This window comes from Archocentrus centrarchus, chromosome 10, assembly GCF_007364275.1.
Source record: "Archocentrus centrarchus isolate MPI-CPG fArcCen1 chromosome 10, fArcCen1, whole genome shotgun sequence".
Classification (NCBI taxonomy): Eukaryota; Metazoa; Chordata; class Actinopteri; order Cichliformes; family Cichlidae; genus Archocentrus; species Archocentrus centrarchus.
Genome location: NC_044355.1, coordinates 2,614,299 through 2,686,387, shown reverse-complemented (window position 1 = coordinate 2,686,387; position 72,089 = coordinate 2,614,299). Strand labels below are relative to the sequence as shown.

The 72,089-nt window shown below is 42.7% G+C and overlaps 1 protein-coding gene across 2 annotated transcripts; it reads right to left on the bottom strand.

The window, feature by feature from the left end:
• Positions 1–33,830: 33,830 nt before the first annotated feature.
• On the bottom strand, positions 33,831–69,461 carry ankrd50 (ankyrin repeat domain 50). Of its 2 annotated transcripts, XM_030739290.1 has the most exons (5): positions 69,232–69,461; positions 66,782–67,907; positions 52,211–52,443; positions 35,740–39,284; positions 33,831–35,463 (listed from the first exon to the last, which is right to left on the bottom strand). In XM_030739290.1, the coding sequence occupies exons 2-4, from the start codon at positions 67,285–67,287 to the stop codon at positions 35,743–35,745; spliced, it is 4,281 nt and encodes a 1,426-aa protein (XP_030595150.1). In that variant the 5' UTR covers positions 67,288–67,907; positions 69,232–69,461; the 3' UTR covers positions 33,831–35,463; positions 35,740–35,742. The 2 variants fall into 2 exon arrangements, with proteins under 2 accessions (XP_030595150.1, XP_030595149.1); XM_030739289.1 differs by having other exon boundaries at positions 33,831–39,284.
• Between the last annotated feature and the right edge of the window lie 2,628 nt (positions 69,462–72,089).

Sequence of the window (72,089 nt, the reverse complement as noted above, 5' to 3'; positions counted from 1 at the left end):
ACTGAATCTGACTGAGCTGTTGGGATTTTATTGATTTTGCTGCATTAAATGAGCATTATGCTGTTGTGTAAGACTACCTTATTATCAGCTTTTATAAAGCTTCAACATAATGCTGCCCAAGAGGCACAGCATGCAGTCAGGCCCTTAAGTATTTGGACAATGACGCTTTTTTTTTTTTTTTGTAATTTTGCCTCTGTACAGCACCACACTGGATTTTAAATCCAACCATCAAAGCAGACTTTCAGCTTAACAATTTAACTAAAGTATTGAATTAACTGTTTAGGATTTACAGCCATGTTTATCCAGAGTCTCCCATTATTAGAAGCTCAAAGGTGATCGAAAAATTGACTGACAGGTAGTTTTATGGTCAGTTGAGGCTTGTTCCCTCATTATTTCATGACATCTTAATCAGATAATTAATTATTAATTCATTAATAATTAAGTGTTGAACTTGCATTTTGCAGCTGTTCGCTGGAGCTCTCAACATGAGGCCCAGATGGCTGCAGGAAGCTGATGGCAGTCGCTGGGACTGTCCTCTGGGCTTGTCCCGTCCTTTGCTTTGGTCGCTGGTCTGTATTTTGCATGGCAGTGACAGACTTGTCTCAAAACTGCGGCTACTCTCGAAGCTGTAGTGAAACTGAAAAGTGCAACACAAGCTGAAAACACAGATAACTTGCCTTCAAAATAAAAGTTGTGCCTTCTGAAACATACGTATAGCGCTGCTGCAGGTGTGCCTCACCTGAAATGTGTTGGCTTCAGGTGAAGCACACCTTTTACTGGTTTGCATTGCACTTTTTCAAGTTTTATTTCCACTCAGCTGGTAGTTGGGGAGTATTTGCAAACCAACAAGAAACTGCAGACAGCCCTGAAATGTGCCAACAACCAAAGCAATCACGAGGAGGCTTTTGGTGCAGCACCTTTTAATACCTGATTTCACCCAGCAGGAACCACTGCTGGCCAGAAGGGGAATGCACATGGTGATTGTAGCACGTCCAATGTGGCGGACAAATCTCGAGCAGCGTGCTCATGACGTCACGTGAGAAACCTCAATAAGCATAATACAGAAATCTGGCTCCTCAGCTCTTGTCCATCTAATAAGATAGAAAAGTGGAGTTATTTGTTCTGAAATTATAATTATAGTCACCTGTGCAACCTGTTTCTAATCTTCATAATATCGATCTCTTCTCTCTTTATGCCATTTATTCTTAATCTTTTACAGTGGCTTTTACCAGTGTCATTTAAAATAATGTCAACCGTATAATCGAAGTAATAAAAGGATAAATGGCATTGATCCCTTTGTTGTCTTGCATCAGTCATACTGCTTGCCGCTGGCCTGCCATTTCTGAGGTGTTGACATCATTGACTGCTTCGCCTTGTGGATGTCTGATGTGAATGTCAATCCAGTGGCTCCTGGGAAATAAATGCATAGTACTGCTCGCCTGTCAAGTGACAAGGTGTTCTAATGGTTTGTGGTAATACCAACTGTGGTAAGAGAGAAAAAATGATTTGAGCTCTTGATCTGCGGTGCGGCATCAAACTCGTATCAGTTTCTGTTGGCGCTTCAGTTTAGTTCAGACCTGCATGATTATGTTTTGTCTAAATTATTATTCAGCTCAGTCTCAGACTCCAGTTTCATAGATGCTCGCTGTTGTTCTGTGGGCTATTACACAACTGAGCCTGGAGTAAACAGGTTATAGTGATCAGCTGTCACTGATATCGGTGTTGCTGTAGGTTGTTATGATGGTCGCATTTTTCCATCCAATATTCCCCCCCACAGGTACGTGACTTAATTGAGCCAGTATGAAAGTGCGTGCATCATAATGTCAGAGCTGGAGCTGATTTGGTGTTGTTTGGCAGAACAAAGCGTCATTACGTTGTCACTCAGTCAAAACAACACATTGTGTGGTTAGAGTGACCTTTGATTACCTGCAACAGAAAAATGTTGTGTTTGTTTTTTTTAATGACGTGATTGTAACGACTCACACAGGCTGAGGTTCACGGTGGACATGAGAAGTTTAAAACTATTTTAGATATCTGTGACATAATTGATCACTTTGTTCAGGATAGAAGTCAATAGAGTTCATTTAGCCCAGTGTTTGATATTATTAACATTACTGCGAGTTTTGTTTGTTTTGACCTAAATTGCAAGTTTTACTCTAAACCTGCTACTAATTCTTTTTTTTTAAAAAGCAGAGTTAAAAAAATAAAGCAAAATAACTTTTTAAATCCAAACTTGATGAATTTCCAGTCTGAGTAAATGTTAAGAATTATAAAACGTGAATATGTTGCGCTCAGAAAGATGCTTGAGATGCAGGCAGGATGGATAAACAAATGTAAACTGAATACATTCTGGTCGAAAATACAATACAAAAAATTTATATCAGATCACATATTTGTTTGCAATTGTATTGATTGTAACAGTGTCAATACTGTAGGCACAGGTAGGCACTCAGCCCCTCCCCTCACTAGCAGCTGAAGTAGTTAACAAACATATTGCTCCTGTTTCAGCAAACTGAAGTATGAAGCAGTTTTCATTAACGATAACCTGTCCATGCACAAATTAATGTATCTATTTAACTGTTAGCAGTTACCTGTTAAGTTACCATTACAGTGGCTGCTAGTGGCTATGGCTATCATTAAGGTAGCAGCAGTCCTGCCTGTCTGTAATGTTAATGGACAGTGTTAATTTAATAGGATGACACAATTATTTGCGTCCCAAAAGTGTTATGTTTCCCTTGAAATCCCAGATTGGATCTTCATTTTTCCCCTTAAGTATTAAAAATCGAGTCTGTATCAAGTATGAAATTCTAGTATCTTGGAACCTTATTCTCAATAATGGATGCCAATAGATCTGATAATGGAGGAGGAAAATCAGCCTGGAAACCTGACAGTTTTTGTCTAATTGAGTTTTTTTTTTTTTTTTAAATATCATTGATAGTTAGGAGATTACATTATGGACTTGAGGTGGACCAATTATCGGGTATTGTAAAATATGTTGAGTTGCTGGATTGTAAGGCTTTGTGGTGTTCAGTTTAAGTTCACAATGTGTATATATAATAAGAGCACTTTATCACCACCTGCTCTTGTGCAGCTGCTCTGCAAAGCCAGCAGGAGACAAACTAATTAAAGTGAAAGTTCCTGAGTATGAATATATGCGACTCTCTAAATAAGAAGCAGGCAAAGCAAAGGTTTCCCAGACGAACAGGTGAACAGAACGAAGGGCTTCAGAGCTGCAAGAATCATTCGACTCTAAGCTTGTAACAGTCACATTCGCTCTCAGTGCTACCGTCCTCTGGTTAGCTTTTAATGACAGATGTGGCATTTTGGCAGTCGTTTCCAGGATGGCGTCTCCCCATTTGTCTGCAGTCAGGACACTTTGGTAACCCATTCAGAGTACTGATGGTAAACCACAGAGGACTCTAATTCCTCCTGTACCATCACAGAGAGCACGGCGTGTAAATCATCTTTGGTTGTGACGCTTCAGGCAATAACTGCGTACATGTATAGAAAAACAAAAAGAGGAGAGATCCGCATTGCTCTTGGAACAGAAGCGATTGGATAAATCTCAGTTATTACTTACCTTTTTTTGAAAAGTGTGTGACCTGTCAAATCTTTAAAAGGAAATTTTTCTCTTACTTCATCAAAATCAAACACCGTACTTGACCTCTTTAACAGACTGTCTCTCTTCATCCATTTCAATTCCTGTCTTCTCTCCTTCTTTTAGAGAATAAACATTTTTCTCTTTCACTCTTTCTCTCATCTCATCATCTATGGCTCAAGGGGAGTGTATCTTAGGTCTTACAGAGCAGCTCTACTAAGCACAATAAGAGGACTTGAATGTAGTGCCATAGCCAATCCGCTGTCAGCTCTGTGAGGGGCTGCTGAGGGGATATTGCACCAACTGACAAGTAAATAAGCCACTTGGGACTGGAGTGCTCCCCTTAAGAGACAGGAGGGTGAGGGAAACAAAGAGAAGAGCCAAGAGAGCAAGCTTAATGGCAAACATTTATCCTGCCCACCCTGGAGACCTCATCACCTCGCTGAGAAAACTTGTCCTTATCACGTCATTAGCTGTGAAAATGAAGGATTTCATGTATCAAAATAATATTCTTGAACAAAGAGGTTAGCTTTCTTACTGTACTTGCATGTTTCAGCTCATCAAACAGATTTAATATTAGACAAAGATGACCGAGTAATAGAAAATGCAGTTTTTAAATGATGACTTATTAAACCCACCTCCCCCTGTGTGAAAAGTAATTGTCTCCTAAAACCTAATGGTTGTGCCACCTTGGCAGCAAGAGCTGCAATCAGGCGTTGTGTAATAACTGGTGATGAGTATTTCACATCACAGAGGAAGAATTTTGGCGCGCTCTTTTATGCAGAACTGTTTTAATTCGGTTTATGATGGAGGATTTTCGAGCGTGAGCGGCCTGTTTAAGGTCATGTCAAAACATCTCAATCAGATTAAAGTCTGGGCCTTTTTTTTTTTGTAAACCATTCAGGAGGTGGACCTGCTGCTGTGTTTCAGATCGTTGTCCTGCTGCATAACCGAGTGAGCTTCAGGCACGAACTGATGGCTGAACCTTCTCCTTCAGGTATTTCTGGTAGAGAGAGCAGAATTCATGGTTGCATAGTGACGGCAGGTCGACCTGAAGCAGCAAAGCAGCCAAAGACCATCACACCACCACGTTTGACTCTTGGTGTGATGGTCTTTTTAATGAAGTGCTGGGTTAGTTTTAGGCCAGAGGCCAGAGAAACTCAAACCTTTCAGAAAGTTTCAGCTTCTGTCTCGTCTGTCTGCAGGATATTTTCCCAGAAGTCTCGGGGATCATCGAGATGCTTTTGAGTAGATGTGAGACGAGTCCTTTGTGCTCTTGTTGGTCGGCAGAGGTTTTCTCTTTGGAGCTCTCCCATGGAGGCCATTTTTTGCCCAGTCTCTTTCTCATTGTTCAATCATGGAACTCTGACCTTAAGTAAGGAAGTGAGGTCTGCAGTTCTTTAGATGCTGTTCTGCGTTCTTTTGTGACCTCCTGGATGAGTCGTGGATGCACGTTTGGAGTAATTTTGTTAGGCCGGCCGCTCCTGGGAAGGTTCATCACTGTTCCAAGTTTTCTCATATGTGGATAAGGCTCTCAGTGTGGTTCGATGGAGTCCCAAAGTTTTAGAAATGGGTTTGTAAACCCTTTCCAGACTGACAGATATCAGTGACTTTGTTCTCATCTGTTCTTGATTTTCTTTAGATTGTGGCATGATGTGTTGCCTTTTTGAGATCTTTCAGCCTGCTTCACTTTGTCAAACAAGCTTCTGAAAGCTGATGAGCGTCGGGTTATTGCCATAATTGTTGCCCAGATGTCCACGAATGGCGACACTTTTGAAGCGGGGCCCGTGGTAAATAAAGGGTTAATAAAACAACTCTTATCTTTTGTCTAATATTAAAATTGTTTGATCTGAAATATTTAAGTGTAACAAATATGCATAAAAACTCACACCAACTGGGGGATACACATTTGGCAAAGTGATTGCGAGAGGTTGCTGCCTGTCCCTAGGTGAAAATATCAAAGTCAGGTCAGCATCAAACTACAGGCAACTGCAGCAATCTGCTACGGTCCAAGCAATCGCAAGGAGGTTTCCAGTGCAGCACCGTGTACCCTCTTTGCAGCCAAATGCACCTAACGACCTGTGGTTGCCTGCATGCCTGGGGCTTTAGCAACTGATTTCACAACAACTGCCAGCACTCACCAACCAATCAGGGAGTACGCATTTTCCCAGTGGGTTGCCAGATTGGTGGCCAACTGGTGTCTAGGCCTTCATACCAGGGGTGTAAAAGAACCAAACTTTGCAACGGAAAAAAATTAATATCCAAGTTCCCCTGATGATGAGGACTGTGACATTCCCTGAATTAGTCTGTGTATTAAACACAATTGTCATGTTTTCCGAGGTTTTCCGTTCTTTGAGTTTCAGCCCTGTTTTAATCTCATCATCCCGCTGCATCCTCCTCTGTTTCAGTTTCTGAATCGGGCATCGAGTGGCTGACGGTTCATTTCAATTTGTGAAAAGGCAATCTGGTGCTAAACTCGGTAAACAAAATGTCTTTAAAAAAGCTACATCTACCTACAGCAGCTGCTAAAATCAGGAAAAAGCTGCAGTTTTCATATCCATAAATTAGACGCCGGCTTCACGCCATCTTACATTTTGACCCTTTGCAGGAAAAAACACCTCGGGACTGTTATGGCTACAATTGCAGCACAAGCTGAACAGCTGTTATTTTTATGGATAATGTTTGAAAGTCATAATGGTTCCTGTTTTTATGAACGCTGTGCTAAGTTGTTTCCTTTGGCAGAAAAGATTGCCTGGTGAGTGCGGCTGAGGAAGTACGCTCTGAAAGAGTGAGGCAGATGTTAATGGGGTAAAGACAGAGACTTGAACAATTACATTATAATTTTCTTCTCCCTCGTGATCAGTAGTAAACAGTATTGCTGCAAACAATCTGAATTGTTCCCTAATATTTACCAAATCTTCCTCGCGCTGCTTTTAAGTGTTTCTTCCTTTACTTTCTGAATAATTTCATGAGTCCAAATGGAATTTGGTGGATTTATTACTGGGCTCAGTTGAAACCTAACAGCAAATGGCTTTTGACAAGAAAGCCTGGGTTAAAAACATATGTGCACACAACACAACAACACAGTCTGTTGTACACTACATCTGTGCTCCATGGAGAATGCCCAGTGTGACAGCCTGTTGGCACGTTTATTTTGATTTTTCTTGTCTAAATCAGAATAAACACAGCCTTTTCCCATGAACCCGTTTCTTGGCTTTGCCAGCATAAAACTGCATTGCCCACAACATCAATCTCACTCTTTGTTGACCCCCCCCCCCCCCCCCCCCCCCCCCCCCCCCCACACACACACACACAAGTGCTTTGTAGCAGCTGTACACATGCCCACTTACACTTGTGCTTAGTAGTTATCTTTAGATGAAATATGCTGATTATATTCCTCTCAGAAACATAATACCAGAGACATCACACTGCCCCACTAAACATAACTCGACTCCTTTGATTTTATTTCTTCACTCTGTTTAATTCGAGGCTGTAAATCAATAATTTTCTTGCTTACTTATTAAAAAAAAATTCGAGGCAATTTTGCTTAATGCAAACATCAAATCTGAATTCTTACAATAAGTTTCTATTTTGCCTTCAGTTTATTTACTGTGTGGAAGACTTAAAATCATCAAATATTTATTTGTTTCGATGTAAATCAGCCCACAGATTACTGTGTTTAATGTCTTTGTGAAGCAAAAGATCTGAGTAAATGCAGAGCTGAACACATGAACCTCACAGTGAGTAAAGCACTCTGTTTGTCACAGCACTAATGATACGGCGTCAGCATCAAACCTGCCGAGAGCGCCTAAAATGCTTTTGCTAAACTACTGAAAGGGAAAGCAAATCCTTCCAATTACATTAAGTCAGTGATGCTTTTTTTGTAATGTTTATGTGTAGTTAAAAATTTCCACTTAAAGGACATTTTAAGTGATTACTTCTGTCATGTTTTATATTTTGGCGATTGCAGGTTTACACCCAGCTCACCATCCATGGAGTATATTTACCAAGAAGATTTTTTCTGTTTTCTTATGACAGTAAGTAAATTTTTATTTTTAAAACTTTTAATGACTTACAGTTGGTTATTTTAGTATACCTGTCGTGATAAAATTGAATTCTTGTGTAATTTCATCTTTGGGTTTGAGGATAGACACACAGGGAGGGGGACCAAAGCAGAAACATGTGAAATTATTTCCTCCAAATTCATTTTTGTTTTTGATTAGGAACAGGAAAAAAAAGGTAAGATGCAAATTTAGTGGAGCTTATTAATACGGCAGAAATACATCTTAACATTTGCACATGATTAAAATTTAAACTTTTGATTAAATGACACACAGCTGCTCGTCTCATTATCCTTAAACATAATTAAGGCACACATTAGGTGACTTTTGCCTTACTCTGCAACATCACCTGAGATGCATTTTCACATAATTGCCAGTTAATATACAGTAAAGTTACTAAACTGAGCGTCAGAATTACAAAGAAAAGTGAATTAAGTGACTGTGGATGTAGCATGGTTGTTAGTGCCGGATCGACCGGTCTAAGTAGCTCAGAAACTGCTGATTTACTGGGATTTTCCCCCACACAACCATCTGAAGGATTCACAGAGAATGGCCCCACCAGCCGGTTTGATAAGAATGACAGTGAGTTCACTGCACTCAAATGGCCCCCACAGTCACCAAGTTCTCAATCCAGTTGAGCACCTTTGGGCGCATGCTGGAGCAGGAGAGTTTCATCATGGACGGCAGGTGATAAACCTGGCAGTGATGCCATCATGTCATATGGACCGAAATCTGTGAGAAACGCTTCCAGCACCTTACTGAGTCTGCGTCACGAGGAAATTAAGGCAGTTCTGAAAATGGGGTCCGACCCTGTAGCAGCAACGAGTAACAACAAAGAGAGTGTTTTATAAAAATGAACACATGCTGTACGCAGTAAACATTGTCATTGTGATTCTCATAGTAAAATAAGCCCATAAACTCATCAGGTAACCAAATGGTTGTTTCTCATCGGACTAGTGTACAAATGGACTTATTTTTTGCAACCACAGCAGTCACCGCCCTGCTGCCCATTAGGAAGAATGCAGGTTTGAGGCACTTAATGTTAAGCACCTCTCTACACTTTAACATGGACAGAAGTTTACAGATTCAGACACCCTGTGTATTTACACTGAACCAAAACTGCCATCTGTTCCTTCCTTTAACTGAGGTGCTTTTGTTGCCTAAACTTAATCATCTATGATTACGTGTCACATTCATGTAATTGTATGCCTTAAAAAAAGTGTTGCCTTGGAATAAAAATCCTGCAACAGGGCAGCCATGAAAGCACATTTTGAAATCCATAAATAGAATTTCTGGGTGCGAAGGTTCGATTTTCAGGTCAAAATATGAGAACTTTGCAACAGAAGTAACGCGGTCAGTCTTTAAAATCTTTACCGGCCAAAACCACAAACCTGTCTGTCAGCAGATTTTAGGCTAGCAAGTTCAAACATGCCAACACGCATAGCAGCGTTACCGCCGCTGCTGTGTCTCACTGTTCCTGCCACTTGATGTGTGTGTGGTGTGGCTGGCTATTCAGCCTCATATTAACAAATCAAAAGAAAGCTATTTCAGGAATTTTTGACATTTGGAAGATGTTTTTCTGTGGTCGGTTTTTTGCAGTGCTTCATGTCTTAGCGATGGGTTGCTTTTCACCACAGTGTTAGTAACAAGCGTCTGACACAGCTAAACATTGTGTGGAGGGTGAGTCTTTCACAGAGCTGTATTATACTGCAGAGCAGCAAGTCAGAGGTTACAGGGGACACAGCGCTCTGTTTGGTGGGGGGGAGCTTTCTTTAGTCTGAAACGCTGACCAGTAAATAGACTTTAAACAATGTTATTAATGCATATTCTAATGTTTTAACAGAGAGGCGTCCTTTATGACTGGCTGTAAAACATTAATAATGTGCCTGTATATGTATCCTATCGTATCAAAAAGTCATTTAGAAAGTTTGTTATATTCTAATGGGACTGAAATTAGTTTTTAGACCACCTCTGCATACAAATCCAGTCAGTCATCGGACCTAGAAGGCTAAATGACCCGTTTTTGCATATATCCCAGGGAAACATCCCTGGTGAGAGTACAGTTACAGCTGCACTCAACATTTGTATTTATATGCGTAAATGGCTCCATAATGTAGCGGTTACACATCGACCTAACAAGCAAAAGTTCCTCAATTTGATCCCAGGAGGAGACACAAATCCCCTTTGGAGTTGCGTCAGGAAGGGCGTCCGGCGTAAAAATCTTCCAAATCAAACATGCAAAGCTGCCCACTGTGGCAATAGCAAGCCAAAAAGACAATTTTGGTAACACATTAGCCACATAGCCACTGGTTGCAATATATTTGCTATGGTGTTTGTGTGTCTGGGTGTGCACTGCAAAACCCTACTGACCAAAAAAAACAAGTAACACACCCAGCTTAACTAGTCTGGGCAGCAGCATAGCTTGTTTGCTGACACTGCTGCTTTGTTCTGCAGAACTTCACATCCACCATGAGTGATGAGTCTTCCTCAGTGTCTGAGTAAAATTTCTCAGCTGTACTTCAATACCTAGTAGCACTATACAGCAACCACCAAACTACCAAAATACAGCAACCAGCAATGGAGCGGGGCCACTCACCTAAAGTCAAAATGTTATTCCAGTTGCCTTAATGTGCACTGCTGTTGTTGCCTTTTGATGGGGCCACGTTTGGCTACCTGGAAAGCTAAAAAATAAAGTGAAACATGTACACTGTGAAAAAATATGTATTTAAACTCAAACAAAATATTTTTTTTAATCCTAGCAAAAAACAAAACAAAAAAAAAAAAAAAGGAAGATCGCAGGTAATTCCATTTAATTCCACTGTTTTATGTTGTTTCTAGAATGTGTGGGTTGGTTTAGATGGTAGGAACAGTTTAATTGGAGAACATGTTGTTAAAAAACAATACATGATAATAAACTCAATTCAATTTTATTTATATAGCACCAAATCACAACAAACAGTCACCTCTGGGTGCTTTATATTATAAGGTAAAGGCCCTACAGAGAAACCCAACAGTCAAAAACGACCCCCTGTGAGCAGCACTTGGTGACAGGTGGGAAGGAAAAACTCCCTTTAACAGGAAGAAACCTCCAGCAGAACCAGGCTCGGGGAGGGGGAGTCATCTGCCAACCCTAGGAACCACAAGTAAGCCAGCAGTCTGAGATATGGTGCTATGAGGTCTTTGAGATAAGATGGGGCCTGATTATTCAAGACCTTGTATGTGAGGAGAAGGATTTTAAATTCTATTGTAGATTTAACAGGGAGCCAATGAAGAGAAGCCAATATGGGAGAAATCTGCTCTCTCTTTCTAGTCCCTGTCAGTACTCTAGCTGCAGCATTTTGGATCAGCTGAAGGCTTTTCAGGGAGCTTTAGGACAGCCTGATAATAATGAATTACAATAGTCCAGACTAGAAGTAATAATGGCATGAATTAGCTTTTCAGCATCAGTCTGAGAAAGGATGTTTCTATTTTTAGAAATATTGCACAAATGCAAGAAAGCGGTCCTACATATTTGTTTAATATGTGCATTGAAGGACATATCCTGGTCAAAAATGACTCCAAGATTTCTCACAGTGTTGCTGTTCTGTGTTGGATTAAATTACTGTTGATTTTCAAAGAACAAATCTTGTGTGTGTGGTAGACAGTTAACTAATCTCTTCATCCAAAAAAATAAATAAAAAAAGAAACACTTTAAACCCCACCACTTTTTCCAATCAAAGAAAAAGAAACCTCTAAAGTCAGTTTACCGCATCCTTTTAACGTGGCTGAGGAAGAGATCATCCTCGTCTCATCATCACAGGATGACATTTCAACTTTAAGAATTAATGAATTCTTGCATCAAACTTATCAAGACCAGAACAAAGATTTTTTTGGGGGGGGCTTTAAAAATATCCTTGCAGGTTGAGCAGTCTTTGATCTGAGCTTAGCGTTTTAAGCCAAGAGATTCTTTTGTGCGTGCACCGATTGAAATCTGCTACAAGATAAAGAGCGGCGCTGCAAGTACATGCTTCAAGCCTCGTCAAATATCATCAGCGCTCCTCTTTTCTTCAATAATAACAAATCCTGTGTGTCCTTGTGTCTAGTGCTGCCGTGTGTGATTTAATTTCTTTCTGTGCTGTGTTGCAGAGTCAGAGGAACATCTGGCCATTAGGGTTCAAAACTGAAACACAACCCAGTCTGTAAAACTGCTACAATGAAAGTTTCCTGAGAATGGCATTTCTCGATTTTTTACAGTAAAAATGCATGCTTACAACACTAAATAAACCTTAAAATAGTTCGCAGTGTCTGTTGTTCACCTCAGTAGGTACAATCTCTCGTGTCTCGGGATCAGTATGTGGTCGCGTGGAAACAGACTACAAAGCGTTACCATCCGGCTCCTGGCCAACAGCCTCCAGCACCCGCTTCTCTCCCTCAACCCCCACTACCATAATTGCATGGTCCTTGCCACCTTCAACCAAAATGGCTTCCATCCACATAGATGCTGTTTATATGAGAGGGTTTCAGTTGTATAAGCATGGAAATAATTAGGAAGAAATGAATGGAAAAGACAACAATGGTTATCGGAGAAAGACGAGGAATGGATTGATGCACCTCAAGAATTATCCTTCTAACAGAGGCAAAGAAGGATAGGTGAATTTTAAAAAGCAAACATTTAGATAGAGGAGTAACACATGAGATGTAAAACTGAGGAAGAGCTTCTCATAGACAGATCTTAGCATATTCCCTCCCTCTGCAGACGGGACGGGCTGGCAGACAAAGACAAATAGAGGTAGAAGCTTCCTGCCAGCTCGGGTGAAGCCGGCCTGGCCCTCCTGCTGTGGCACCCCACCTTCATGTCCAGAAATAACTGGTGCAGGGTGCTAACAAGTCAAGCCTTCCTTTTATCTAGCCCTGGGGGCGGAGGCTGGTGGGGGAAAGACGTGTGGAAGCGTGGGCGGGTGGGTGGAGTTGAGAGATTTAAGCAGCCTGACTCGCATCCGCTCAAGTCATGAAATATGTATGGACACCATGGACTTCAGCCGGGCTATAATTGATGTGAGGACGCCATTATCAAAGGCACCTCCCCATTTGGCTGCACCTTGATCCTCACCCCACCTCATTCTGCATCCCCACCCCCATTTTTAATGAATTTCAGTTCGAGACAATGATAGGAAGGGGGGAGATGAAGTGAACGAGACGCAGCCAGAAGCTCAGTTGACCAGCCAGGGTGACGTTCTGTCAGCGTTAGCATTCAGTCATTAGCGCACTGTTAGGCTCCTTTCATGTAGACAGGCTCCACTTTAGCAAATATTTGCAGGAGAGTAAATATTAAGTATACTATCATGTGTATGACAACACAATCAATACCGCAAAATTAAACTGTCAGTCTACCTCTGCAAGCAACACTTTTCTTTCTGAATGGATTGCTGTTCCCTTTTGGGGGAACCTGTTATCAGCTGCTTCAGTGGCACCGTGTGAGGAAATGATGCTGGAAAAGAGCCAGTATCAGAACAGTTTCTTTTCACAAACATGTAGGCCATTAGATGGCATTTTTCAGCCCGGAGTGATGCTTTCACGTACTGTTGGACAGAGCAGGTAATTAAAGCCAGAGACCCGGGGAACTTAAACTGAGATTAACAGATACAAATGTTAAAATTTGCAGCACCATTAAAAATACAGATAAAGCATAAGAGCTTTAGAGACCAATAAACTCCGGTGCTAAATGTCCCTCCTTGAAATGATTCATCCATACGTTTTTGGCACAATGACATGCAGTATTGACATTTCAGTGTTAAGCTATAGATTATTTCACTGTCTTTCTGCTAAATGAAGGAGACAATCTCCCTGTGCAAAAACACTGAAGTCTTGCACTTCTCAGGAAAGACTCAGCAGAATAGAAATCAATGATCAGTGGAGTGTGCATATCAGTTCTCCTTTCAGAGTCGGCCTCGGCGCATGATGCAACGCCAGATATCCTGAGGGAAATTCAATTGCAAGGGCAGTAGAGAAAATAGTGCTCATCAAAAAGGTAAAAAAAACAAAAAAAGCACTACAGTGTAGTCAGCAACAACACACGGCCTCAAAATCAACAGTAATTACTTCTGTCACTTCACTGTAGTAACGATTGTGTAGTTTCTTTCTCATCCTGAGCGATGGATACAGCTGTAACCTGACGTGTGTGTGCTGCCTTGCACTGTGTGTCTCTTTAGGCGTTACTCTCCAAAATACAGGTCCATACCCACACTACTGTTCCAGATCTGGACCTTAAGATAGCCGGGAATGTCAATAATACGTTTTTGTAGGTCAGTTTATTCCCTGTGGGTGTGACCCATGTCACATTCATAGTCCTCCATTTCTGCAACTCACACTGTATATCTTTTTATCCCTGTGAGCGAAAAGGAGGAAAAGAGGAAATGCAATAGATCTGCACAATTTTCATTTCACATTTAAAGTGTTTTTTGTTTTTTTTGCTTTTAACATGAGGGGGAGGGAGCTGATGACCAGGGAAACCAGTAAAACCTGTTTGGACAGCTGCTGAGAGGATATTGATTGGTTTGGCAATGATTAAACCCGCAGGACTCCAAAGAAGCTGCTGCTGTACAACACCGGACTTCAGTTTTTAAGGCCCGTGCATAATTAATCAGTAATGTAAATAACTGCCGTGACAATTATTAGTGTATCAACATTTTTTAAAATAGAAAGAAATATGGAGAAATGCAGCATTTGTATCTATGGTATCTCTCTGTCTTGGCTATTTAATGACCAATCCATTCAAAACTGTCACACGTGAATGTTGGATCTGCTGAAGAATAACACTAGAATCACTTCCAGTCAATCACTTCCTCTGCTAAATGGTCTGCAGGAATTATTTAATAAAGGCAATTCATTAAGTAGTTGATAGTCAAATGACTAGTTTATGTGCACAAGTTTTATTCAAAGGGTCGTAAACATGACTTATGAATGATGTTACCCCCTGATACTTATTTTCACAGTGTTCACAGACCATAGAGTCAGCTGTGGTTGTCAAAGATTTGTGATCCCTTCATAAAAATCATCCTGACTCATTTTGGATCCTGTTTTATTAAATTACAGCATCAATCAATATGTAAGTCCAAATTCCAGCTCTCTGTGGAACCATCTGTACATTGTAGCAGTTGGTCATGCAGGGAGCAAAGCGATCCCCTGATTTTTTCTGAGTGAGGCTTTCAGATGTTCTTGCACACTTCATCGTCCTGTCTGATTACAAACTGATTACAGGCTTCAGATCGCTCTCTTTTGTTTATTTAGTATTCTGGAGATTAGAGGCCATCACCAAGTGCATCCATTCCTCTCATTTCAATTCCTCAGCTGTGAAGCAAAACTTATTAGAGGCTCCATGGCTGCATACAAATTGTGACTTTTTGATGACAAATATTTGAAGTTATTAGAGATCAGTTTCCTTCAAAGTTTCATCAGCAAGTACATGTAGCCTGCAGTTATTATGTGGTGTAATATCTGTGAGCTGCAGGAAAATGAATGTTAACATATTGTTTAAATTGTTTTTACTAGCAAACACACTTCCAGTTACGGACTCAAAAGATGACCTTTGACTCTTTTTTTTTGTCCACCTTTGTACTCCTTGAATTGCCACCTTTATGATGGTGGAGGGGGTTTGTGTGCCTGAGTGACATCAGGGGCTATGTTGTTATGTCTGTGGTGTCCCAAAGCAAATAGCTCACGGGTGCGGGGCCAGACTGAGAGCGATTCAAAACACCCTTATAGGGCTACCGGGGTCCCAACCTGGAGTCAAGACCAGGGGAGAGGCTCAAGGGTGAGCATCTCCCCCTGCTGGCTCAGGGGAGATGCCAAGCCCAGCTCAAAAGAGCTATGTGGACCCACCAACCTGTGGGCCCACCACCCACAAGAGGGGCCGCATGAGTTCAGTGCAATATGGGCAGAGGTGGAGGCCTGGGCTGTCCCTTACCCAGCTGCCCAAACTGGCTGTATTGACACCTCTGTGGTGGGAAAAGAGCCTGAGTTAGTGCGTGAGGTTGAGAGCTATCAGCTAGATATAGTCAGGCTCACCTCAAAGCACAGCTCAGGTTCTCTCCTGGAGAAGACCAGACTCTGTTCCACTCTGGAGTTGCCCTCAGTGCGAGGGCAGCAGGCAGGGGTGTGTATACTTGTACCCCTCCAGCCCAGGTGCCTGTATCCTGGGGTTTTCTGCTGTGGACAGAGGTTTGTTAACTAGTGCCTTCATGTTGGGGAACAGACCCTGACTGCTGTTTGGGTTTATGCACTGGGCATCAGTCCAGAGTACCTGCTGGAGTCCCTGAGTGGAGCCTTCCAGCACCCCCATCTGCTGTTAACTGGGGGGGACTTCAAAGTTTACGTGGGCTCTGACTGAGCCTGAGTGGTGTTCTGTTAGTGGACTTCTGTGCTAAGCACAGTTAGTCCATAAATGAACAACATGTTTGAGCATAAGTGCACTCGGCAGCAGGACAGGTCACACTTTTGTAATTTATGATCGGCTCTGATGGTGAAGAGCTGGTTAAAATATTAATGACCATTAAGATCTCACCTTTAGTTCTTGCTGAAAACTAAACAGTGAATGCTGACTGCTGTAGTTTTCTCTCAGTGCATTAAGGAAGTGTTTTGTACTGTAGTCTTCACTTTAAACATCTTCATCTCTGCGTTATCGTGCACGGCGGTGCTTCTCTCCAGCTGACTTGGTCATCTTAATGATAATTTTCAGTGTGTGTTGTTTTAAAGCTTGCAGTGTGTGCATGTTTGACATCCAAGGGAAGAAAACTTGTGAATTCTCTGCCAGAGTGTGTGTGATAGGACCAAAAAAAAATAAAAAATTGTTAGTAGGCAAGACTCGTGCACCAGTTTAGAGATAAGGGGAGGAGCTTTCCGCAGGTCCTTCACAACAAAACAGCCAGTTGAGGGGGTTCAGTTATCTGTCCATGAAGCCTCCTGGATGCCTGTTAGGTGAGAGATTTCAGGCATTTCAAACTGGGAGAGAATCACAGGAGCAAACTTAGGATATGCTGGAGAGGTTCAGTCTCTCGGCTGACTTGGAAATGCTTTGGTATCTCTGGGAGAGCTAAAGATGGCGGCTGGAGAGACTGTTGCCCCCGCAAGCAGGACCAAGATAAGGGATGGATGGATGTTAGTTTTATTAAAATCAGGTTATTTCTTCCATTTAATTTATTTTTTATTGTGCTATCTTTGATTATTTATCTGCCGTCATGCTCGTTTAGCATTAGTCTGCCTTAGTTTCTGAAACTAGCTCAGTTATTATTTAAGTGAGCCTATTACATTTTTTTTGTTTAATCTCATACACACACACACACCACACACACACACACACACACACACACACACACACACCACACACCACACACACACACACAAAAAAAACCAACAGCAGCACACACAATATATGCTGTAATGCCATCTGACCTCATGATGCTCCCACAGTGTGGAGTGGATACAGTGTCGAGTCTTGTTGTATTAAACAGGAAGATGATGCAGGCAGTCAAACCTGTGAGGGGAGCATTGTCAGTGGACAGCAGCACACACAGACGGGGTGTCCAATAAAGACTTCTTGTGGTATTTGAAGGCCGCTGAATGTCATTGTTGTCTCAAAGGATGCAGTGTGCCCTATTCATCTCTGTGCACGGTGTGACCCATATTCTCTTGCACAGGCTACTGCCAAGTTTCGTCATGCCAGGAGGACACGCGGTGGTAAAGGTGCAGTGAATCACACAAAGACACGCTGTGCGAGAGACGGTGAAGCTCCTGCACAGGTCACTGAGTTGAATAAATGAGGTGAGTGAACGAGTGACGCTGGTCCAGCGGGTTTCTAACAGGAACTATAGGCTTAAAATACAGGCTTTAAAACGTACAAAGTACAGTTGTTTAGCAGAGGAAACACTAGCGTGTCTTTTTGATGTCAGAAATAGTTATTGTGCCATTGACAATAAGACAAAAGCTGTATTTTTTTCACACCGTTCCCTTTGAAGTTGTAAAGACTGAAATCCAGTCCAGGTCTGACATTTCATTGACCCGTGTCTCATTAAAAATCCTCGTCTTTGACCATTTTTCACTCTCCGTGCAGGCTGAGCAGTAAATTTCTGCAGGGGTGTTAATGTGCAAGAAGAAGCTGGCTGTCTTAATGGGGGGTATGAGTGGGTGGTCTGCGCTCTGAGGGCCTTCTGCAGCCCCTTACCTTGTTCTAATGAGTCATTCAGTTCAGTCATTCTGCTCTTTGCTTAATTTGCATGGCATTGAAACATGTTGTACAATTCCAAATGGGCTTTCAGTGGCTTTTCTGTACCTATTATCTTGACCTGAAAAGTCCTCATTAACAAGCCAGGATTACTTTTATCCATAAATGTTCTGGTAGCGCTTTGGAAAAGCATTGTTCCCGATTATTATAGATGCAGGACATGATTGTCCTTGTGGTCATTGGTCTTTAATATGAGAGCACTTCACTAGAAGGGCTGGGAGTTGGAGGTGTTTTATTTACTCACCTCCTGTTGTTGCCAGTCTGTCTGTAGCCATAACTGGAATAATAAAAATTAGAATAATAATTCAATGTTATCATTTTATGAGGATTTTTATGACTCAAAGACTGCCTCTGTTGGCTGTGTTTGTGGTGTTGGTGCCTTTTGGAACACTTTAATGGACCTATCAAACAAATAACATGGCTTGCTGTGCGGTTAATTGTATTAACAGTCTGTCCAAGAAGTCTGTGCTCCAGTTTCCATGAGTCAAATTCTAATATTTTTATGTTACTTGGCACTAATTAAGAGATATATGTGTACAATGCACCAATAGAGTCTCCAGTGCTGTGAAAAGTGTTGGCCCCATTCCTGATTTCTTTCTCTTATTTTTGGCATATTTGTCACACTTGTATGTTTCAAAGCATCCAACAAATTTTAATAGTAGATAACCCAAGAAAATAGAAAATGCAGTTTTTAAATGATGACTTAATTTATTGAGCTTAAAGGCTATCCGTGTGAAGAAGTATTTGCCCCCCTTGTTAAATCCTGAATTAACTGTGATGATTAAGTGAATTTTTTTGGAAAGCTGAGTTTAATTTCATGAGCCTCACCGAGGCCTGAAGCTGTCTGAGAGACAAAGTGATTTCTATGAATCTGAAAGGATTACAGAGCCATTTCTGAGGCTTTGAGACTCCACTGAGCCACACTGAGAGCCTTTATCCACATATGGAGAAAACTCGCAACAGTGATGAACCTTCCCAGGAGCGGCCGGCCTAACAAAATTACTCCAAGAGCATCACAGAAGAACCCAGAACAGCATCTAAAGAACTGCCGGCCTCACTTTCCTTACTTAAGGTCAGAGTTCATGATTGAACAATGAGAAAGAGACTGGGCAAAAATGGCCTCCATGGGAGAGCTCCAAGGAGAAAACCTCTGCTGACCAACAAGAACACAAAGGTTCGTCTCACATCTGCTAAAAACATCTGGATGATCCCCGAGACTGATGAGACAGAAGCTGAACTTTCTGGAAGGTTTGAGTTTCTGGCCTCTGGCCTAAAACTAACCCAGCACTTCATTAAAAACGATCATCACACCAACAGTCAAACGTGGTGGTGGTGGTGGTGGTGTGATGGTCTTTGGTTGCTTTGCTGCTTCAGAATCTGGACGACTTCCCATAATTGATGGAACCGTGAGTTCTGCTCTCTACCAGAAGATCCTGAAGGAGAATGTGCAGCTACCAGTTCGTGCCCTGAAGCTCACGCTTGTGTTATGAAGCAGGACGATGATCTGAGACACAGCAGCAAATCCACCTCTGATTGGCTCAAAAAAAAATAAGATAGAATATAAATAAATAAATGCTTCGGAGTGGCCTGGTCAAAGTTTGGCCTTAAACAATTCAGCAAAGAATAGTGGGCCAAACTTCCTCCTCAGTGATGTGAAACACACGTTGCCAGTTATTGCAGGTTTAGGGGACAGTTGCTTTTTCACACAGGACAGGTAAGTTTACCTTTGTCTAATATTAAAATTTGTTGGATCTGAAACATATAAGTGTGACACGTGAAGAAAGAAATCAGGAAGAAGGCAAATACTTTCTCACAGCGCTGCATGGCTGCCACGTTTTCCGGCACCACGTCCTTCCATTCCAGTATTCTCACTTCTGGTCCCCAAAAGCTAAGATCACAACAGCCGTTGTACTAAAACACAAACACAAAAGTGGGTTGCATTTTATCTCTACAAGTCTGTGGCTATAACAGGAGCAACTCATGCTTCTGTAGACGGTGAAATAAATTGTGTTAGTATTCCTGAGGCTCTCCTTCACCACAAAACAACCCAGCTGCCGTCCAAATAAGCGCACATAAAATGTTTGCTGGTGTTGTCACCTTTCGATTGGGTAGGACTTGGCGTGCTGGTGACCGAGAAAATGAATCTTTATAACCCATGGTTAATGTTGTAAAAGGGTTCATTTGAACCCAAAACCATCTTTTCCTAACGGGAGTCAAGCGGTTTTGGTGCCTAAAACTAACCAAGCAGTGAGTGAACAGGAGAGAAAAAAATCCAGTAAAAACTTAAAAATAGTTTCAGATGAGACTTCCAGTCCTCTCTGTCCAGAGTCGGGTGCCTCTGTGCTGCAGCCTCTGTCAGCAGTGCTTCCACAGATCAAGATACGAGAACTTTGTGGTGTTTCCAGCAGCACTGTTGTGTTTGTGGGAGGTAAAACAAGCCTAAGCCAAGATTTTTGTACGAAAAAACAAACTAAAAAACACGTCACTCTGTGAACCACTCAGTGGATTACATGAATATAGTTAGTGAAGTACAACAGTGGGTGGAATCCAAGCTGACTGCTGATAGAAGACGACATCAGCTGCAGTCTGCAGTGTCAAAGATGACTTATCCTGCACCTCGGCCTCCTCTCAAACTCCAAATACGTGACGATCCTCCTGCCTGGTTATCAGCTGACTCTTGTTTCAGCACAAACTGACACGTGCACGGCCAACGAGGCTTTTACAAACCATCACGGCTGTTCTCAGTGATTATACATCACTGCTTTCTCCTGGTCTGAATTTAGAAATATATATTTTGACCTTTTCAGCTGATGGTGTAACTGCCTTAAAAGTGCATTCATGTGATGTCACTTCAGACCCTTTCAGCGCCTCATTGTGAGCTTAAACTTCAAGCTGCTTTCAGGCGTTGAATATGCAGCCCCATACAAATACTCTTCTGTGCTCACATTTAACACTTTAAGTTGCTTAAAGTGTTCCGGTTTTCAGCACGAGCAACTATAAGTAAATTTTCTATTATATTGTCCGTCTTGTTTGTTTCACTGTCCTTCAGCTCAGTTAAGTGTTTGTTCTGTCGCTGCCACCGATGCCGGTCGGAGTCAGCCGCAGGGCAAACAAGACAGACGACTCTGCGTTTGCTGCACTCAGTAAATAATGTGATCCTGATTGTGGATCAGAATAGAATCAGTTCAATACCCCATATTTTTACTTAACACATAACACAACACTGTTGCACTGTGTAGATCCGCTAAACACTGTTTACTTACACAAGTATACTGATGAAAATAGCAACAGCTCTTTTAGTGCAACGTGCAATTATGCAGAGATTTTGTTGGATATGCTGGTTGTTTACTGCGCTGCATGTTTGAAGGCTACAACAAACAGAGGGCTTGGCAGAGCTTTGCAGCAAACCAGTTACGCAGTCTTTGGTAGGAGAATGAAAGCTCGTTAGTCTGGAGGGAAACGCATCAGGGTCGATTTGCACTGGTACGCGTCGGTCTCATATTTAATGTAAAAAGCTGAAAACAGATTTTTAAAGTAAGCAATATATTAATCCTCTCCTCTTTCTGCCCATGTCTTTGCCCAAAGAAAATCCATTTGGAAAGAGGACACTTTTTTTCCATAAAGAGGAGATATAGATTTTAATATTTAATAACTTATTAAATAACTTTGTAGATGGGAGACTTTTTTTTTTTTTAAGACAGTGCAAATTTATCTCCCTCTCTTGCATATCTTGAATGCCAAAACTCAGTTTAATAAAGTGCACACTGCCAACAACTTCAGCTTGCAGATTATATTGAGAAATTATTCCTCAAGCTATTTGGTGAAGCCACACACGGTATTAATTCTGGGTTTGTTTTCGTCTCGGGGAAAAGCTCAGAGGTATTTTTTAATAATTTAGGAAAAGCAGCTAAATAGATTCCTCTTCTTCCTCTTCTGGACATGAGGGAAAAAGAAATAATGAGTAAGGAGCCGAATTATTTCTATTGCTGATGTGCTTTGCAGTTTCCACTATTATGAGTTTCATGCTGTCCGTTTGGAGCGTTCCCCAGTTTTAGGGCAATGTTTTCTGCTATTAATGATACGGAGGTCTGACATCCACCTGACGTCTGCTCCAATCTCTTTGGCTGGACATCATTGCCATAAACAGGTAGGAAATGAAGGGCAGGATCTTGCCTGTAGTTTCATTTATATGTTAATCTATCTGTGGACCTTGGTTGGGATTTGAGTGATTCCAGCATAGCGTTTGGTAATGCATTCAGCTGGACATATTCTGACAGCAGTGGAAAGCCTATACATCCTCGCAGTGCAGAAGCAATCTATCATTTGTGAGGTTTGGCTGCATGTCGGCCCTCCACTCTCCATAAGTGTTCCACTACCGATAAAATATTAGTTGAATATTGAATAGTAAGGCAAGCTGAGGTTACCTTTTGTTATAAATCCAGAAGGAAAAGTCAGGGTTTGACTTGCTATAATTGGCGATACTCTCTTTCCATTCGTCCCCTTTGAAAACTGTAAGTGGCAACTGTTGGCAAGAAAGAGGGAAAGATTTTTCATGGCCACTAATGCAAACACATGCCTGTTGAAAGCCATGGAAAGAGCCATATGATGGATGGAAGCTATTGTCTGACAGGGGGGAAAAGACTTTGGATTGAGCTGGTTACCCTATAAAAATGCTGCATATTTAAAAAAAAAAATAATAAAGATTTTTTTTTGTTTCCACCAATCTGTGGAGCTAGCACCTGACAACAAAGTCTCATCTCGAACACAAGCTACGATCCCTCTGCCGTCTGATATCGTTTCTGCTGCGCGCAGACAGAGTGTGGCTCAGTAAACAGGCAGCAGCAGCAACTTTGATGCATCAGGACTGTGTGCAGTGCTGCTGTACATCAAAGGTGGAGCTCGATACACTTACAGAGCGGTACAATCCGAGTGAGGGCTGCTGCTATCAAATGTGACTACTCTGAATGGGACGGTGGCTGAATGAACTTACTTTTGAGTCACTGAACTCTTTGGCGCATAAAGTTCCGACCAAAATTTGTTGGGAAAAAAAGAACTTTTGTAGTTTAGGCTCTGTACACCAACACAAGGGATTTTAAATCAAACAATCAAGAAGTGCAGACTTTCAGCTTTAATTCAAAGGCTTTGACAAAAATGTTTGCATTAACTGTTCGGCAGTTACAGCCATTTTTATACACAGTGGCTCAAAATGAACTGAAAAAGCAGTTCCATGGCCAGATGAGGCCTGTTCCCTCATGATTTCATGACAAATGAAGTAGAGATAATATCTGAAGTTGATTCCAACTTCAGATATTAAGTTGGATTTTATAGCCTTTCACTGTAATTTCACATTTCACTTTCACATTTGAGGTGCACAGACATGTTAGAGCACGTGAAGGAGGCCATCATTACGCTGGCAAAACAAAATCAACTCAAATCAGAATCGGCAAAACCAGTCTGGTAAGAAAGGACACCAAAAAGCTCGTAGGAAAAACAACTTCATAATATCTAAGCAAGGAAGCTGTATCACTGCCAAAGTCTGCAATCAAGAGACACCTACATGAATGGAAATACATGGATTTACAGCAAGGTGCAAACCACTCAGGAACAAGAAGGTCAGATTAGACTTGGACAGAAAAGATCTGGAAAAAAAATGATAGCAAAAGAAAAATGGAGAAGGAGAGAAAAAGCTCAGGATACCACATTATCTATCAAACATAGTGGAGACAATAGTGTAGTGTGGGTGTGTATGGCTGCCAGTGTTACCGGATCACTAGTGTTTACTGATGGTGTGACTGTGCATCACGTCACATAAACATGCATCCTGTTATTAACTTTTGTCAACATTTCATATATTTTACATAATGCATAAACTGCATATGCACTGTACAAGTGAAAAAATGACACAACCCTTTGTGCATCCTATACTTTTAAAGTAATTCTTTTGAGTATGGGATTTTCAGGAGCTTTACTGGAGAAACTCGTAGATCTCTTCCTGCTGCCCGTAGACGAGCCCGTCCTGCTCGTGCAGCAGGTCTTCTTGGTCATTCATCGACAGACTCGCTCTTGGCGGGCTGCCACGGTTCCTAATGAGGTCAGACTCCTGCCTGCTCAGCTGCCCTGATCAGCAATATGTGTGTCATTATGTGAGGGTGTATGGGAGAGAAAGCAAACAGAAAGCCATTGTGTGTCTTTGTGGCAGAGAAATAGGAGGGATAAAGAATGTATGGAAGTATATATATCCGACGTGGTGTTCTCTCTGTACCGTAAGTAATGACCTGGAATAGGGTTAGTGCTAATGAGGAGAGGGAGAGAGTGGCAGAGAAATGTGAGAGGAAGTTCAGGGCTGCCAGGTCGGTCCTGATTTAAAATGTCATGCACTGGTTGTGCTGAATAGCAGTCGCTTTCAAGGTCTGGTGTCGCACACAAAAGCCCAGCCAGAGACTTGGAGGCGGTAAGTGAATGTCTAAGGGGAAGAACCTTAGCAGCAACCATTACACAAGCTGGGACTGTACCACACACACACAGGCAGCTGTGGACATCACGAGCAAGTTGTTCTTATTATGCTATTTTCAAGTCTGCTTGGAGGGCATGAGCCCAACTGGTGCCCTTGCAGTGTCTCTGTAGACGAGTGTGTGTAGTTAGAATAAAATGGGGAGCACATGTGTAAGCACAGAGTCATGTGTCACATAGCCCCAAGCAGACCCTGGCGCACTCGTGGATGCAGAGTTCTCAGGCATAACGCTGCAGCTGTGTGAGTCTGAGATAAACGCGAGACTAAGAGTCGACACCAATGCTAGCAAAGTGTTCACACAGCATTAGTTATTAAAAATAAAGAGAGCGTTTTGCTATTTTTAGGTCCTTACTGCTACTGGATGGGTATCATGAGTTGTACTGCTTATGCCACTGTAATAGTATAGTACATTAGTATATTACTGTAATACTGTAATTGTTGGATGATGTTTTTAATCTGTGTCGTGGTGATCTGACCCTGAGGACATTAGGTGCATCTATACAGTGTGTGTATAGTAGCGATAATCAGAAGTAGCCACGCCTTAAGCATGCCTTGGTTTATCATATTTATCTCTCTAAATGGGAATATGTCTTACAAAATGAAGTTTGTGCTGCATTGCAGGAGACTTGTACTCATTCATGTACTTATTTGCCCAGAGCTTGTAGTCTCAGCGAATCCGGTTTAAGGGTAAACAGTCCATTTGGAGTGCAAACACAGGTGGCACTGGACAACCACCAGCTATCATCTGACAATGATTTAGATTTTTATTGGCTTTTTAAAAATCGTATACATTCATAAACCATGATGATAGAAGATTAAAAAGGAAATCTGGGACCAGTTGGCCTTTGACCCCACAGGCTAATGTCAGCTGACACTAGCCAGTGGGATCCCAGATTTCACCTCCCAATCTGTCATATACAGACAGATTCAGCTCTTTCTGTCATTCCCTTAGCTCCTCAGCTACATGCTCTATCATGCTTTAAACTGAATGTTAATTTCTGCACATATTAGCCTGTAATTTTCTGCATCTCACAGTTTATATTTTAGCTTTGCACCAATCTGCATCATTATTAGGGTCCTTATAGCCATTAGATTCATTCATTTTTATTCGTAATTGTGTGCATGACCACCGGGTCCATTAAACTTAATAAAAACCTGTTTTGGTCTCCATCACCTCTGCGGGGATACTCTATACGAGGCTCATGAGTATCTAAATCCTTGACGGTGTTCACTGCTTTAACATATTTCATGTAAACATGTCCATAGGCATTGAGGTATTTCAACTGCAGTCTTGGGGAAATGATAAACCAGCTAGCATTACATCCCAAGAGAAGCACAGTGGGCATAGCTAATCACTGGTTTCAACATTTGGAGCCAAAGAACAACGGCCTCTCTAGAAACATATTTTCCCACCACAGACCGACTTCCCTTCATTTTGTTGCGTCATTGCGATGACAGATAGCTGCACATTGTTGGCACGTTTGTCCCAAAGATCCCAGCTAAAACTCTCCTCCCTCAGCTTTCACCTTTGTTTTGCTGTGCACGCTGTGACAGCTGCTATCCGTCAAAGTCCTCAGACAGCTGATTAACATCTGCAGCAAAAGTCGAATCAGGTCAGGTCTGCTAAGCACTCCTGACAAAACAAATGTAAATACTGGCAAAAGCAAGAGGGAGCAAACTGATCGTAAAATTGAAGCCATTAGTGCGTGGGTGTGCCAGGTTTTTTTTTTTTTTTTCATGCGTTCATGTGCAAAACAGCGTCCGTTTGTGATATCATGTGGCATTAGAGTCTTAGCCTGGTTTGCCATTTCAGTGTTTCTCCCGTACATGCCAGTGAAACTCTGAGAATGTCTTTGTTTATCGTCACTGTTCTCCATCTGTCCCCGGGCCCCGTTACACCCAAGACTTTGATTCAGTCGACAAACGGTGTGTATGTGCTGCAGCAGCAGAGCAGAGCTTTTTTGTCCTGAGATGAACTCTGCAGCAGCCTATGAGGGCTGCTCGCTGCTGACAGAGGGCGGGAGAGCAAAAAGGCAGGGGAGGGTAAAAAGCAGCCTGAAAGAAAAGCGACAGAGAAGGCGGACATGACAAATAAGAGAGAGAAGAAAAGTCTGAAAGAGAGAAAAAAGAGAGAAAAAAAGAGAGAAAAACAGAGAGAAAAAACAAAAACAGAATAAACAGCACGTGAATGAGTGACACGAGGGGAGAGAATGAGCCACGGAAAAGGAAAAAAAATGGAAAAATTGCATATAGGCACAAAAAAAAAGACAAGAAAATGAGAAAAAGCAATGGGGCAAAGACGGGAGGAAAAAGAAAACAATACAGAGAGAGGGGGATACTGCAAGCAGAGACGTGAAAAATCTCAGAGGAGAGTGGCCAAGACTAAGAAAGAGATAAATCTAAATGAAAGGATGGTGGTAGGGGAAATACAGTGATCTGGGAGAGAATGACAGATTCAAATTCAAACTGAAGGCAAGTAAGCAAGGCATCAAAAAACAGCAAAAAATAAAGGAAACGCAGCCAAAGCAGAGCGAGAGAGAGCCAGGTAGCCAGAGGGAGAGAAAGAGAAAACCTTTGCCAACTGTGAAATTTCCTCAACTCCTGGCGATAATAGCGCTGCATAATAAGCCGATTTAGCAGCTCAGTACCAATAAAACACCCAGGTGGTGCTCACTTTTCTCAGCTTGACGGACAAATGCTGCGTTTCAAACAAATCTGCTTCTCATTGTTCTGTTCGTGCTACGCTCATAATGTTCAGCTGCTGTAAAACTGAAGAGAAGGGGCTTTAGTTCAGGGTCACATGGTGTCAGTGATTTTTGTAGAGTAGATAAAGATTAACATTGTCGTGCTGTGTTTATTGGTCTGCATGCTTGATATGGGAGGACGCAATATGCTGCTGAGGTGCTGAACAGAAAGGAGCTTTAACATGAGGTTCTGTGGTATTTGTTAATGTCAGGTTTTCTTTTTAACCCATTATCAATTATGGATTCAAAGTTTTGGTTTCTCATAAATATAAAGCCTTCTTTCTGAGAAATAGATTACAGATCTGCTTCTGTTGGAATTAGAAAGGACGGAAAAACATGCATCCAATGACATTCTAGTGTTTAGCATGCTAGCAAGCTAACAGATTAAAGGGAACTGAGAGCTGATGATGGTGCCAGAGGAGGAGCATGCCAAACGTTGTGAAATCAGCACGAATATCTGCTAAATTCCAGTGCTATCCCATAATTGTTGACACGTTAAAATTGATACCTAAATATTTTTACTTTGTGGTTAACTTGATGAGTCAGAGTGTTAGCAATTAAACAGCAGTGAACTGACTGGAAAATACTAAACACTGTGCCAATGCGTGGAGTGAAAGCTAAGTGGAAATTTTGACCTTCTTGTGACGGGAGATAAAAACTTATGAGGACATCAAGTTTTTTCATAATAATTCGTCCGGCGCCTACAGGCTCAGTCTATTAATGGTTCAGTCACACTAGAGTAAAAGTAGGACAGCAACCTGTTTGCAACTGTGAAAGGTCAATGGCTGCACGGTGACTGGGGACAAACTGGTTGCCCAGAGGTTGAGCATGCAACCCTCTGGGCAACCCCTTTTGATCGCAGGGGGACTGCACAGGTCACCTGGTGGGAGGCAACCTGTCTCCAAACAATCATGGTCTGAGTTGCACTGACTGCAGTAACTCTTGGTGAAGGTCTGCAAATAATTGCCATCTAATTTATAAACTCAGACTGATTGCCAACACATTCAATCTGAGTCAGCCTGCGCTGATGAACGTCACTCATCTGTGATGCGTCTCTTTGCAGTAGGTGACTTAATTCAGCTGGTTGCAAACTGCTTGTATTCCTATATAAAAGCAAGGTTGCCTGTGTCAGTTTGTAGTTAAATTGCCATCCTGCAGCAACTGGAACCCATCTTCGATGACACCATCAACAGCAGCAAGGTTGCAAGTTCATTGTGCATGATTGCAAATAATTTTTGTCATGCTGCAGTCTGTTTTCCTTTGTGTGACTGTAGCATAACAGCAAAAAGGTCAACTTTATGATCTCGATGGATTAAAAAAAAGTAAGAGGATCACCAGAGTTATTTGGGTTCATCCTCTGGGTACCAGCAATATCTGTGCAACTGGTCAGCATATATCATATGAGGCAGCAATGCTGCATCAGCTCACTGGCACTGGCTCCTTCAGGAAGCTTTGCTGCCAGCGTGTGTTGAAAATGACTTTTCTTTCTTTCAGGTGAAACGGTGCTGCAGCCTTTATAAATATTCCTAAGAAAAACAGTTTGCTTGCTGTATTGCATAAGGTCTAAGCCTGACTGTGATTCTGCTCAGCGCAGCATCGTCTGCTCTTGCAAAAGGCTTTTAGTTACTTTGTCCCGTGGAAATGGAAGAGCAGAAAACTGTTGAACTTTGCAATCTCACACTTTGCTTTGACTAATGAAACTCTGCCTCAGGCTAAAAATGCGACTGATTACATTTTATAATCTCTGCTTTATTTGTGAACTTTTCATTTTACTACTGTACTCATTATTTACCTTGTAATGTGTTAAATCTCATGACAACATCTTGTTTCACTGATTGTTGATTTGTAGAACTTGTAATAAGGATCCTCCTGGAAACAAAGTTCCACTTTCAGTGTGCGGCTGCGCACAGATTTTAATCTTACAGTTCCCAGCTGTTTCTTACAGATTTCACTTTCCCACATATCACCACTCAAATCCAGTGATGATAAATTCTAGCATTACATGCCTCGTGGCCTGGGAAAGTTCCTTGACCTCCTGCGTTTAGGAAATCCTCACAAAAGCACCGACTGTTCTCAAAACTGGCTCGCTGGAAACAGTCCCATTTTTCTTACTTCCTCAAAAGCTGACATTTCGGAGATACAAGGTTTGCATCTGAGAGTGACTATGATGGAGAGAGAGCATGAAACTGTGAAATCCTGAGCTCTCTGCTTTACAGGCAGCTGCCTTTGTCTCATACCCGAATATCTCGGTCTGTGAAGCTATAGTCCTTTTATTATGTAGAGTTTGAGTCCATTTATTGTCCTTGGCTTCAGCCAAAGTGATTAATGATGCCTAGTATGGTGGTGCACTATTGTAAACTCACCCAAGCTCAAAAGACGGGTTCTTTAGGCTTTTTGTGTCCTCGGAGCCAGACAGGAGACCAGACTTTAGATTTTACCGTCAGGTGTGTTATTTACCCTGTTCAGTGTTTAGTGAAAGTGGAACACCTGTGTGCACGCTGGACCGGCAGGTTGAGTTTCAAAGAAGAAAACAGGTTTTCCGGAGAGAGTTGATGAAAGCTTTTCATCCACGATGCTTGATGAGAGACTGTGGGGATTATGTAAACAGGCAACAAAGAGGAATACAGTATGTCAGTAATCTCTCATTCTGCAGCTTTGTTGGCCGTGAGTTGTTGCATTGTTGTTGAGCGGAGGCTGCTTTCAAAGCTGCCTGTTTTTAAGCACAAGCTTTTATCCAAAAATATGAATTCAACTTTTCACTTGATGCTGCATAGTGACGGATAAAAGAGTGCTACACTTATTTTTATTTTTTTAAAAAGCTCTTTGAAATTCTGCCTTGTATAGGATGCAGATTCATAAAAATTGCATTTTAGTACTTTGCTAAATCTAAAAGCTGGATACTGTGTGTGTCTGTCTGTGTGTGTGCGTGCGTGCGTGCATTAAGCCATGTTTTAAATGCTTCATTCGTGAAAGCTTGATGAATGCACCCACTGCCCACCTGCTGCTGGACTGTGCTGACACAAATCCAGACTGGCTTTGTTTAACTGAAACGCTTCATGTTTGAACTGCTGCCAGTAAAGAGTATAAACCTCAGCAGGCTGGCTTGTCACAACAGCATCTGAAACCAGCTTTGTGATTACTGCTTGTTGGCATTGTAGGAGTCAAAAACTTTATGGGAGCTACGAGTCAGATTTATTTTGGTGCAGCACAGAGTGATCATAATGTACAGGACCAGCCAAAAGTTTGGAAAGTGTGTCCAAACTTGTGACTGGAACCGTATGTGCAGGAGGAGGATGATGATGATGATGATGAGGTTTTAGATCAATGTCATCGGCTTAAATACTACTTCAGGAGATTTAGAGATTTCTGTCTTTCAGACCCACCTGTGAGGCTGTTGGAACTTAAAATTTTGCAGATGTAACCGTGGTCCTATGAATTATGGCTGATGTTTGTAAGACAGAGGCGTGTGAAGCAGGCTTACACAGCCTGTCCTTGAGTTTCCACTGGATGCATAGCTGCCAGCAAGTAGCCATTAAAGGATACGTTCAGAGGTATATATATAATATGTTGAGTAGTTGCCATGATAATCTCCCCTCTCCAGATTAATGTTAGAAGTCTTACTTGTCCAAACTTGTCCAGGATGTGCCCCGCCTCTCGCCCTATGGCAACTGGGATAGGCTCCAGCTCCCCTGTGACCCTGAATTGGATAAGCAGAGGATGGATGGATGGATGGATGGATGGATGGATGGATATTATTACTCCACTGTTAAATATTTTTGGTCATGAATGCCTTTTGGCAGCTAAGTTCTCACAAATGCAGAATGAAAGGAAAGGAAACCTTGACGTGCACTAAAAAAATATTTTTATGTAACTTAAATATCATACACTGTTGCTGAAAGTGTCGCATGACTGTAAATGTAAAGCGGTGTTCACACAGAAAGTGATTTGCAGGGATGTGGTGATATCAGTGACTTTTGACAACTTCAGCTGTTTGTCTGCCAGAAAATAATTGCCGGTCTGTAAAGTGTTGTAAATAACTTGTTGGCCCATAATTTGTCCCTTTGCCGCAGTAGTTGTGTTGTACGTCATCAGTCTGTAGCTGTGATTGCAGTTGTTTCTTGCAGATGTTGGAACTGCTCGTTGCTTTGAGGTTAGTCTAAATGTTGGGTGTCAAAGAATCCATAGATCCCACATCCTGGTAGGAGCATTACAACAGTTCCCTTTTCTCATCCTTCGTCCACTTCTGCCATAACTTTCTTCCAGTACTATGTCCTGGTTCCTAAACACCTGATGCAGACCGTGTTGACCTGGGTGCGTGCCCCGGCCGGGATTCAAACCCAACATCTATTGTTGACTGTACTGTTGGCACTACACTATCCAGCTGTTATTGGTGTCAGGAGGGGGAATACTTTCCACCCTATGGCAGCTGGGACAGGCTTCAGCCCCCCCCTCCCCCGCAACCCTGAATTGGATAAGTGGAAGAAAATGGATGGATATGAATGGATGGGGTAAATAAAAAAAAAAAAAATTAAAAACTAAAATTAAAAGTACCATCTGTAAAGAACAGGATGCTACACTAACTTCTAAATTGTCTGGAAACAAGATAACACAAATGTAGCAGTTAATGTATTTAAAGTCTCTCTCCAACTAAATTTGGGACTGTTATGTAATTACTGTGAGTTTGGAGGTCAGTTTAAACAAGGCTCCCAGACTAGCAGCTCCAGCCAGTCTAATTTGAACCCCGGTGAGATGAAGGTCTCTGCATGGCTGCACTCGTGTCATTATAAAAATGGATGGACATATTTAAAAACCTCTTTGTAAAATTTCTCCACAAGTCTGCCACTTGGCTGCATCCTCACCAAATCATTTCTGGCTCTCCTCCACAGATGTTGATTATTTATACTTGTACAGATGCCAGTTTCCTAGAACAGCAATTAACATTTGGAGAATAAAATTGGTCTGACGAGACGTACACTCACGCGCTTCGTGGGCTGCGCTTCCAGTCAGAATTAAATGAATCAAATGTAGGTTCAGACTTATAGAAAGTACCCAAGAGTCAACAGAAATTCTTAGATGTGTTTACTCAACTTAATTGATTAGTAAAACTGAGTGGTGGTGTTTACAGATTGCAATTTAGCATGTAATTAATAATGTAATCTAAAAAGCAAAATCTGGCATGTCACATCTGCACAAATACAGGATTTGTTGAGTCCATAAAGTACTTTCTTTTTCAACAACTTTGCTTTGACTGAAGTCATGTAACTGAGGACAAGTCTGAAAATGTAACTTCTTTATTAGTTTTGTCTCATTTAGCTGCCGTTTCCAACAACTGAAAACTGAAAATTTGATCTGGAAAAATCAGAATAAAGAGCAACATGTGATCACAGAGAAACTTGGAGGCCACACAAACATCTGCCAACCTGCAAACAAATCTTTTCAGTGTTTGTATTCTTGTGAAGATTGCTGATCTCGAGACAAGCTGGGAAAAATATTCCTCGCAAGGACACGAGGATCAACAGCATTTCTGAAAGTCACCTTGAGCCGGCTTAGAGCCGAGTGAGTGCAGGTTTCCTGCAAAGCCAAACAAAAAAATGCTGCTGGTTAAAGTGCTAAACAGAGATCACATTTGTTTGACGGTTCCTCTGCATGCACGTGACTCTCAGAGGAATGTTCTAGTTGAGGGCCATCGGGTTTAAAATGTTTCTGGAACAAGCCAGCCGCAACTGTCTCCACGTTGTGTATATTGTGAGGGAACTTGTTAGCACTGTATCCAAAACAAGGGTATGGGTGGAGAACAACCAGATGTGGCCACTGGCAGAGGGTTCATGAGGAGATCCTCCAAGCTTGGACAGTGCACGCTGCATGACATCAGGACCAGATGGTTTACTCATTAACACCCACCCTCTCAAAACATACAGAAAAGAAGGTCCCGAAGGTCCAAAAGTCTAAACAGCACTTGAACTGCTGTGTAGTGCATTTTTTCCAACCTAATTAGTCAATATAACCACTTTGTCCAGATTTAACTCTGTGGTCCAAAAGCTGAAATGTTGCTCACTCAGAAACACAGGAGGTTTTCACTATATGCTGCATCTATATTAAATTTAATCAGAATTTATAATCACAACCAATGACTTCAGTAAAATTAGTCAATTTATTAAGTGTGCAAGATTAAATAATAAAAAAAAGCTATTAAAACAAATCTTTCAGCTACTTCTGTTTGATCCCTTTCAGCTGTTTAACTCAGATGAACTGAGTGAACTGTGCCGGGGGGGGGGGTGCAGCGATGGCACTTGGCACACTTGTCTGCTCCACTTCAGCTTGATCCATGTGTTGTGATGCCTGCAGTGTCCTGGTTTGGCCCTCCGTATCAAATGACCAACAGTGAAGTAGGTATCAGCAGCACATGCTGTGGCTTCACAGCCCAACATATCATTTTATTCACTGAAGGTGAATAAAAGTACAAAAAAAAGCAGTTATTCAGAGTTAGTGCAGATTGTTCAGTTTCTGGTACCTCCCCATGTCGGACCATTACAGCCAACACCATGCGATGTGCAGATGTGCCGCTACACTGGTCTCGACTATCTGGCGCTTTCACTGCAACAGGATTAAATAAGCAAGGCCCGTGTTTCAGCAGTAAAGCAAATATGTTTATTAAGCACTTTAATATACATCAGAAAATTCCACTTCATATAATACAGGAATTCTTTTTAAATGAAAGTTGAATGTACATGGTAAGCTATTTACAATCCAATCACTGACAGTCAAATCAAAGATGGCAGACAAAACACAGTCAAGACAAACAAGATAACTGCTCAATAAGACTATACAGTATGTTTTCCAACGGTCCTGCTTACAGTCCTTCTACTGACCCTTCATGGCATACGTTTGAGCTACTGTAGTACTGAAGAGCTTTCACTAGGGCTTATAAGTGTTGGTGCATGCGATAGGTTTCTATTCCCCTGATCCCGGTTCTTGGTAAAATATAGCTCACTGTTAACATTATCAAAAGCCTGCACAAAAAAAAATATGAGACAGCCTGTAAACGCTAACGCAGCTCCACAAAATTCATAAGAAACAGATGTTTGAGTTCCCTCAGTGTCACAGCTGAGCACCTCCTCCCCTCATTCTCCCGCCGGGCTGATCCTCAGCTTCTCGCAGGGAGGAGGTGAGACGGGGGTATGTCATTTCAACTTTGGCTTTACAACTTTGCATTTCAGACAATGTCACTGACAGCTAGTAGTTGTCTTAATGGCTGAACCCTTTTTGAGTCTTTGTGTGTCACGCCCCTGAAAATTAACCACACGACAATAAGGAAACAAAGCTTGAATTTTGTTTCTTGCACTGCAGTAGGTTATACATGTACCTGTGCCGACAAATGCGTTTTTTTAATCACTTGAAACTGCTGCTTTTAGCACCAAAATGGGTAATTTAAATATTCTTTATGCACACAAAACAGGACGCACAACACAACAACTCAAAAAAAAAAAAAAAAAATCCCATAGGGACAAATTCATTATTTTTTTTTGTTTACATTTTCAGTGATCCTCCCTCTTTCTTAGATATTTTAATAATGCACAAACTCACAAAGCCAACAAATTGGGAGTTGGAAAATAACTGCAGGCAACGTCTGAGCACAGCACCATGGTAGGATGTAATGTGAAAACAAAAGGTGGCTTTTTTCCAAAAATAAATACACTTGTATATACTCGTGATGAAAATAGCTATTGACATATCACACACAAACTAAGTTTAACACACTGATCAAAGTTAAACACAGATTATTTGGGGTCTCTAGAAAAGGCAGACTATCAATGCGCTTAAGTTCACACCATGGCATCAGTTACTGTTGTGTCCTCTGATTTGTTACAGTGTACCCAGTGGTACATTGCTGTCAGTGTTTAAAAAGTCGAACAAACGTAATACAAAATAATAAAAAGCATTGGTATGTTTTACTTGGATAAAACAAGGATGGGATACGAGTGACTTGAACGAATGCATGTCTGTCATTTGACTCTTTTAAAAGTGCATACACTGTTTATTAAATAGCATTACATTAAATTAAAATGATAGTTTGCATGGATACATGAAGAAGGCTGTAACAGATGTAGGCACATTGAAGTATCAGTTCACATAAGCCTTAGGCAGCAATCGATCTTCCCTAGGTAATATTTTGAGGTCTCCCACTGATGGGGGGGGGGGATAAAAATAAACCAAAAGTATTTTTTATGCAGATGAAAACAGTTGCTTTGGCACATTCCCTCCACCGTCTGCGTGACGAATGGCATTCAAGACATCTGAAATCGCACAGGAATGATTTGGGTTAATGTTTTGTTTGGGAGGCATTCTTCATGCAAGCCTGATTAAATCCAACTAATGGCGGTTCTACTGAATGCATTCCAGTATCATCTATGTGCCAGTTATTCGCCTCTTTATTAGTCCTTAGATAAGCCAAAAAATATGTGTTGTTTGCTGTGTGCTGTCACCCTGGCCTTGATTTCACCATCTAAACATGCTTGCTGTATCGCATTAAGATCACATGCTGGAAGATTATTTCAAAAAGTGCCTCTTACCAGCTATAACGGAGTCTCCTTTTTGTAGTTAAACCCATGGTCTGATCCTTCAAGCTGCAGTTTCAGGGCTTGTTTAAGGCTTAGCTCTGTTTCCCCTATGGGATAGTTCTCTAGAACATCCTGGTGGCCTCTGTTCTGAACAGTCCGTGGAACTGATACCCTACCCAAGAAAACCTGATTACCCTGTAGGTGATAGTTGGGGTTAGTCATGATACCGTTCCTCTTCTTCTCGGAACAGCTCTGCTGCTGTATGAAAAATTGATCCTGGCATTGTCCCCTTTCCTGTTGAACTGAGCCGCCAATCACGATCTTGCAATGAGGATCTTTCACTGCTATGTTGGCTACCGATTTGTTAATGGCAATTCTCTTGTCAAACTGGGTCATCTCATACTCCAGAACCTGACCCTGGGTTGAGCCACTGTTCTTGATTTTCTTCTTGTCTCCCAGTGCTGTTTTGCTGTTTGCTGTGCTATTTCCAGTTTTGGTTCCCTTTGTGGACTTAAGACCAGATTTCAGCTGAGACCAGTCAAAGTCATTGGATGGAGATGATGGCTGCTGAGTAATGGACTTTGTGGTAGAGGAAGGAGACACGATGGACTGTCTGCTCCGGCTGCGAGGCAGTGAGTGCTGTTGAATCTGTTCTGTAAACGTCAGTCCGTGAAAACTGTCAATCGGCACCGTTTGCGCTGTGGCTGTAGATGATGTGGTTCTCAAAGAGGAGTTCTTTGAACTCTTGAGGGAATTATTTGACAAGGAGGATTTCTGTCTATCTACAGTGGAATCAGGAGACTCCGATGGCGAGCTGAAGGCATGAACAGGCCCGTTCTGTAGACCACGTCCAGATGACTGCATATCTCCTGCCCCGGTGCTGCCAGAACTGCTTGATTTGATGGTGAGAGACTGCATTTTACCACTCACTGCCAATGGTGTTTTTTCTTCCATGGTATGCACCGGGGAGGGGTTGCAGCCATTTAGAGTTGTAGCTCCATATTTTTCTAGAAGTTTTATAATCATTGAATGGCCACCTTTTGCTGCTACCCTCATTGCTGTTCTTCCAAACTGATCGGCATGATTGGGGTCAGCACCGTTTTCGAGAAGTATTTGTACTACATCGATGTGACCCTCCTGGGCAGCTATGCCTAGTGCCGTTGCTCCCTGATTGCATGTGTGATCTACATGTGTGCCATTCTCTATCAAAAACTGCACAACTTTTGTATGGCCTTGCCATGCGGCAGACTGGAGGGCAGATCGCTTCTCATTGTCACAGGCATTCACGTCAGCGTGATAGTTAATCAGCAGCCTCACCATTTCAATATGCCCTTGCCAGCAGGATACATGGAGGGCTGTTCTGCCCTCAGTGTCACAAGCTTCCACATTTGCTCCATTTTCAAGGAAATACTCTGTCATGGCCAGCTGATTTTCAAGTGCTAATATGTAAAGCGTTGGGCGTCCATCTGCATCTTTGTAATCTATATCAGCACCGTGGCTCAGCAGCAGTTCAACAATCTCCCTGTGACCTTCTAGTGCAGCTACCCTGAGAGCATTCCTCCCATCATATCCCCTCTGGTCAATGCACGACTTGTGTTCCAGAAGAATTTGCACACAGTCATAATGTCCCTCTTGTGCAGCTAATATCAGCGGTATTCTACCATCGTTATCTACCTCTGTGCAGCGAGCACCTTGTTCAATAAGGGCATTGCAAACTTGCCGGTGGCCCTCAAATGAGGCCATGTGTAGCGGGGTCCAGCCTGCATCATCCCGGTGATTCTCGTCAAGACCTCTGTCCAGCAGAGTTCTGACCACCTCCACGTTACCCTGAGCAGATGCAATGCTCAGCACAGTCCTTCCCTCGCTGTCGATGCTATCAACAGCAGCTCCCCAAAAAAGCAGTGTGTTGACAACAGATGCATGGCCCATTGATGCAGCAGCCAGAAGAGGGGTGCGACCATTGTTGTCTGTATGATCCACATCAGCTCCACCTTCCAAAAGCAAATCAACTACATCTACATGTCCTTCATAGCCAGCCACAAGGAGAGGTGTCATGCAGTCTTTATCGCAGTGGTCAACCTCTGCACCCCTGTCGATCAAAAGGCTCACGACCGATGCATGGCCTTTACTTGCAGGAACGCAGAGAGCAGCGACTGAAAGGGCAGTCCTTCCATCAACGTCTTCGTGATTAACTTCAGCTCCGTGGTCCAGCAGGTGCTCAACAATCTCTCTGTGTCCCATGTATGCTGCAGCAATAAGAGCTGTTCTTCCTTCATTGTCTGCTTTGTTGACCTCAGCCCCATGCTGAAGAAGGTTCAACACAATGTCTTCATGACCTCCCCAAGCGGCAGCTCTCAAAGCAGTTCTGCCATCGGCATCAGCACAGTCCACTTTGGCACCAGCATAAAGCAGGGCAGAGACGACTTCTGAATGTCCACCCCATGCTGCTGAGCGGAGAGCAGTCCATCCATCATGATCTGTGTGGTTGATGTTGGCCTCACAGCCAATGAGGCAGTTGACCACTTTCGTGTGGCCCTGCCTTGCAGCGAGAGTAAGCGCTGTTTGTCCATTGTTGTCTTCTAGCTCCATGTTTGCTCCTCTGGATATAAGCAAGTTGACAACATCGAGGTTTCCACTATATGCAGCATTACTCAGCAGAGTTTTGCCACTAGAGTCACACTGGTTCACAGATGCCCCATTGTCAAGTAATGTCCGTATAGAGTCCTCTCTTTCTAGGGCCTGTTGTACAATACATGAAGCATGATCATCCTCATTGTTTACATGTGCACCAGCTTTGACCAGAAGCTGTAGAACCTCCTGTTCCCTTGGTATGGAGGTGCTCAGAGAGTCTTTAGCAGGGGTTCCATTCCAAACCATCCAAAGAGCCAGATTAAATGGCTCAATCTGCAGATTGGAGTTAACAAGATGCAATGCAAATTCCTGCACCTCGAGTGGCTTAAGCTGCTTTGCCCGGCAAGTATAACTCATCGCCAACATTCTGTGTCCCTCTGCTGCATTGCACAAGTACTTTTGGGTGCAGTGCTTAACATCTAGCAGCCACTCTGCAAAACTGTAGTGAAAAAGGATTTTAGTGCTCCCGAGGCCATCGACCAATAACTTGGAAAGAATGTCCATCTTTTTCTGAAACTCTTCCATGGTCAGTGTCATGTTTTTGGTCCAGACTGCATGATACAGTTCTTTGACTGTGAGCGGCCTGCAAGTTGCAAGGATTACATTAAGAATCGGTTGTACTTTGGCAAACTGTTTTCTGACAAATAGTCTCTGGCAGAGCCACAGGTAGAGGCCATTAAGAGTGCCCGGGATGTCACGGATTTCACGAAGCATGATAAAGCTCTCCACCACGCCATCCAGCACACGTTCCAGGTAAAGGAAACAACCACTGCTCTTGATGTGAAGTTGGTTAAGCATCTCCGCTGTCTCCTTGGTCAGATGCTGCCTCAGGGCCTCCTCCTGATCCAGCCTGTGAAGGATATACTGTTGCACATCCTTAACGATGTAGGCCTTACGCAGATCATCAAGGCTGATTTTGCGGAATCCTGAAATAAAAAGGGAAGGACATTCGATGAGACTGATGACAAATGGACACCATGCAACGTAATAAATTTGGTCAGTATATTAAAAGTGCCAAAGGCTCAATTTAACAATGACCTTTGCTGCAGACTTTGTTAATCCTCACACTGGTGATGTCTGACCTTGAGATCCTGCTCAGTACTTAGTCACTGATCGTGTACTTTTGGATAATTAGGCTAAGCCAACCTTATTTCCTAAGGTTCCTAAGATAATTAATAGTAAAGCCAGGTTGTTAAAGAAAACCCTTTCAGAGGAATTGAGAGCATAACCCCTCTAACTACTGGAAACAGACACGATCAGCGGGTGTTCGCCATCAGCTTAGCCCATAAAATACTAATGAAAACAAAATCATGTCAATTAGTGACTGTAGTGTACCGCATAGAACAGCCATTTCAGATATAATAATTTAGAGAGTGCCTGTGCTAGGTAAAAAGTAATCATTTCAGTATAAAAAGTACCTCAAACAATGAATACAGTGTATTGAAGAAGAAACTTAAATAGTATAGATATTTTAGAGAACTATTTAAAAAACAAAAAACAACTCATACCCTGAGAGAAAATATAATTTATTTCAACACTGGCACCCACTTCATTAATCATTCAGCCCATTCATTAAGTGTAGAGACTAATCAGCTGAAGCATATCTGCCGTAAGGGCTGAAGAATTAAAATGGAAGAGAGCAAGGGACACATTATTTCCATGACTGTAACACATCAATGGTCTGTAAAACACTTCTCCAATGCCTCACTTATCATGCTACATGCTCCCACACTGACCTTTAGAGAGCCTTGCTTGGGGTGGGGGGGGGTGGGGGGGGGGGGGTCACCACAATGGGTCTTAATGAATGATCTTTAATGGGAAATCCTCTCTGAGATGTGGAAAAATGGCCCCATAATGGCCTCTGCTAATGGGCATAAAGTGAACTTTCCTCCATGCTAAAACAATCTGTTCATGGTCTGTGTAGCCTGCAGCCTTGAGGGCAAGTCCAGCATTTGTGCATACTTTTATTTACAGTTCCCATGCTTCTCAGGGTTACTAGGACAGGAAAAAAAAGTCACCAGAAGCCCACTCAGTGTTGTTGACATACTGTTTTTTTTTTTTTTCCAGCATCTAACAAGCCTCCTACTATGGGAAAAGCATTTGTGTTTTGCTCCCTAAACTGATATGCTTCTATGCCAGCCTGAGCATCATTTTATTAAAATAAATATAATTTATCTAAAGACGAAATAGCTTAGAAGATGAAAAAGAGAGGTTCATTATTTCCTGAACATCTTTTGTACTGTAAGGGGAGAATTCGGAAAGATTTGTTAAAAAGTTCAGAACTTTTATTCTTAACAGTGAAATCTGATTGGCTTTGATTATATAACATCTCTCCCCTGTAACTAATATGAATCAGACTCTGTCACCAGGCCTGGAGCGGTGCTCTGTTCATCCGACTGCTATTGTGTGGGTAGAAAAGACAGTGAAATCTTATTCCACATGGGCCCAGTGGTAACCGCACACCTCCAGGCCAGACAGCAAACCTGATGACTTTAACTAGAATTCCCAAGCAGGCACTGACAGTTTGGACAGCAGATCCTGGTAAACACAAGGAGCAATGGGCTCCCTTTATCACTTTAAGATAAGCAGGTTCCTTCCAACAGTATCTCACAATAATTCCCTTTTGCTCTCTCCTTGAGGCCCTTTGTCACATTTCAGTGTTTGAAAAACTGGTTACTGGGTGAAATTAAAGCACTCACACCTCAAGTAATGGTTTGACTTTATTGTCGGGTCTTTACCTTACAAATGTAAAGTGCCCTGAGATACTGGATAAATAAAACTAAATCAAAGAATGTAAACTGTGATACATGGCAAGAATACAATGGCTTTTGTATCTGTTTTTTATTGTAATAAAAATCACATCCTATACTTGGACTTTTTAGAGGCACTAATTACCCATCATAAGGCATCTTAAGACTGAGTTGCTAAGGAGGGAGCAGTTACTGGGATTAACAGGGCAGGATGGCACAGGATTTACATAAGACTTCACCCACTGATGTTATATGTAAATCAGGTTGCACTTTTCTTTACCCACAGTGGCTTTGTCTGTATTCTCTCATTTGTGGGCTGCAGTATAGCTGCTTTGGTAGATGTTAATGAGAAATGGGGGACCACTGACAGGGCTTTCAAATTGTTTTGGAGTAGCAGGGGGGCATGCCAAAGTAGCAGTAGTGCCTTATGATCGAAGCCACGACGGCAGCAGACGATATGAATAGTCACATGGCAGTCGTGAACCAATCAAATGGCTCAGATTGAAAGAATGTAAATATTGCCACCTGCGTCTACATGGCGCTGGAAATGGAGACGGCGGGTGGCGCAAAAATTTTTTTTAGGAAAATTAAAAGGTAGACAGCGCAGAGTGGTGGAGTAGGTGGAAAATGCGCCTGCCGCCGGCATAATTTGAAAGCCCTGCACTGAGAATGCTTCTTAACTTCACGGATGTTGTGTACACTCACAAGACCGCTCAGCCAATCACAGTTCTCGCAGTCCCCACACGTCTGCATACAGCATCATCGCGCTTTAGTTCTACGAGCTGGGACAGAATGAAAAACCGAGAAAGCAGAAAACTATAATTTCCCATATTAAATAAAAAATATTTCGCTGAAATTAAATATGAACACATGCACACATACGTTTGTGCACGAGACATATGTGCAAATGGTTTAAATGTGTCACTCCCCATCATTACAGCCCCTGAATGGCACTAACCCACTTTTGGTATGCCATTGTTTTCAGTAACCACACTCCCTTTGCCCTCTTCTCTGCAGCTCCATGACCTCCTGTATCAACTCCCACTACTCCAGTCCTGGAGGAGTGGCTGACATTACAAGAGCCAGATTCATGGTAAGCATGTGATGCAGGAACGTAAAAGCACTTAGAATCACTGCACGCTGTGTTTATTTTGCTCTTTGTTTAAAACTCCGGCTGATTATTCCTTTAAACAGCATCCAGTGAAACCGCTTTATCACCAAGACTCTGGGGTTACTTCAGGGTTTATACCAAAAAAGATGCGGAGATGTTTGAAGGCACCGCATGATCCTAATGCGCATTCCTGTTTTGTGTGTGCTCACAGCTCCCCTGGCTAAAACTTCAAGCAGCAAAGATCAAATTTCAGCCCATCATGTTATCATCAGAGGATCTCTCACTCCTTATCTCATTTTGTCGAGCCTCTTGTTTCATGTCAGGTGTCCAGTGTGTGTGTGTGTGTGTGTTTTTTTTTTTATTTCCTGGCTTGAAAGCTAATCTAACTGGTGTACATGCTTCCTTTCCCTTCTACTGTTCTGCTTTGTGGGCCAATGCACAATCACAAGTGCTCCACTTGACACAACCACACAGTTTCAGATTTACATTTACAGTTTATCTGTAAAGACAAAGAGCTTATGCCTGGTGTGACTTTTCTGATGTCAGTGACGGGTCCTCCTACTTCTTCTGGATCAAATCCTTCTTTGGGCATTCTGGGTTCGCTCCAGCTGGAACAGGAAACCCACTAGCTTTGGAGGGGGGAAAAGAGGCCATTAAAGGGAAAAATAGGGACAAAAAAAGGCTTCAGGGATTTAAGAGACCTAAAAATATATATATTTTTCACCCATTTCAGCAAAGTATGACAACTAATATTTTGTCATGATGTTGATTTGTTCTATTCACAGTGGGACTAAGAAAAACACTGAGTATGCATTACAGCCCAATTCTGGAGATGCTACTCTATCATGAATATTTTCTCAGGGGAACAGAAGAAAAATGCTTCTGTGCTGTAGTTTATGATAAACAGTTTCTTCTACATTCCACGGTCAACAAGAAATAAACAATAGACCTACTTAAGTGCTTTCGCTCAAAACGTACCAAAATGACATCTTCCTTCAGTCACGTAAAGAAACGTGGCCTAAGGTTTCCACTTAAGTTATCAGCAGACATCACTTCACTGGATATCAAACTGTGTCATGGTATCATTATTGCCCTACTCCTGCCGATAAAGCCATAAAACAACCGCAGGGGGAACATCACCCAACCTGCATTTGATGACTGCGGTGTAACAGGAACTACTATTAAGTACTACACAAGAATGCATGAACTCTCATTGGCTACAAATATTCAGATGCCTTCCAAGAACCATTTTCTTTCTTTCCAAAACCCAGCAGTCGTGAAGCCCCAGATTTTGCACCATTTTAAGTAGGTTACACAAACTGTAGTGAGTGTTGTGTGTGTTCACTCTGTGTGTGTGTGTGTGTGTGTGAGAGCATGGTTCAGACCCAGAACAAAAGGGACTGCTAAACAAGCAACAAATGACACATTCATCAGGGTGAGGGATGCAGCTCCTGAGTGCAGGCCTCTGAGCCAGCTGCTGCTCGTTACAGAGCTGGATACCAGCCACAAGAGACAGGGTCTTGCATACAAAAGAGTGACTGTTTGCTTTCTAGATTAATTTTTCAAATGACGAGTGAGCCAGCGTGCGTGTGTGCACGTCTGTCAAAAAAAAAAAAAAAAGTCCAGGCTTTAGTTGGATGTCGGAATGGCAGCTTCTCAGATTCGGCACGTTCTTTTGCGAGACACCATCTTAAGTCACTGGATCCATAAAGAAAACAGAAACCCAAGCCTCGCTGCCCTCTCCTCAGGCTCTCCAGTAAACCCGCGCTCAACCAAACGTCTGTTCGACAGCTGCAGCGTTCCCAGCTCCAAAAAACACGAGCACTCCAACCTCCTAAACACAAGTATGTGGATGAGAGTCCGCTCCAACGGTCGGCAAACAAAAGTCCTCTCCAAGTGTGCTGCTATTCAGTCTTTGAAAAAAACTATTGAACTCCTTTGCTTGATCATTTACAGACTAATTTTGAGTTTAACAGTCAAGGCAACAATGGTTTTTTTTTTTTTTTTGGACAAGTGTGGCTTATTCACAAGTAAGAACAGACAAAGCTAAGACGACCCGAGATGTCTCAACTCCAATCTGGAGCTGATTTAACGGCGCAAAGATGCAAACTGTTGCCATGCTAAAAGACCACCAGGCGAGACACAGAAATGATTACGCTTAGCAATTAATTTATGTTCGCTCGAGGCGAGGCACATGAAAACGCTCCCGCCCAAACATGCCTCTTGCTGACTTTCAAGCGGGATGTGAAAGGGTTTCCAGTGAAACCTGTAGAGCAGCTGAGCGGGGCTGATGTGGTGGGGGTTGGGTTAACAGGAACATATTCACAACAAGACCCCACCTGTGCAAAGAATACTGCATCTGTCATGTGATAATCTATGCAAAACATAGTAGAAATGGAAGCCCCCAACCCCCAAAGAGCTTTAGTTATTATTTTGAATGGCAGAAGCTCATTGGGACGGTGCCAAGAGGCTGAGTCAAAGGCTGAGCACCTGTCTACCCCATATGAGGTATCTACTCTAAGAGACTTGTCACTGCTATTACAGCTAGCTTCTTGCAGCTGCACAGATGACTGGAAATTTCATTCATGTGAACATTTTTAGCAGACACCCCAGCAACAGAGACACACACACAAATCACAAAATGTAGCACAACCTTTGTTCAAAGTGAGCATTTACCAATCAGTGTAGCCGCAGGAAAAAAAACCAACACATTCACAGACAGCCAGAATGTCCTCATATGCACCAAACAGCAGTGTTTTCAGCAGATTTATATATATATATATATATATATATATATTTTTTTTTTTTTTTTAGTTAATTATTAAATAAGTGTTTTTAAAAAAAGTACTCTGTGGCAAATGAACAGTGAAACATTAGCTGTACACCAGTAATTTGCTCGTCCTGCAGAGAGAACTTTACGGTCCACGGTCTTCGCCTGCAGGTGGCAATGGTAGTCTGAGGCTGCGGCGCAGACCACACATCTCAGGAGCAGCACATGGACACGCTCTGACCCTGCTAAAGGTTCCAGTTAGAGTGGCTCTCGAGCTCAGCGCAAATGTCCAGAGCAAAACAAGAACTCCCATCACCCAGCGGGTAGGGAAACATCAGACAGGATAGGCCAGAGATAGCTGGTTAGCAGGATTTAACCTTTCAAAATAAGACTGTGGGAATTCTCCACTAGTGAATCAGTTGTGGATGTCAAAGGTTTAAAAAAAGTTAAAACGATTCCTTCTGAAGATTCAACTTTTTAGCTGTGCCGCAGCAGTTAGCCTTTGTGGCGCCGGAGTTCTCAGTGACATTTCCACCGTTTCTGATCATGTTTTTGGCGATCATCACACAGGCCGACCTCCTGATAACCTCGTTTAGCTCGACCGCCACATGTTTCCATTCACCTGCGTAAGAAACCACTCAGACTAACTTGACAGCAATCAAGTCAAACAGCCCATTATCTGCCATCAACACGCAGCGCCAGGTAGGCCTGGAAGCATTTTGGAAAGATTTCACATGGAAACGTACAGATTACAGATTCAGCAGGAAAACTTTGTTGGCTTGCTGTCGAATCAGGTACTTGCAAAGTCATTCTTGGCACACGGGTGAAGAGACACTGTGGTATATTAAAGGAAAAGAAAAAAAAACAGTCTTTAGTTTAGATGATTACCTACAGTAAAACTAACCAAAAACTATCCCAGGAATTCTTGAAGGGTGTTTAATTAAGGTTTAATTAAAACACCCTTCAATTAAATAAAAGTCTTGCTCTGTACAGAGGAGGGAGAAAGGAGGCATGCCACATACCAAAGGGCATCACCTCAGGAGGGAAGAGGCCAGGCAGTTCTGTTCGCTGTGCTCAGTCACGTGACTGCACTGCAGCACCCAAGGTGTTACAGATACAGACACGGTAGACCTGTAATTTGCCCGGCTGTCAGACGGCATGGTGGTAAATTACAGTATTCAGGAGGGATTATGGTCTTCAGCTCATCCAAAGTGAGGCTCAACATGCAGCCTTACAGACGACAACTCATACATGAATATGGACATAAATCAGCTTGTCTGTGTAAGCCAATTGAAAGAAAGGGAGGGCGAGCTCATTAAATATGCCATCCTTGCTCTTGTTACCCATGGTCACACAGAGACGACAATGAAAACTCAAAGAGAAGGCTGGGTGGACTTTGTGTTTGTGCTCTAGTGTTGTGCAATTTAGTCTCTTTGGTGAAGGCCACAGGACGGCCAAAATATGTCAGTTATTAAGTTCTTTAGACTGTTAACTATAAAAGTGCGCCTTGGAGCTTCTTCTCCTGTCAGAGCTGAAAGTTCTTGGTATCATTAAGTTCCAAATTGATCTGTTTGTGCAGCCATACATCCAGTCGTCCAAATGGTGCCACAGAATGGCGTTTCACTGTGGAATCAGTAAGCAGAGCCATCTTCGCCTCTCTTCGGGGAGCATTCCACAGCAGAAAAGAAACAAACCGTCCTCGCTGCTTTATGACTCTGTTTGTGTTGTCAGTTGGCCAGTAGCTCTTGCGGTCCCTCCAGAGAGGTGTCAAATTTGACCAGAAAGAAACTATACCAAAAAACACACACACACACACACGCAGTGCGATGTTAAGAGTTTTGCTAACCTTTCTGTGTAGGGACCGCCTAACTCCGTGTCCGATTCAGCCGTGGGCGCGTGGACAAAGGGCTGGCTTCTTGGAGAAATGCGCACACTTTAAAACAGGGCTGCGCTTTCCTTTTGTGGTCGCTAGCAGTAAATCAGTTCTATCTCGGCATGTTGGGTTAAAAAAGCTCCATTCATGGTGCTTAGAAGGGAGGTGGAAGATGTGGTTCAGGCCTTTTGCTGGGGTGGTCGACCCTCACCCGAAAAAGACACAAATACAGGAAACAGAAAGGCAGACCCACCCCGGAGCAGCACAATTTCCTGAAAGTGTACCTTTTACCACCCAATAGCTGTGAAACCTGTAATGACCTATCTATGTGCTGTGGGATATGCAAGCAGACCTGCAGTTACTTTTGACTAAAAAAAAAGAGGAAGAATTCCTCAGGAGCGCGAGCGAATGTGTCATGTTTGGAAGGAAATGAGAAAATCCACTATCAAAATGCCTCAAAGGATGAGTGTCTTTTTAAAGCGGGTGCACACTCCTGTAACATTCCTAAGACTAAGCTGGGAATATAACGGTGTTAATTAAAGCTGTGATTCATAACTAAGAGGCGCTTTTATGTGTGGTTTTGTGGTGGCTACTTTCCAAACTTCGGGCTGTTAGGCCCCCTTAACGCTGGCAAAGTGGCTCCTTTTCACCCACTAGAAGAAGTAAAAATCGGGGAAGGAGTTAAAATAATTATGTATTTTACTACAGTGGAAATCAATCTAATTGAAGTTGCTGTAACACTGCAGAGCAGGAATGTGCTTGTTTAAGGGGTGCCATTATGTTTCACAGCTTCAGCAGCGAGCTGATACTATATTATTATAACTACAGCCACTCTGTGCCTTCTCCATCCCTCCTCATCCCTCGCTCATGTTGGCTTTTCACTCGAAATCCTAAGTGCAGCTTGCACGAGGTTTTGTTTTGTGTTTCCTCTAAAATGGGCCCTATCACTGCCATCTTCCTCCTCCTGTACTCGAGGATTAGCCATGAGATGCTTCCACACAGGAGGAGAGATTTCAGGAGCAATTCTCTCCTCACTCTGATTATCTCAGATTTAAAAAAAAAAAACACATGCATCCAGCTCTCTATAGGGGAGGCTGATAGGCAGTACTATCTGGATTAAAAAAAAAAAAAGATAAAATATAGATTACATTTTTGTGTCCGTGTCAGGAATGTCATCGGGGTGCTACAATTGTGACCTCAGATGACTTGTTGGCTGGATGTCAAAATTTCAGGAGTGAGAAGGTCGTTTTTACTTAAGCAGGTATTTAAAGGATTGAAGAGGAATGCTTTAATAAAAGTAAATATAATTATGAGCCACCCCTCCGCTTATCCAAAAAAAAAAAAAAAATCATCAACTCATCAGTCGCTTTCATGTAGTCCCTAGCATACATGCTGCTTGAGAAACAGTGACTTTGACAAGTATGAGTCAAACAATACTGGACAGATGGTACCCATTACAGTTCAGTGATGCTTTCACATGACTGGAAGATCAAATGAGGCTGAATCAACTGCTGTGATGGAACTATGATTGTAATTATTTCAGTGAATAAAAAAATATATAAAAGGATGCTGGGAGATTGAGGTATGAGCTGATGAAAAAAAAAATATGTATATGTGGGGGGCTGTTTTTGCTTAAACCCCCGTCGCCCACCTCCACACAGCCCTCTCTTTTCCCTGCTCTGCCTTCTGCTGGAGGCCTTGCTAAATTGGCGCAGATTCCACCCAGCTCCCAACCAAAATCGCTGCCTAAGTGTTTCCACTGTGCTACCCCTACGATGCCCTTACAGCAGCAAAGAGAAGGTAAACTGAGGGAAAGCGAGCTTTTCTTCACAGGCCGTCTTCTTTTAGTATCATTTTCATCATTCCAAGTGAGTCTTTAGTCCGAGTCAGATGTAACAGTGAAAGAGGTCTGAAGCTTAATCAGACCTAATTGGTCATATAATGTGAGTCAGCCAAACAGATACTGTGCAAAATTCTTGCACTCCTCCTCACAAAAACAGACCATTCTTTGTTTGTGAGGCATTAGCCAAGCGGATGCGAGCGAGGCATTCTGCAGCAGGAGTCAGTATGCGTCCTCCTTCCTGCTCGGTCTCTGAGGTGCTGAGAACTTCCCAAAGCACATTCCACTCTTGAGATAGACACGAGGAATAACAGTTGAGCAAGGAACAAGGAATTTTTTTTTTTTTTTTTTTTTTCAAGGAATGAGTTTTTCTCCTGGGGAATAAAGTCATCTCTTCAAAAAATTTAAAAAATAAATCCAGACATTTGCACTTGCTGTGAGTCGGACTGAAGTGAATTTAGCACAACTCAAAGGTAACAAGCTGCCCTCTTCGATCGATCTTTAAATCTTTTAGTAATTTTAAAAGTACAGGTCCAGAATCAGGTGGTTAAAGGTCAGTCCGCAAACTTTACCAACACTGCATTCGCAAAACCACAAAGCTCCCATCACCACAAACCAGAGTATACTGGGAAACCAGCAACCTCCACCCTGACTAAAACGGACGCTCATAGAAAATAGTAGTTGGCTTTGCAGAGAGCATGAAAGTGCAGCCTTTTGGCAGCTCACTGCCTTCTCTGACTTGTAAACAATATGGAGGATATTTTTAGGGGACACTTGGCCTCAGTCTGATACTCCGAAGTTCTTTGGTCTATTTTCAGTCCACTGCTGCATGAATAAGGAGCATTCATACTGCTATATTAATAATAAGGCACAAAAGGCAATGGAATATATTGTAAGTGGGTGAGTGTGTTTGTGTGTGTAAGTCTACATCTGTCTGTGTGTGATGGAAAAGAGAGAGAAAAAAAAAAAGCCAGTCTTGCAGAAGAATTTCCAGCACTGGACTAAAAGCGGAAGACTGGATCCAGACAAAACAAAGACGCTGCTAAAAGCATTAGCAAAATGGATAGGAGGACTTCAGTTCACAGTCTCAATAAAAACTTGAAATAATAAAAGTATTAACTCTAGAAGAGCATGTTCATAGAAATAAGAGATCAGAAAGTCTAAACGGAAAGGAAAAACTGCACATGTCCTTCATTCCACTCAAATAGGAGCATCAGATGTGATGTGTGAGGCTGGCACTGTTCCTCTTTTCAAAAGCAGATTAATTTTTTCAAACCAATTGCTGGGCAATTGGAGTAAGAGCTCAACAAAAGCGTGGCCATTATCAGAGGCAGTAAAAAAGGGGGAAAAAACAAGATAACTGGTACTTATCAGATTGTTCCAAGATGAAATTCTCTTCAAACCACGAGAAAAAAAAGAACAGATCATCAGCTGCAAACACAAGAGCAGCAAAAGCAAACAAGCAGAGACAGAACTAACATGTTCAAGACAAAAATAAAAATATATAGCATTTGAATCTGTGGCTTACAAGTCTCTATGTTCCCCTGCTCCCTCCACTCAACCTGATGTGCACCCCAAATAAAATCTGATGATTCAAATGGATGGTTTGGGCCAGATACAGCAGACAGTACACACACACACACACACCCACACACACACGCGCACCAAAGCAGAAAATGTGATTTAATGCAGATTGCTGTCCAAAGGAAATCAAATATAAAACTTCTTCCATCCGTGTTGTCTGTGGGCTCAAAGTTTTGGAAAATGCCAAGACGATGCTTTTTACCACGCACTGATACCAACCCAGAATTTAATCCACCACGGGTACCTACACAGAACCTTTAAGTTAGAGGAAAGCGTGGGTGGGCGTGACTTTGTGATTATAAAGTGGGCCACTTGCATCACAGCTGGTTTATTGAATTACACACACAATACCCACAAACGACTCAAAGTGAGATTCTGGTCTCCTGGATTCCAGCTTCCCCTCTTTCTCCCTGACACACTCACACCAGTCACCTGTACTACAGACGGCACTTAATCCCCAGCTGCTAATTATTTACAGCCCATTTTCAATTTACTGAGTTATCAAGCACACCTGAGTTCTGATTGGTCCAACCATAGCCTGTATATAACATGTGGACACGGACCTCACCGGCTGATTTGCGAGGCCTCAGTTTTAGTATTGCGCTTATCCCAGTTTTGTATTTCTGCAGACAGAAGTGACCATATTTGGATGAGAGGGGGCCGTACCAACTTAAAAGAAAACATCACCAAGGTGTGTCACACAGACACTTACTAATTTGTGCTAAGTAACTTACTAATTAACTAGAATTTCCACTCACCAACAATGGAACACAGACTTAACTGCAGAGCCACACTGTCCATATTATGTGTCAGAAAACAGTTAATGTGGGCCTGCCCACTAAACACCAGAGCTTGGTCAAACTTGTTACTGCGGCTAAATATTAAAGAAGGATGCTTGTTACCTGGTCTGGTAACTTTTTAGGATTTAGGAGGAGGTCGTGTACATTGTACCTTGTGTTTATACTCTACATAAATCATACCTGATGAGCTGTTTGTGTACTGCACTAAACAACAAAGCAGCTTTTAAACATCTAGAACATTTCCATCAGTTGAGGAAGAGCGACATGAAGAAATAACAGAACCAGCTGCAACTCACCAAAACTCACATTTGATATTCTAGGATTTTAAGAATAAAGATAAATATTAAAATTAATCTGCTTTTAAAGAATTTGATCACCTAATCACTTCATTATTTACGCGGGGACAGAAGGAAGAAAATATTTAGGGTGGTCATCCTCGAATCAGACTGCAAGCATCTCCCGAGGAGGGAGCAGCACAGCCTGCTGGGATGTTGTGTAACAGTAAAGAGGTATGGTGAGGGCACTAAAGCTCCCACATTCAGTGGTTTTGGAAAGGTAGAGGGGGGGTATACACGCAGCGATGCGAGTCTGCGGAGGCGACTTCCTCCCACACAGTTAGGTTTTTGATTAATGTTATGCCAGCTCATCACCACACAGTAGGCTGCTGGCCTGACAAGGAGATAATAGCAGCTGGTATGGTACAGTGTCACAAGACAAGGAAGAGCTGCATCTCTTACAGAGGTCTGCAGTGGTGACTAATCCCTTCAGGCACGTCGCAATGTTAGAAAGCATTTGAAGCACTGACAAAAACAGGAATCGAGCTTCAGGCTTTGTTTGCAACTGCAATTTTTGGTAAAAATGTATATTATTAAATCTGAAAAATAGCTGCCATCATGCAGAACAAGCACACAGCAGTACTGACAATTTCCAAGTACTTTCTCATGCATCAAACTGTCTCTTTTCAGCAGCTCGGCTCAGTTGTAATAATGCTATTAGTCATTTTCACAATGATGTATTGATTATTAAAATGCTCCATGTAACACCTTAAAGCTTTTAGAAATTTGCCTCAGCATGTAGAGCACAGTTACCTTAACTTGAGCAGCAAGGAAAGCTGAACCATTTACCTGTGAATAGTTTGGTAATGGCTTTGTTCTGTCGCCGTGCGGAGCAGATGAGGAGCAGCCAGGGAGGCAGAAACTCGTGATGACTGGCCAGGAGCTCCGCAATGGTTCTGGGAGAACCCGGCGAGGACCTCTGCTCCCCCTCACCCAGCTGCCAGCCTTCATCAATGGAGTCCACAAGCAGGAAGAGTGCCTGCTGAGGAGGCTTCACACTCAAGAGAGGCAGGAGGACGCACCTGAGGAAAAGGGACGAGACAAGGAAGGAGAAGGAGAGAAAACTGTTACATTTTCATCTTTTTGGATGTGCTTAATTGATAACATAAATCATCATTGTTTTTCAGCTGCTCCCTTCAGCGGTTACCACAGCAGATCATCTGCCTCCATCTCACCCTATCCCTAGCATCCTTCTCCGTCACACCCCCTTCACTACATTCTCTGATCTTCCTCCTCTTCTTATGCCTGGCAGCTCCATATCGAGCATCCTTTGTCCAATATGTCCACTATCCCTCCTCTGCACATGTCCAGACAATCTCAGCCTTGCGTCTCTAACCTTTACTCCAAATTACTCAACCTGAATCGTCCCTCTGATGGACTCATTTCTAATCCTGTCCATCCTGCTCACTCCCAGTGAAGATTCAAGTCCACCACCTCCAGCTCTTTATTCTTTTTATTAGCTCCCCCATGTTCAAACCATGCATCACAGCAGGTCTCACTACCATCTATCAACCTTCCCTTTCACTCCTGCTGCCACGCTTCACTCACAGATACTCGTCTCCACCCGCCCGCTCTTCTTCACCTGTCGTGTACACTGACTCCAGGTATTAAAACTCATCTACCTTCACCATCTCTGCTCCTTGCATCTTCACTGTCCCCCTCTGTCACCCTCTCTCACTCACACACACACACACACACACGTATCCTGTCTTGCTTCTACTGACTTTCGTCACTCTTCTCTCCAGAGGATGCCTCCACCTCTCCAGGCTTTAACCTGCTCCTAATGGCAGGATATAGCTGGTGAAGAGATGATGACCATATGACTTCTTACCAGGGCACATGAACTACTTTCTAGATCATCTGAACATTATTCTATTATTTTTTTGTTTATCCTTTACAAAGGTTGCAATGGTAATAAAGTGACATCTTCAAATCACTTATTTTATACAACCAACAATCCAAAACCACACAAACATTATTTACATGGATATGAAACTGAAGAATATGTATTACTAACAATAATCTTGTGATATTCTCTGCACAACACGGGCTTTACTTTGGGATCAGTAACAGCTGGTCTAATACAGTGAAACCGTGACACTGCAAGGACGCAGAGTCACGGCACACCAGTTTCACTTCATCTGTTTCAATTGGGAGAGAGTAAAAGGTGTTTAAGTAAAAGCTACTGTGTCTCCATCCAGTTCAAACTGGATCCATTAACAGGCCTGCTACCTGATGATCTGCGCTCAAAGGACGATCCACAGATGATACGGTCACTATAATTCGGTGAAGCCTGAGAGCAAACTGTTCAGCATTGAGATTGCGCCAAAGATACGGAGGAAGAGTGGTGTTTTGCAAATTTCACGACAACTAAACATGCGAGATATCTCAACAGATCTCCCACAACATTAATATTGATGCCTGAACATGAATATCCTTTAAAAAACCACCCTGTAGCTTTTAGTGATAAAGGACACATTATCTATAGCGCTGTGTTTAAAGCATATGCCACATTAAACCTTTATTAATGTACAAATGTAACTCTGGCATGAATCCGCTCGCTCCGGGGCTTCCATGTAGACTCGCACGTTCAACGTACACTGAACAAATTTTTGTTCCACTGTGACTGCAACCAGTTTAAATCCAACCATAAAAATGTCTGCTTGGGGAAAATGTCATCTCCTAATACTCTCAAAATTGCTTCCAGCTCAACCGGCTGTGATAAAGGATCTGAAGATTTCATATTAGTGACATTTTACTCTGGGTCTAGGTTAATTAAACATTTAAAGGGGGGTTGAACAAATCGATTACTCAACATAAAAACTTGACTTAAGTGTAGACACAGCTGCAGGGCATCCGAGGAGCTTTTAGGGTAGCTGTCACACAGATTAAAAAACAGTCACCTTCCGGCTGATGGGATGGTCTCTTTAACTACCACTCTTCTTTAATGGAACTGACATCGCTTGTAAGCTTTGTCATAAAAAACTAGAATGCCGTTTTAATAAGACATTTTTTGGATGCTCAACAGACTGTCACCAACCCTGTGGCTCCAAAGCCATTCCCTTTTTGATCATCATAAGACTTAGATTTTACTTCAAGTTCATTATCCCTAATGAATATGGACGCAGGAATCGCTGGGGTGCAAGTCTACGTGATTTCAGTCTAAAATACCAAAAGGAGACACAATGTAGTTCTGCAGAAATCAGGCAGTCTTGGAACACCGTGTTAAACTGTGCTGCAGCTTCATTTCTGGCAGTCAGGAAATTAAAAGGAGCAAAGATTATTCTTACAAATCAAATGTCATTTTTTTTCCTATTAATCCATCATGTCTGTTTGCACAGCCCGAGGCAATGTGTCCAAAATATTAGTTTTTTCAAATAGCCAAAACCTCCAAATTACTGACTTTGTAATTGGAAAAGTAGCAACCAGTCATAGTTTAGAGGCTGGAATTAAAAAGTTTCTGTTCTCTATCAACTCCTCTTTTAATTGGTCATTTCAGCAATAGATGAAATCCTGACCAAAATGTTGTGCATGTTTTTGTAAAGCTTCATCTTTTGCTGAAAACTTTACCAAGAAGTCTGAACTCTCAACGGCAAAGACACGCAGAGTTATGGTCTCATAACCTTCACGCTCCAGCGTGATGGTGCTCAGCCTTTGAGAAACACAGTCAATCACTCCTTCTTATGGTCACAACCCACACACAACCTGCAGTGCCATCTGGGAGCCCTGCCAAAAGGAATGTCCATCCACAGGGGTGACTGTGTGTGTGTGAGTGTGTGAATAGTCATGTCTGAGGCCATGTTGCCTACTGAGACAATCAAATCCACAGTGACAGCAAGTGGTCGAAACAAAGGGCCATTCTTCTCTCACTATTCAGCTACTTTCGGGCTGTCAAAGAGTCAAAAGACAAGAACTGCAGACAAAGAAAACTTAGCGGGATGTGGGACACGGAGAGAAAATGAGCTCAGGAAAAGCTGATGTAGTTTGCCAGACAAACCTGCAGCGTACCTGGAGCAGAAAACCAGAAGTATTTAAGCTTCACATGGTGGTCTTGGGCTTTTTGCACTAACTTTGTTGTTCTTGCTCAAAACCTTAACATATGCCCAGCCTAATGCCAACTACCATTGAAGTCACAGGGAAAAAGAGAAAGAGGGGGATGTGAAATGCATCTAACGCGGTCACCATCTGTTATGTTGTGTTCGCGACCGCGGCAGCCGTCACTCCCACCACAACGTGCAAAGTGAAGCCTTCAGTGAAGACGTCTGGGACGACAGGGCAGCACCGGGCACCGAGCCAGCGCCTTATAAATTTACGCAGCTCGTTTTAGAGAGCGAGCCTGAAATCCACGCCGCACACCCACACGCCGCACGCAGCCCAAACCGTGATTAGGACACAGCAAAAATAAAATCCGTGCACGGGCCGTGACTCGGCTCTGTTAATTGAAGAACAAGCAGCAGGTGAGTGTAGCCCTTAGTTTCAGATCACAACACAGAGGTGCTGTCAAAACCTTCCCCCCAAAAACCCACAGCCGGGCGATTTCATTAGAAGAACCTCGATCTCTTCATTTAGCATTGAGTCAGCTTGGAGGAAGCCTGCTCAGCATCTCTGCAAAGTCAGGAGAGTTTAACACCACAGAGCTCAATGACAGCGGCTGACTCATGCACCGGCTCATCCAAACTGAAAGAGACGACCACCTCGCACATTGTTTGCTCCCAGTTTCCTTTGCAATTCTTGTATTATGAATTATATTACTGCAATCATCCCGTCGAAAGTAATCACACTGACAAGAACAATCAGAGTGGCTGGTGCTGTGAGCAAAATGTTCTGAACAAAGAGAGACACACACTTTAACTGTATTCTTCTCATTATATCGACCATATGGTCTTGGTCCCTGCGCAGTCTGTTATCATCCAACTTCAGTTTCATCTGATTGGACATGAATTGCAATTCTAAGAGTTCATTACATATTTTGCAAAAACATTTATGCACTAAACACAGCTTGATTTTTATGCTTAAATAAAGGTCTGATGTAGAGTGGTTACACAGGAGCAGAATGGCACTTATGTAAGCATTGGACAGGCATATTTACATTAATCTGTGTTGAGAGCTTTTCATTAGACAGATAATCCTCTGAGGATGTCAACCTTGCGGCAGAAAATTAGTTGCTTTTTAAAACAATACTGAAATGGCCATGATAATCATTTGTTCTGAACGACTGAGTGAAGAATTGGGTAATCTTTAAAGAAAATCCCAATTAAACTCAACCAATTGTATTGTGTCCAGACAGAAAATTATCTTTAAAAAAAAAAAAAAAAGACATGACATTTTTCTGATTGAGTGCACCATTTTATCAACATTTCTCCTCACATAAAACTGCTCTGCACACGCCTCAAATCTGAATATAGTCATGTGACAAAGTTTTCACTGGACTCCAAATGGTCCTGTGAAAAACTAAGTACACTCTGTGATTGAACAGCTTGTGGAACCATCCTAAGCAGCAATAACTTGGACTAATCATCTTCTATATTGCTATCAGTTTCACAGGAGAAATTTTTGGCCCGCTCTTCTTCACAGCATTGCTTCAGTTCATTGAGGTTTGCAGGCATTTGTTTAGCTCTCTTAAGGTCCCACCACAGCCTTTCTGTCAGGTTTGGATTTTTGACTGGTCTCTTGCAGCACCATGATTCTTTTTAGCCATGCTGTTGTACCATTTGCTGCTGTGCTTGGGATCACTGTCCTGTTGCATGACCCAATTTCACCCAAGCTTTAGCTGTGGGACAGTTCACAGCTGAATCGATGACTGCGAGGTGCCAGGTCCTGTGGCTGCAAAGCAAACCCATCATCGAGTTCACCACCATGCTTGACAGCTGGTATGAGGTGTTTGTGCTGACATGCTGTGTGTGGGTTCCTCCAAACGTGGTGCTGTGCATTATAGCCAAACATCTCCACTTTGGTCTCATCTGTCTAAAGGACATTGTGGTCTTGTGGTTGTTCAGATCCAGCTTTGCTAACCTAAGCTCTGTTTTTTATGCTCTTTAGAGAGAAGATGCTTTGTCTTGGCAACCCTTCCAAACAAGCCGCACTTGTTCAGCCTTTTTTCTAATTGTACTGTCATAAGCTTTAACATGCTAAATGAGGCCTGAAGTGCCTGAGATGCAGCTCTTGGGTTGTTTGCAATTTCTGAGCAGTGCATGGTCCAACCTTGGGTTGGATTTGCTGGGACATTCCCTCCTGGGAAGACCTTGGCATTGTGTTAGCACACATCTGAACTCTCCAGACCTGCACACTACCAAGAATTTCTGCTTTTACAGGAGGTAGTCACACATGCCGACCATCAATTAATCAAGTGCATTGGATTAGCAGTGCCTGGCTGATTCCTGTGGAAGCAGTAAAGGTATACTTAGTTTTTCACAGGACTGCATAGAGTAATGTGAATTTTTTCATGACTGTGTTGTCTGCTAGATGGATGGGGCTGATTTCTAAGCTTGTTGCAAATTCAAAATTCTGACAATTTACGATTTATCTCAGTTTTAACCCACAGTTGTGGAATCAGTACAGTCACATCAATGTTACTCTCTCTGTCTGCTGGACCACCACTTCGATCCTGTCTTGGATATTCAGATTACTCCGTGATGGACTGCCATTCCACATCCCCAAAGGACAGACCTTCACTTGTCCTGTAACACCACAATGAAGTTGAAATTTCCTGTTGGGTGGAAAAAGCCAACTATGATGGCTGCTATTAACTTTGACTTTTTCAAATAATGTCATCATGAAGCACATTAGCATGCCCACACAAATATTTTGCTCAAAGCACCACTCTGCCCCCACCCAGCTTTACAAAGCTACCAGTACACCGTACACTCAGTGCCGCTTAATTAGCAAAATGACGTTCAGGTAGCCTCTTAGCAAAAGTTGCAAATGAGTAATCTAAAGGAGAAGCCAGAGTTTAAAGCCTCTAATGTGACGCTTACATCCTGTAAACACATTAAACTGATTTCTGACAAATGTTTTCAGGACTAACTCAACAAAAATGGAAAAAGCACCACATCACAAAAAAGAAATGTTAATTTTAGAGTGATCAGGCACAACATTAAAACCACTGTCAAGTGAAGTGAATAGCATTATCTCCTCACAATGTGATATTCAGCTGGAAGACCTTGGGTCCTGGCATTCAGGTGGATATTACTGTGGTACACATCTCTCACCTAAGCACTGTTACGACAAGGGATGTATTCTCAGGGCTGATTGGTTGGTTGTTTTTGACAATATGCGCTCCACCCACCAAATTCTTGTTGGTCAGACAATCGCCAGTGTTACTTTCATAAGGAAAAAGGTGCTACGGCAGCCGCCTTTCAAGACGGAGCCATTATTTTTAGCACCATCCAAACCTAAGGGTGACTAAAACCTTAACAAGACCATTACAAAAAGGCCCCACCCCCACAACCATCAGAAGTAAAAAAGTATCCCACCCTATTACCCCACCCTAAAAGCACACACTCACTTGCTGTTTAGAAAAAGCTTCAACCAGGATGACTGATAGAGAGCCTTCAGTGGGTTATTAGTTGCTTGCAGCCTTTGTCTCTAAATTGCTCAGGGTCTCTCAGCCAATCCGCTTTAAACAGCACGCGAGCGTTGGCTGTTTGCTTCGGCTCTCTGACGCTCACCAAGTGGATGCTGTGCATGTCTCAAGAAGGCATCCGAGTCCACTGCCTGGGGCGCTCTTTGCCCCGTCTGCCCCGACAGACATCCCGGGGTGGAGGCAGGCTGGCAAGGACCGGCAGCTGCCCTCGGGAGACAGTCTAAACAAATCCAGCGTGAAAAATCTGTCAAATCAAATAGGTGGATCTGTCCAAGGGAGCAGCCAAAAGATGCTATATCTGCTTATGTAACAGGTAGAAAAATTACTACACTGACATCTTAAATATTCCAAATTCTGGAAACAGGGCTCTGAAATCTCACCCGTGCTCCACTTCAGCCACACTTTAGCCTGTGGCATCAGAACAGGTGTTATAACCTTGCATCAAAGTCAGATCATCTCACATAACCCAAAAAGCCAAAAAAAAAAAAAAAAAAAAAAAAATCAATCAATCATTTTAGAATTAGAGCCCTGCAAGCATTTAAAAAGTGTTTGTTCCTGCTGTTCTTTAAACCTGCTAGACAATGCAAGAATCTGATCTCGGCTTAATGGATTCGCACAATCAATTCTGCACTGGATCAGACAAACGCCTCCTCCTCGTCTGAGAAACACTGTCCTGGAGACTGCTTGGTCAGAGGGAAGAGAGGAGTGCATGAAAGCGGTCTGAGTTGCTTTCACACACAAAGAGCGAGTGCTTTCAAAGGCAAAACCCAAAATGGCTCTCTTTATTCAACTGTTATTAAAGTTGTTACAGTGATGAATTTTAGTTCATATCTGATGATCTTAGAGTCTTATGATCTTTCTGATTCAAAAGCATGTCATGAGACTGATCAGACACAGTGACTATATTGTGTTTACTGCATTGAGAGTTACAGTCAACTTATTAACCACAGTACTCCAATTCTAGTTGTTCTAAATGGACCAATTTCTATACTGCTCAGAAAAATTAAACACTTTGAAAACACGTCAGATGTCAGTGGGGTCCTGGACCTGCACCAGGGCATCACTGAGCTCCTGGATAGTCTGAGGTGGCAGCGTTGCATGGACCGAAACATAATGCCCCAGAGGTGTTGCATTGGATTTAGGTCAGGTGAGGGTGGGAGCCAACAATGGTATCATCCTCCAGGAACTGCCTGCATACTTTCCCCACGTGAGGCTGAGCATTGTCGTGCACCAGGAGGAACCCAGGACCCACTGCACCAGCGTAGGGTCTGACTGTGGGTCCAAGGATTTCCTTCTGTTTAACCAGTCAGGGAGTTTTTACCTAACCTGTAGAGGTCTGTGCATCCCTCCATGGATATGCCTTCCCAGACCATCACTGATCCCACCACCAGTCATGCTGAACAAGCGGCAAGCAGCATAACATTCACCACAGCTGCTCCAGATTCTTTCATGTCTGTCACACGTGCTCAGGGTGAACCTGCTCTCATCTGTGAAAAGCACACAGTACCAGTGGTGGACCTGCCAGTTCTGGTATTCTATGGCAAATGCCATTCGGGCACCACGGTGCTGGGGAGTGAGCACAGGGCCCACTGGAGGATTTCAGGCCCTCAGGCCACCCTCATTAAGTCTGTGTCTGATTGTTTGGACAGAAACATTCACACCAATGGCCTCTTGGAGGTAATTTTGTAGCTTGGCAGTGCTCATCCTGTTCCTCCTTGCACAAAGGAGCAGATGCCGGTCCTGCTGATGGGTTAAGGACCTTCTACAGCCCTGTCCAGCTCTGCTAGAGTAACTGCCTGCCTCCTGGAATCTCCTCCATGCTCCTGAGACTGTGCTCTGAGATGCAGAAAACCTTCTGGCAATGCACAGGTTGGACGAAGGTTGTACAGATGTTAATTTCATTAACACCAAAGTAGCTGAAACTGGTTAACAACCCCCTCTGCTACTTAACCGACCAGATCAATATCCCAGAATTTTAACTGACTTGATGCTAAACTCTGAAAAGTGTTCCTTAAAATTATAATCTCATTCAAATTCATACTTACGTACTCCTATAATGATGCTTATTACTGACTTGCCAAAGCGTAAACGCACTTCTTTTCTGGCCACCTAGCATACCACCTCATACCATAACTATTCCAAATCCCCCCAAGCTCTTCCCAACCCAGACAAGGTGTGCATTCCTGGCCAGCTATCCAATACTGTCAAAGGAATCTGAAATTTCATCCTTTTTAGCCCCCCTCCCTCTTGTCCTCGTCCAACACTCTGCTCTGCAATCCTCACACACAGATGTATGCACAGACTCACTGCTGGGTCCATGCAGCCTCAACACGAATACACACACTGGAAAGGATTTTAGCACAAACGAGTAACCCTTCAAGAAGAGGTTTTACCTGAATTCACAGATTTCTGGTAACAAAGGGTAAAAGTGTGATGCTCAGGCTTTCTGCCAGTTATCTGAAAACAATCTGAACATTTGATTAAAAGCCCTGGAAAGGGCTCCCGTGAGCACAAACAAAACTTTCAGGAGCAAATATACATTTGATTTTGGACCTCAGTCCCCCCCCTCAATGGATTCAAGTGGGTGGGGCTCAGCTGAAAAATGTGATGTCATGTTTATCTCTACCAATCAGGGTTTAGCACCACTTGACTCTAAATGTGATGACAGTTGTGGGTTGTTTGCTTATGTTTCCAGGCTATTATCAATCAAACAGGATTAAAACACACCCACAAAATCCAGAAGAAGCACAGAAGAGTAGACAGTTTGTTTTTTACCTTTAAACTATTTAAATCATTACAAAGGCTTTTCCAGAGCTGGAAGTTTGAGTGTACTCAGTCAGTGAAACAGTTACAATTTGAAACTTTGGAATTAATTTGAGTTTTCAGGGATTTTTAATGATTTAAGTAATAAGGCAAACATTCAGTCTAGCTTTTCAAAAAGTTAGGATTTGTTGCTTTCCTCTGTTTAAGTCCTCATAAATTGGAGGCTTTTAGACTGTGAGATCGTATCAACATTTCATCTTGGGTTCTACAAACATGATTAACGTTTTCCACAGTTATCCAATATTCTGCAGACTAAATGATCAGGAAGGAGCTTTACTTTGTGAATGAGTACAAACTTGTAGCACTGCTGACTGAGTGTGTGTTTGCCTTTTGAGTGGGGTAACAATTACATGAATCACTTTTGTATGCCCACATGTAGTACGTAGGCAGGCACATCCACAAACAAATAAGCCCAAAAAGTGTACACACACACACACACACACACACACACACACACACACACACACACACACACACGGTGGTGTGGAGACAGACGCTGGCATCAGATTGCTGAGTCATCGTTGCAGCCACATCAGTGCTGCCATTTTTTCCTCATCTGCTCAACTGGAGCTGATGCGTCATGCTGGGAGTCTTTTTTTGGTTTCTGAAATGTAGGCCTAATCTGCAGCGAGTTTTCCACAGCCGTGCACCACATGAAAGCCAGCGAGCTGCTTTCGTTTAAGGTCCCTTAACCCCAACAAGCACGGCCGCCCAACGTGCAACAGTCAAAAAGTCAACACAAAGAGAAAAAAAACCCACAGAGCTCCCGCTTGGTTAGTTTTACTTGAGACTTGGGCAACCAATATGGGTGAGGTTACAGTTTTCCATTAATTTCACATTATTTAAAGGTTCCTCTCATTCAGATAACAATCAGATCAGAGGCCTTTGCAAACATCACTGTATTTTTATCTTTGGCACAGTCTCTCACAGTTCCACGTGTCAAATCAAGATGTTTAAAAAGGTAATCCCACATTCATGATCTCACCGGAGGCAACCAAAGCTGATCTAATCTTGCTTCAGCTTTGATTAATGCCTCTATTTATCTGCATGATCAACAGTTGTTTGGAACAAAGCAACAGGCAAAGTTTTACAAAGAAACATCTGATGAAGCTGCCAGAAAAAAAAAAAAAAAAAAAAAAAAATCAACATTTTTAACCATCTTTTTGAAAAATCTCAAAACTGCATCATCGGTTTCTTCGGCAGACAAATCTCGAGGGAATAAAACGTTGCCAAGAAGGTTCAAAACTTCTTCACCACTTAAAGCCACAGTCATTCATCATTTCTGAAGTCTGTGCCCTTTATATAAAAATAGAAACTAGTCCAGCTGCAATTCAAACTTAACTCCTGCTTAGTGGAGAATAGCCTGACAACAGATCCAAATAAAAGTCACACCTACACTAAAAGGCTGCTTTGTCCCATCAGCAAAAAGAAAGAAAGAAAAAAAAAACTGTTGCCTGTCATTTGACCCAGATGGCTGGGTTAATTCCACCTATTCGAAGCCAGCTCTTTTGTCCTGAAGGGAGAAAGTGAGGCGTGCTGGGTGACAGGAGGCTGACTGGTTGTTTAAAATTCACAAACTGATTCAAACTGGAGGACTCCAGTCAAAACACGGCAGTGGCCTTTGATAGTGCTAAGACACCGACTACAGAAGACGTGATAAAGACAGAGGAATGTGATTTGGCTTTGTCTAGAAGTCGAATCTTTGATGATACACTGCAACTCAAGTGTCAAAGCCTTTAGATAGTACTGACAGCGAGCAGTGAATGCACCAAAGTTCATTGTATGAAGTTTATTGTCTGAACAAGACGCACGCCGGCACTGGCAGACTTCAGGCACAAGGAGGGCAAATTAAAAGGTGGAACTGCCTTTTGATGCAGGCATGAATTAAAAAAAAAAGGCTTTATGGAAAGGCTGAAAGAACTAAAAATCACTATCACAATGTTAAAAAGGATTAAATATTATGATTAAGGCTGCAGATATTTATTTTATTGACCTTCAGGTATGTCCTCACGCAATCTATTATTAATTTAGGTGAGAAACTTTCAACAAATACAGAAAAAAAAAAAAAAAATTTCAGATAGCCAACAAACAAACAAAAAAAGCCTGAAACAGTTAACTGCTAAGTAACCACTTTCCCTCCCTGCACCCTCTGCTCTCTGTTTCACCATGTTGCCCTTGCAATATAAACATAGAGCAGTTGAGACGAGCTACGATGGCATTCATCTGGCACAACCGCAACTTGCTTTGTCACTGTAGGCACAATAAACGCTTCCCTGCAAGTGATAAACCCAACATCACAGAGTCAACATGGAGGAAGGGAAGCAAGGAAAACCTCTGTCCACATTTTTCTTTCTGTCGTAGTCAACTCACCGTTTGCCATTGAATCGGTTCGGTTACAAACAACCGCAAACAAATGAACAAAACTTGTTGTGAGCAAGCGTGAAATGCCTCCAAAGTTCTTTTGTCATTAGCTCCCTCCATGCTGTGCTAACTCTCTCTGAAGCAAAGTAAGCAGGTCTACGGGTACACTGCTGGCACCTGACACAGCAAACAGAGAATAGCTTCAAGCCAAACTGATCTGCCCATTAGCACAGATAGGCACTATTATGTAGACTGAATTAATAAACAGTATGAAGTAGCTAAAATTTTACTCCACTTTCATTTAATTACATTTGCTTCTTACTGTTGTTAAACTCAGTGCTCGTGCTACTACTGATGTTTGTATCCTGACAGCAATAAAACACAGAAATGGAGCATCACAACATGTGCGGCGATTTATTCAAATGTCCAAATTCTAGTTGTCTCTGGCTGTGGACGTACAGGAAAAGTGCAGCTCTGGTTGCACAAAGTGAACGTAAACCCATGTTTGAAGCAGGTTAATTGTATTAACACAGTGCTGCTGATTACCACCAACAAACTGACCTGTTTGTCTTTGGCTAGGCCAAAGAATTTTGCAGGGCCTCTTGCACTCACTCACTATGCAATGTTTAAAATCACAGCTGGAAGGCAAGGTGGTGGTGGGGGGGCTGCTCAAAAATCTGCTTTAAACAAGACCCTCAACTAAATGAAACTCGCACGCTCGTTAATGAGAAGCCTAAAGCAGTTAAAGCAAAACAAGGCACGCATCCCTCTGTGAATGTTGTTCCTGATGTAAGTTAGCAGTCATAATGCTGGAATAACAGTGATTCTTTACACTGTCCCATGTCTCGCTTTGTTTTTTATTTTCTTAAATGCCACTGCCAGATACAACGCACAATCTTGACTTCCTGAATCCAGGTAGCATCTCGAACAGCAGGGGATCTGTGCAGATTTTTGTGCACAGCAGCGCCCGCGATGCTTTTACACCTGAGACGGTGATAAGGCATTCACTCAACTGCTTATTTGGCTGACGAACACAACAGGCAGAGATAATGAGCCCTGTGTCTTTGTTGTCTGCAGATTTAGAGCCTGAGGTCTCGACTGTTACAGAATATTTGCTTCACGAGTCTGGGTTCAATAAGTGTGAGTGTCTCCAAAAGGCCCTCGACATCTAGCGTGACACAGAGCAGAGCTGAAGTGAAGGGTCTGTCCTCACTGGGTTCAGTCTTCTTTACTTTTTTTTTTTTTCCTACAATAACCTGCCTTTTATCTGCGAGGGTCAACCTGAAGTCAGAGTCATTGGTAGAGGCCTCATGATTACGTACAGATGACAAGATGAGCACTTCCTTAGGAACGAGTGGGTTTAAAAACCAAAAAAAAAAAAGGGGTGGGTTGATGTGTTGACTCTGGTGAGTGTTTAAAAAATGATTTACCTTAGTGAATGTTTGACCTACTTTTCCTCCTGTGTGTGATGCTGAGATGGTGCAATAAGCATCCCCAGATGGCCAGACAAGAAACGTGAGTGTGTGTGTACAGTGCTGCATTCCAGCCTGTTTTGCATAGACGGCCTGACCTATACTGTGTAGACAAGTCGTGCAAGTAACACACACACACACACACACACCTCCTTTTAAAGCCCCCGCCTGCAATAACAGTCCATCTTGATCGCGTTACATGTCCGGGCAGGGTGCTAGAATCCCACAAGCCTACTGTACTTCAGCTTTACATGTGCACTTCATCTTTCTGCAGTGTTGGAATGACCTGAGTGAACTGAACAATCACACTCAGGTCAGTGAGTCACTCGTGCTTCAAAGCTCCTTCCTCATGAGTCTGTAGCCTCCTGAGCTAAGTTGCAGCTTAAAAAAAAAAATCTCTCACCTCTAATGAATCCAAAGTCAAGCGGGGACAGTCCCACCCAGCATACTGCACTGCGGGGGGGGGGGGGGGGGGGGGGCATGACATGAAATAAGTGGAGAGGCTGCTGGGGCGGAGCTATGTGATGAGTGTGTGCAGGAAAAAAATAAATGGGGGGAGGTGCATCAGGGTCAGGAGGTGGAGAGGGTAGGTTGGGGGGGGGATGGGCTGGCTGCATTTTACATTTCTAGTCAAACCAAATTCCTAGATTTCCACAAATGCCAGATTTTACAAGAGCTGTAAACTGAAACATGCAGGAACACTTAGCAGGCAGGTTTAATTCCCCCCCCACAAAAAAACATGATACAGCTGATTGTGTGCAGGGCTGCAGCTTCAATGAGATTATATATCTGCATTAGTCAACCGATTCATTCAGAATCAACAGGACGGTAAAACTGGGGAAAATACTGAAAAATACCCAGGATGGCATCAGATAATTTCAATAGTCCAGTATTTTAACAGTATTTAATAATGACACAAAACTGACAAAACATAATTTTCACATCAGGCAAGCTGGAACCAGCCAATGCTCACTTTTAGATGCTTAATAATCGATTAGACAACAGAATGACGTCCTGTCGACATGGATTAGTCATCTGTCTCTCTGCAAAGAGGTGCTAATCTGTGAAATCATCTGGTTGTAGTCATACTTTAACTCTGTGTGTGTGTGTGTGTGTCTTTACCTCTTGAAAGCCTCTGTGGGGTTCCTCTCACACTCTCCAGGCTGCAAAGTGCTCTGCACAGCCGGATCGCGCACCTTTTCCTCGTATCCCGGCACCAGCCCGCTGTGACAAATCTGAGTTACCAGACCTCGGATGAAACCGCCAACACACAGCGTGTCCGAGTCATCTGCCCGGCAGAAGTGGAAAGCCAGGCTCTGCTGGTGTAGACCGCGGTGGGTTCCCTGGACTGACGTGGGCCATAACAGCTCTGTGCACAGTGCAGTTTTCCCACTTCCAGGCCCTCCCACCAGCAACACGCCCCAGGAGCTACCCGACTTTGCAGATCCAGCTGTGAGGCTGCCAGGGTTGGATGCGCCACCACCGGGTGTCAATGGGGGCTGTTTATTGGGAGTGCTGATCACTCCGCTGAGGTTGTTGGTTTTCTCCTGGAGGCAATGCTGGATCTTATGGAACACCCACTCCCGGCAGTAAAAGCGCTTCCCTTGCAGCAAACTGGTTTGGGCCATTGTGATCTAGTGCTGCTGTTCCACCTATTCCTCCTCTTCAGGTTCCCTTCATTACGCCCCCTCACATTTTCATCTCCAACAAAGGCTGGCTGTAAATTCGAACATCCATTTTGTCAGGTGCAATTGTACCTCTCAGAAAGGAGGATGCAGTTCAGCTGTCCTTGGTTTTAAGAAGCAACAAGAGTGAAGGCGAGTAGAGTGAAAGTAGAGAAAGAAGCAGAGCTGCTGTGGATGGCAGGAAAAGCAGCTGAGCTGTGGAGCGTTACAGAAAATCTAGGTCAAAAAGAAAAAAGGAAGTCAAAGTCGAGGTTCAAACCATAGATTTTCCACCAACTTTTTCCATAGCTTCCCCACTGGTTGAACTAAGTGCTCCTTGTTATTATGACCATGTTGTCTTAGCATGGCGCTGGGCATGGCAGGGCACCCGGCTCTTGAGTGCATCCACTGGGAAATTCAAGCCACCACCACTTGATAGAATTAGCCATGGAAGTCACTGATATATTTCCGCTGATGCATTTCAGATGCTACCGACTAAAAGGGTGTTTCCATTACATTAACATGGACCCAACTGCCAGTGCTGAGTGACTTTCTCCAATAACATACTAAGCCTGGCTCCTTCCCTGGAAAACAGAAACAAAATGAAAAAAAAACACAAATTAAAAAAAAAAAAAAAATCATCAATACTTTCAAAACAAAACTTTAGGACAGTGATTAACACTTAAAGCTTCTTAATTATTCAAGTAGGTGTTTCAGGAGGTACATTTTACGATCTTACATGCAGGCACATAGCTGAAAATACAAGTATGTAATTTATTTACACATTTATTGCCCTGAAGAGTCTCCATATAAACTGCAACAGTTTGACACCATTTATCATCGTGCACAGTAATGTTACAGTTATTTTCCAGCCTACAAAGAAGAGTGAACTCTATTCAGGGAGCTACAAGAGGTGGGCAAGCTGGTTTTTCGGTGCTTTCATCCTCCACAACCCACATCACTGCCTGCCTGCCCTGCAACAAAATTCTTGGCAGGGGTTCGTCCAGTTTCTCTAGTCTATCCACTGATCCCCTCTTCCTTCCTATGTGGCTTTAAATCCCAAGCAGTCCACATCCGTCCTGAACTGTGGGGGGAATGAAGTCCAAGTGAGACCCCCCCCCCCCTTTTTCCTGCACGTACAGGGGTCGTTTACATGGGCGTAAGTGTAACATAACAGCTTTTTTCTAAAGGTTTTGCAGCAACGATTAACCTCTAAAAGGCATTAAAGCTCCCACTGAAAAGATTTTTTTTGTGGCTCACTGCACGTTAACTATCTTTCTATTTAGTTGTTCATCATTGTTTTCTACACTGGAGCAAATGCACATATTCCCCAATCTCCCCAGCCAAGAAATCTCACACACAAACACACAGAGAGACACGAGCGCGCGCGTGTACACGCGTAGTCTCGCTGGTTACTTTGTAACACTGCCAAATAACACGGGTTTACACGGGCTGCTATGCATTTCCACCTTTCTGTTTTTCTAAGGCGCTCCCTGCCGTCAACACAAAGCCTTCCAAATAAGTGTTCGATACATGAAGCCGGGGCTGTCTGGAGACGGAGCGAGGCGGAAAATCAAACAGAAAATCTGTCAGAGCAACGACACAAATTCACTTCAGTTGACTGAAAAGGAAGCGCAAGTCTTTTGTATGCCAGACAAACCTCACCCATTTCAGATGGGATACAATTTACATCTATGGGGGGGCTTTAAAAAAAAAAAAACCCGACCAGACCGGCGAACAACTGCATGCATTAATGAGGGGAAAACCATATAAAGGCTAACTGTAGCCGGTCAGGTTCCTGCAGCCCACCACAACTGTTCTCCCAACTTCAGTTTAGCCAATTGTGGAGCGTTTCTCTGTCTTCTCTGGTTTTAAATGTCTCGCAGTCCCAAACGGTTTTCCTCTCACCTCTTTCCGATTCCTTTTGCTGTTTTTGGGTGGGAGGGAAGGGGGTTGCTGTGTCCGTAGTCTACACCCTTTCTGTCCAAACCAAAGGCTCCGGATAAACCACCGACCGTTCCTCCCGGCGCAATTCAAAGCCCAATTTTGTGCATTTGAGCAGCGTTCTTGTCTTTCTTTGAATCACTCCTTTCTGTTAGTGTCGGCTCCTCCTGCTGCCCTGCACAGCTCCACAGCGAGCCGACTGACTCTCCGCCTCCAAACACTCTACATTTCTCCCCACTGCATGCAGAGCACACGCTAATGAGCGGCGCAAGGCTTTTTGGGACTTGGAGTTTTCAACCTTACGCCGCCGTTCATGGTCTAACAGCGGGTGGTTCAATACAAAAGCGGAACAACAACTGCAGATGATTTATTATCTTCTCATGGAACAATTATTTGGCCTTTAAGCCAGGGTGTCAAAGATATGGTCCGGGGGCCAAAGCTGACCCCCCTCCCAACGGCCCAATGATGCCCTTAGTGAAACACGTTTTTCAGTATTATGTACTCCTATTTCTGCAGTCAGGAGGTTAGTAATACTACAAGTGACAATATATGAAATTTTTTGGATTGTTTGGATTATAAAGAAGTATAATATGTACACACACAGAACAAAAAATTTTAATGTACATGCAATGATAGCAGTTAGATAGATAGATAGATAGATAGATAGATAGATAGATAGATAGATAGATAGATAGATAGATAGATAGATAGATAGATAGATAGATAGATACACAAAAGTCAGATAATTTCTATTTTAAAAATTTTATTTAATTTTCTAAATTTGATCAAAGGAGACTTTCCCATAAAGAATTCTTTAGAAATAAAGCAAACCAACTAAACTGACTAAAATGTGGTTTGAGGCTTTGCTCTCTGATCCACATACAGTATCACACACAGTACCTGTTGTAGCTGACAGCAGTAAAGTTGTACACGCAGATGATGATGATGATGACAGAGGGTGACCGAAGCCCCTTTGTTTTAAAAACATATTCTAACTGGAAATATATATATATCTAGATTCTCAGGTTGTTCCTTTCGTCATAAAACCATTAACTGTGAAGTATTTCCTGTTTCGTGGATGACACACCACCAGATGTTGTCATTGTTAGAGAGCAGAAGGCAGGTGTGTGCTTTAGAATTAGACCTTTCTTTTGACCCTGAGGAGGCTTCTAAATTTGGCAGCACTGGCGTAATGACAGAAAAAAGGCCGAGTGTGTTCACATCCAAGGAACAAGAGTCACTACACGTGGCAAAAAGAGAAATTAATTCTCTTTTCCAATGATTAGATTTTAGCTTACCTGTGTGCAGGCCTTTCCTTTTTTTAGTAATTCAAGAGAAACTCACTGATGAGTGAACACCAGCTGATTTGTGGTCTGCTGTGTGTTTTGACCAAAGCAGCAGAAAGAAATTATACTTGTTACATAAACCACTTTAGAAATAAAATACTGTAAGTGAGGAAGCTGTACCAGCAATGAATTTCCCAAAAGTTTTTCTCTTCCTTCCAGCAGGGATGCACACGGGGCTTCCAGGTTGATGCGTTTTGATCTAACTGGAGGCTGCTGATCTCACAACTTGTTTATCACTCCCTGAAGAATTACTTCAGGGACTTGTAATGGGGGTGTAGCTGCAGTAGGTTGTAACAGCTGACAGCATGTTGCCGGCTAAAGCTGACTATGCTCAAATGAAGCTAAAAGCGAAGTTCCACTTCAGATCTAATTTTCTATAGTCACATAACAGCCTTTGTCTTCATGGTAAGGTATTACAGATATGATTGCTTGGGGATAGGCCCGAGGCTGGGTTCAAGTTAGACACTGCAGAAAAAGGCAGGTGTTAGGATTGGCTGGAGTTAAAGTGAGGCGAAATAACAAGAAGTCTGAGGATATAATAATAGAAAACTTGAGAGTTTGAAAGTGTAACCTCAAAATTACACCTTCACTTTATAAAAGTAGCAGCAGTCAAACTGTGTGAAGTGTGATGATGTGGGTGGCAGTGTGGTGGTTATCACTGTCACCTCACAGCAACAAGGTCCTGGGTTCACATCAGCCCGTCTGTGTGGAGTTTACGTGTTCTTCCTGTGTGGGTTCTCCCCGGGTGCCCTGCTTCCCTCTCACAGTCCAAAGACATGCATGTTAGGCTGATTCTAAAGAAGCTCTGGGCAACATGTGCACCGCCCAGTGACAGCTGAGATAGGCTCCAGCACCCCTGCAACCCCGAACTGCATAAGCACAAGAGGATGGGCGGGTGGTGCAATGATGTCGACTGATAAAGCAGACTGTAAACTCAGACTCAGCATGAAGAGAAATGGTTACACATGAATTCCAGACAGTGTCAGGAGAATCAAGTCAGGACATTATCTTCACCTGATCATTTTTGAATGATGCACACAGCAGGTGATAATCGTCTTCACACCCTTTCTCACTACTGGAAGTACTCCGTATGGTTTAAGGTGAGAGTGTTACCTTAGTAGTGAATGCAGGAGGAAGGACACTGTGAGTCCACTGGAAAGTTATCAGTGCGTCCTCACAGTGACACCACATGAACTTCGCAGGTTCAAGACTTAGTTCAGTTCTCCCTTACTGTCGGGTCACAAAAGATCAGAGCTGCAAGTTTGTCTGTGATGCAACTTTCAACCAGCACACCAGAATGAGTTTTCAGGAGGAAACATTGTTAAACACTCCAGTAGCATTCAGTCTAGAAGATGGATACAGATCAAAATGAATGTAAATGTTAAATGGCTGGATTCCACTCTGGGTAGAATGGGCTCTGGTAGTTATGGGCACCAAAAATATCAGGTTTATTTTTGCAATGTGCAGCAAAAAAAA

Excerpts from the sequence above, each read along its gene's own strand:
- ankrd50 (XM_030739289.1), bottom strand. The coding sequence starts at position 67,287 with ATGGCCCAAACCAGTTTGCTGCAAGGGAAGCGCTTTTACTGCCGGGAG. Across the intron at positions 52,444-66,781 it reads CCCACAGAGGCTTTCAAGAG|GTGCGTCCTCCTGCCTCTCT; the intron begins GTAAAGACACAC and ends CCTTTTCCTCAG. Across the intron at positions 39,285-52,210 it reads CATTACCAAACTATTCACAG|GATTCCGCAAAATCAGCCTT; the intron begins GTAAATGGTTCA and ends TTTTTATTTCAG.